Raw genomic sequence first — 66,536 nt, 5'->3', positions numbered from 1 at the left:
TTTATAACGACGTCAGAAACTGACACATTTACGAGAGGGCAGAATAAGTAGGCTACCGCTATATTGCCAGTTTTTTTTAAGTTAGGGGAAAAAGAGATATTTGTGGGCTATAGTAAGAATAGCCCAGCTTAGCTGGTGTACAATCCACAGACAGAAAAGATTTCAAAACACAGATTGGTGAAGTTTGTTAGGGAGAACAGTAGGCTACTGAAAAACAGACACAAACTGATGAAGATGAGTTAGAAATCCAAAGCAACAGTACAGAAAACCAGATAGCAAGAACAGTGAGGGTGCTACACAAAGTGAGGGAATCACAGAGGACCAGGTTCTAGACGCAAACAAGGAGAGTGTTAATGCTCAGAATACAGAGGTGTCCGGATGTGATGAATATGGAAAAAGTAGCAATAGAAGATGAGAAAAACAATGCAGGGCCATTGACAACAATTAGTCAAAAACATGACTACTCAAAAAGGGAAAGGAAAGCCGCAAGATATTTAGAAGACTTTGTGACGTGCTCCAAAAAGGATGCAACTAATGTGAGTGTAGATTATCGTCACAGGGCAGTATGTGGAGTTCCCCAAACATATAGAGGGTCCTTATGTCACCAGAGGCTTCCGTAAATGTGTATATGTCACACTGTACTTCGCATCAGATCATGGGGCACTGTAATGTTGATGATGTATTGAAATTGCCTAAACTGGTAGAGGGTATGGAGATCACCGGTAATACCAAACTAGACTGCAATGTTTGTACTAAGGGAAAGTTCATCACTTTGAGCTTCATCACATGGATTTTCGAAACAGAGATCATTACGGAGCATCGCTCCATATAATTATAAGTCAATCATTTAAAATGTCATCATATTTCTTTGCATTTGAAGGCCAACATAGTGGGTGTCAACTATGTGTGTGTGTCATTAGCTTGCCTAGGCTTCAGATAACATTCAAACAAGGCCTCTTTGCGGTTTCCTTGAAGGCCCTCTTCCCCATTAAGCAAGCTGTTGAATATTACTCTGGGCAGGAAATTGTAAACAGTCTCTTTGTGGAAAGTATGTTTGGGCAGTCTGGTTCACCCATTTCCCTCACGGATTATCTTTAGCCAAGCCCCATCGCGGACATTTGACCAAGACCGGCGGATGTTGTGATCAATATGCTAACAGTCCTAAAATGTAGAGCAGTACAATTATTATAAAAAGTCCCAAACATTGTTTCATTTTCTTGTAACTCCCCATGACTTCACAGAGATAGGACCGCCTCGCCCTCCCAGTATCCACTAGGCTCTTCTCCCCCACTGGACAGTGTTGTTTTCTTCACCAGGTTTGAGATGAAAAATTGCCTAAGGCAAAGAATCCCCTTTGTAGCTGGCATTCTGTTACAGTGGGCCGGCCTTGGGAAACTGTAGAGGAAGATAGCCCCTATCATCAGTCTTTAAATGGAAGGCTTACTCGTTTACAATGTGTTCGATGTATCCAGGTGGCTCTCTCTCTATCTTGACTGTGGTAGATGTTGACAGTAGAATTTTATATGGTCTGTCCCACTTGGGCGAGTGGCAGTGTTTTCTTTTGGGGCTGTTGATTAGGACCCAATCTCCTGGCCCAACCTTGGTTTCAGCCTCACAGGTTCCTGTGAAGCAGAGAGTTCTGAGAGCATTTTGCTAATTCACATGTTTGCCATATATTCTGCAAATGTATATTCAATCTCTTTAGCTGTTTCATCAAATGGTTTGAGCGCTGAGGCAGTCTAGATTCTTCCATACATCATTTCAAACAGTGATAACAACATGAATGCTTACTCTTAAGGCCGAATTATGCTCTGTTTTAGACGTAACGCCTAAGCACGTAATTTACACAAGGAACTTGTTTTAGACAAGTTTTGATTTAAGGTTCGTTTTAGACGCAGAGCGTGTTGCAAGGCCTGTGTTGCGTGTTGCAAAGCAAATTGACGCCAGAACTGTAGATTTATTTTGAGTTAAGTAAGCCTATTTATTGCAGCAGGACAAAGGAAAAAAACTTACCGGAGCATGAAAGTGTAGTGGGCGAAAGGCTTGATGTTATGAATACATGTGTTAAACAAAATACAAATGTTGGCAATTCAGTACCAGTGGCGAAAAAGACATGACGCAAAAGTTCGTTTATTGACATCTTTTAATGACTGCGACAGGCTTTAAAACGATGTGTTTATGAGTTACATTATTTAAGATGAGGTGGTAAACGGTGAGAGAATCTCATCATGTTGTCAATGCTTGTAACTACAATGGTGCTGGCCATCAGTTAAGCCCACGTTAATGTTAACTTTTGTATATGAGCAGACCGGGCTCATTCTATCAAAATCGCGGGTGCAATTGATTGATTCACGTCAATATGAACTCAATGAATGATACCACCATGACTCACAAGTGGTGGAAAATGAATATGAAAGTATTTGTTCGTGAATTAGCACATTTTCTCCTAACAATCGCGGGTGAGAATGGGATATTCTCTAAGGTAACGGCAGGTTACTGTTAACTTTTGTATATGAGCAGACCGGGGTCATTCTATCAATCTCGCTGGTGCAATTGATGATTCACGTCAATATGAACTAATTGAAAGATATCACCATGACTCACAAGTGGCGGAAAATGATTATGAAAGTACCTATTTGTTCGTGAATGACCACATTCTCTCCAAACAATCGCGGGTGAGAATGGGATATTCTCTCCATAAATTCGCGGTAATTTAAGCATTCTATAAGTGTTTAAAGAGGATTTGTAAAGGAGTTCATGTCTTTGGACCTCTTCTGTTATGTCTGTTCCTAATCCATAAGAAAAGGCTTGTGAGACGGTCTGCAGGGTATTCATGATTTAAAAAAATGTCTGGGTCTAAAAAAGGCTGTAGTATGCTATTAACCCGGAAACGTGAGACTCTGTGAAAGGTTGTGGTAGCCGGCCAATCACAGCCTTTGCGAGCTGTGTAGGGCCGTAGTGTTTTAGTCGCATAGTCAGGAATTTTGGGCGACGCACTTAAGCACGTAAGGGGGGATATTTTACCCCGCAAGGGGGGGGTTATGTATCTTACGTGCTTACGCGTTACGTCTAAAACAGAGCATAATTCGGCCTTTAGATTCTCAATTTGCTTTTAATAGTTAGGATTTAACTCAATAAAATCAATAATGAATGATAAACCTCATTTATCTTTTCATCATTTTATCTTTCTCGTAAAATATAAATAAGAAGTAACAAAAGATATGCTTACTATCCCTACTTATTGAGGCATGTTTTCACCATGGATTAATTTCACCAGCGATTGACAGGAGGGTGAGTACAGGAGCCTGGTGGACAACTTTGTGCAGTGGTGTAGGAATAACCACCTGCAGCTGAACACCTCCAAGACCAAGGAGATGGTGGTAGACTTTAGGAGGTCTCAGTCTCCTCTGCTACCAATCTCCATAGAGGGTGTCAGTGTGGAGGTGGTCAGCACCTACAAGTACTTAGGTGTTCACCTGGACAATAAACTGGACTGGTCAGCTAACATAGATGCCATCTACAAGAAGGGCCAAAGCCGACTCTACTTCTTGAGGAGGCTGAGGTCCTTCAATGTCTGCAACAAACTCCTGCGTATGTTTTATCAGTCTGTTGTTGCCAGCGTCCTTTTCTATGCTGTGGTGTGCTGGGGAGGCAGCACAAAGAAGAGGGATGCGGGGCGACTTGACAGGCTGGTGAGAAAGGCAGGAGCTGTTGTTGGCACCGATCTAGACTGCATAACAACAGTGGCGGAGAGTAGGACCCTGAGCAGGCTGCTAACAATCATGGACAATGACCACCACCCACTGTACAACACTTTTAATGGTCAGAGGAGCATCTTCAGTGGCAGACTCCTGTCACTGTCATGCTCATCAGACAGGCTGAGGAAGTCCTTTGTCCCCAGGGCCATTCAGCTCTATAAGGCTACACAGAAGGGGAGGGGGAGGGAGATGGACTTCTCTGCATGAGTCTACCTCAGTCTGCCCTCCTCTTCTCCTCACACCTTATTCCATCCCACTGCCCATCCTTTTTCCTTCCTTTTTCTACATTTTTTACTGGCTACACTAGCCCCTTGGACTGCCTTTCCTTTATTTAAGTATTTATATCACTGTACACTATCCCCACACACACAAGCACAGGACTCTTTGCACTATCCACACATGCACAGGAACACTTTTGCACTACTTTCCACTACTTACAGCCCTGTCACATGTAAAGCACATTGTATATGTTATATGTAAACACCCCACCCCCATGTGTACATGTTCTCCCTATGTGTATTGTTTTTGTATTTATTGTGATTTTTGTATTTATTGTTATTCATGTTTGTTTGTAAGTGTAAGCTACTGGATGACCTTAATTTCCCTCGGGATCAATAAAGTATCCATCTATCTATCTATCTATCTATCTATCTATCTATCTATCTATCTATCTATATTGCAGCATATCATTTAGTATTGTGAGATCTAATTCTTCAATTGTGTACGTGTCAGATGGTTGTTTTAGTGTGGCCTGGTTAGTCGCCTTGTCTGCTTTGTGGTTTTCCAATGAAACTGGGTCTTTTACATGTGTGTGTGTAAGAAAGTTGTTGCAGTGTGGCCTGGTTAGTGGTTTCACAATGAAACCGGTTTCTTTTGCATGTGTGTGTGACAGATGATTGTTGCAGTGTGGCCTGGTTAGTGGCCTTGTCTGCTTTGTGGTTTTCCAATGTAACCGGGTCTAGTTCCGTTGCCTGTTTGGACATGGAATAGTGTGGAAGTAGTGGCTGTGCGTTCAAGGTTTATATGTTTGAACCATCAACAAAAAATAGTTAAATCATCTTTTGGAAAAGGCATCTTGTAGGTCGGCTCTGGCTGCCATAGTTTTTATCTGTCTTTGCTACACAATCATGTGGATTACCATCCTCTGCCATAAGGAAAAGTGTAGCTGGGTTAAATGACACGCAGGGCTCAATAGCGATATGAAGCTGCGAGAGCCAAACAGTCATGCAAGATAATTGTCTGGCTGGTGACATGTAAGCATGTTAAACTTTCAGTGTAAGTGTCTGTGTAGTACAATAGGAGCAGAGGTCTGCACCGCCAAGGCTGCAGCCACTACTGCTTGTAAACATTCAGACATCAGTGACATCGGGAAAAGTTTGTTCCCTTCATACCAGTGACATACGATGAGGTTTGTGGCTGGTGAGGCAATGCCTTTTCAGAGTCAGATTTACAAATACATAAACCAAATAGAGTATCTAAAATCGCCATTCAATTGGGAGCTTGCACATTGACTACTGGTTCTTTTTCATATCAGCATTCTTTACACAGGTATAGGTAAGGTACATACAGTTGGCAGCTGCTAGTTTGTGATGAACTCGTGTTAATATGTGTGAATATGCAGTCATGAATATGAACTCGAAAATATGAACTCTTTCATACGAAGTTGCACAAGCACCCTGCGGGTTTCTACCCTTTCCCATTATAATTTTAAGAGTTAAATCGAGGAGACTATAACATCAGCTAGATAACCAGCTATCATATTATGCAAATTGAACTCTTCCAATTCAATCTTTTAGGTTATTAAGTTTCCTTAGCTAGCGAATTAGCTAGCGTAGCAACTGGATAACCAGGTAATACAACTTTAGCTACAATTTAAGTTTAATTTCTCAAAATCAGCTCACCAATAAAAAGCAGTCTTCGGTTCAAAGTGATCACAACCACTTGTGTGACGTTAAATGGATTCACATAGACATTAAACAATCCTAAGAGAAATAAAGGGAAATCAAGGACTGCCGCTGTAAGTCCAAAACCAAATGTATTCCAAACATTTTCAAATCAATTTGGCTTTGAATGTGAGAAGTCGATCCCACTGGGGTATCCCATTATTGATCACTTCACGTTTTTGATTGAAAGTCCAAATTTGAGAAATGTTTTAGCTTAGCGATAGATTCTTCCATTCGCGCAGTCAGGGTCAAATATAAACGTAGAAGAGCAATGGCAGAACCAGCATAAACCCGACCAGTGGGCTCTTGCACGCCCCCTTTATTGAGGCAGATGTACTGTGTGCCTCACCTACATGCTTTTTCAATGCGTTTTGAGCACGCATGCGCAAAACCCAGTTTGTAGCGATTGTGAAATCCTAAGTGAGGCACTGCCTCCCCTGCCCATAGACATACATGCTTCTGCCCCCCCTGACTGCACTTCCCTTTTTTCTTCCGTTTATTTGAACCGGAAATGCGCAAATTCAGCGATTTTGATTATAAAAATGCTCGAAATGATTGGAATCATGCAGAAATTACACCTATACCACAGGTATGCCTCCCCTGCCTCCTCTGACCGCACGTACCTGCTTCATACAAGGCGAACAGGAATATGTACAGAAATAGGAGGAATAGGCCTAGAGAGTTTTCAAGTTTAGATCACAGTGCTTTTACATATAACCTTTTGCATTCCACCATGGCAACAGGCCTGCTTTAACTGTAAGTCCTCTCTTCAGGAAAATGCTTTTAACCTTGTGCGAACGGTACCCTTCTTCAGGAAAGTGAACAGTGCTTATATATCTTTAGCACGTGCTAACCTTTTCCTTCTTCAGGAAGGTGATCATGGCAACAGGTTTTCTTTACATATAACCTTTAGCGTTCCAAAAAATAACGGCACCCTACTTCAGGAAGGTGAACAGTGCTTATATATTACAGAAAAAGTCCTCTCTTCAGGAAGGTGCTTTTTAACCTTGAGCGCTCCAAAACATGAAAACTACAGACAGGAGTCTTTCTAACTCTCGCAATTCGTTCAACACACGGGGCAAGCAGGAAAAAATCCTTCTTCAGGAAGATGCTCTTGTTCCCCTTTCCACCCCGCGGCAAACAGGCAACCAGTTTGTCTCAACCCCAATAAAAACTATACTAGCGTGCACGCACAACAAACAACAAACAAACAATATAGTCACAAACAGCTCGGAGTTCATCCCCTATAGTTCAATTAAATTCCTTCACTCTCGGCTCTCCTCACTGGCAGGCCCTGGCCACCTTTTTAATTCAAGTTGGAGGTCTTCAAACGGAGTCTCGTACTCCTCTGTACGGTTTAGGTCCTCATGATTAGCCCAGCGTGGAGAGTCGATGAGGTTGTTGGAATCCCGGTCACGAGCCCCCAAATATGTTAGGTAAAAATTCACCATAGTTACCTCAGGACTCTGGAGCTGCATATAAGTATATTTTTTTAGACAAACAACAATTGCAATCGGGCTCACTCCCAGCACAAGGCTGAAAGTGAAGCCCTGATACACACATTGCGCAAGGTTCATATAGACAGAAGTTTAGTTTTCAGCAGGGATAACCACGTGGTGGATCTCTGACATCCAAGGCTCCCTATATGGCAAGGATTGCAATTTTGCACAAGGTCAGAAGGAGCGTATCACCTCTGGTCTAAACATGCTCTTGTACATGCAGACTAAGTGGCACCTAATAATCTAAGTTACACACACGCAGAAACGCAGAAAAGCAGAAAAGCAGAAAAGCCATGTTCCTACTTACATAAGTACATGATTCATATAAGGTAATTAATAATACAAGGCACTTGATTATTATATTCTTAAGTCATAAACAGAAATGATCTCCATCACAGAGGTGTCTGGATCTGATGAAACTATGGAAAAAGTAGCCATAGAAGATGAGAAAATCAATGCAGGGTCATTGACAACAATTAGTTAAAAACTTGACTACTCAAAAAGGGAAAGGAAAGCCGCGAGGTATTTAGAAGACTATGTGACGTGCTCCAAAGAGGATGTAACTAATGTGAGTGTTGATTATCGTCACAGGACAGTATGTGGAGTTCCCCAAACCTATAGAGAGGTCCTTATGTCACCAGAGGCTCCCGGATGGGAACGTGCTATGAAAGAAAAGATCCACTCACTTAAAGAAAATGACACATTCAAACTTACAACTTTACCAGAGGGCAGAAAGACAGTGGGGGAAAGATGGGCATATGCCTTAAAGAAAAATGCGGAAACAGGAAAGATCTCCAAGGCTAGGTATGTTGCTAAGGGATACAACCAGACTGAAGGCATAGTTTACCATGAAACTTTTGTTCCCACGGGAAATCTTACCTCAGTGCGCACATTCATTCAGATAGCTGCCCAGAACAACTTCCTTGTTCGTCAGATGGATGTGAAAACAGCTTACTTACATGCTTCGATCAAGGAAGAGATATACTTAGAACAACCAGAGGGTTTCGAACTGATATCAGGGACAGGTTAAGTGGGTATGCAAGTCGAATAAATTGTTGTATGGTCTAAAACAGTCTGGTAGGAACTGATACAAACTCTTAAATAACCGCCTGGAACAAAATGGATTTGAGAAAAATCTGATCACTGTGTGTATAGAAAGCAGATTGAAAATGACACAATTAAAGTTATCATCTGGGTAGATGATTTGATAATCGCAGCCAGCAGTGAGGATTTGCTCATCAGATTTAAAGACACAATGAAATCCCAATTTAGCATGAAAGATCTTGGCAAAATATCATACTTCTAGGGAATTAAATTTGAGCTGAAGGAGGGAGAAATTAAAATGAATCTGAAAAAGTACAAAAGTACCTCAAGATGCTTGAAAAGTTTGGAATGTCTAACTGTAAACCAAGGGCTACCCAAAGTGAACTAAAAGTGGAGTCAAACAGATATGAAAAAGAAAACAACAATGAGATTGAAAAGCCCAAAGATAATCGTGAAATTGTTGGTAGCCTGATCTATGCAATGACCTGTACCAGACCAGACATCAGCTGAACATGTCCTGAGATACCTTAAGGGCACAGTTGATTACGAGTTGCGTTTTGAAAAACAGATGCGGTTTTGAGTCTAACAGCATTCAGTGATTCTGACTGGGCATCCTCTGTAGAGGATAGACGCAGCACAACAGGGTATTGTTTCAGCCTGACACCACAAGGCCCTGCAATTTCCTGGAAGTCTAGGAAACAGCCAACAGTGGCACTACCTGTGAGGCTGAATATATTGGTCTAGCAAACACTACTCAACTGCTAAATGGTATGGACAACAAGGCGTACACTTGTATCGAGATATATGGTGACAATCAGGGGGCTATTGCACTGAGTAGAAACCCAGTGGGGATGTTGAGTTATGTGTTCTCATCCATTGTTTTTTGTATTATTTTATATTGCTGATTTGTATTCCTGTTGTGTCAATTATACTCATTTTATGTGTTACGTAAGTTAGGGGAAATGCACTTATGGGACTCTTAATTTGACCCCTGATAAATCTATAAGAACCCCTGTTTTGTTTCCTGTGTAGCTCTTACGGCTATGAGCCATGCCACGGATACTGCTCTGAGGGTACTCTGAAAAGTTTAGTAAGCTAATAAACAACTTTCTACGTTTCTATTTTGAGTGACCTTTTATTAATTATAATAAAATTCCATATCAACATAGATAGAGGAGAACATACTTTAACATTAGCACTATTCATTTTAATATTATTTGTATAGCGCCAAAACAATACAATTGTCAATATCTGTGAGATATGCATGATCACGTTAGCAGCGAGGCTACCTAGCTACTATGTGTTTCAATGGATTTTTGGTCTAAGCGTTAGCAGTAACCTAATACTAATGGTCTTGAGGTTCAGCTAAGACCTACAATACTCTACAACATTCGTGCAGCACATACACAACTAACCGAGTCAATGTATTCACATAAAATATTTCCCACTATCAGGCTCCAGAGACGCCGCCATCTTGGTACGATTTCGAATCTACCGTTAATTCAACTCAAGCGTTGGTTATTCATATGTCCATCATCGTATAAAGCCCACCCTGACAATTTCATTGGTTAGATCATTTTGCTGAAAACTGATAACTTCTCCCCAATGGAGCAGTGCCAGACCGAACTTCCCGACCTCAAATGTTGTGGGCGGGTTCGGTCTGGTATCCAGGCTAGTTAATTGGTGGTATAACTCTAACATTTGTTAGCCTGCTATTCTGATGCCTATGATTATATAACAATAATTCGGTTTTAACTCAACAAACACGAGATCTAATTTCACAATAAGATTGTGCTTTGCAACAAAACTGTTACACGTTCAGTTATTATTTTATTTCCATCAGTTCGGTTGACGTTGGGCCGTGTAATTGGCCAACGGAATGTTCATATCATCTGTAGGCAGTTTCAAAGATGGAACATTTGCCACATCTCTATTTCGTGGCAAAGTATAGTTTACCAGTCATAAGTTGAAGTGTGCGATGCATTGAATTCTAGGCAGTAACCAAGCAGCTAATTTTTCCTCCCTGAAAGAGAGGTTAATATAGCGTCTAATGACAGATATTTAGCATGTAGGCTGTAAGGGCATGTTTATTCCCATTGATTCCCTTAATTGTGTTATTTAAAGTTCTATAAAAGGATTTGTGCAATTGTGCAAACTTTCTCTTTGATTGATTTAGTTATAATAATAAAACAAAGGGGGGGGGGGGGGGGGGGGGCTGCGTGATCCGAGGGGGCCTCGCCCGGGGCGTAATTCCATGTAGAACCGCCACTGCACTTGCCCAGAAGACAAGAAGGAAGCTCAGGAGAACATAAAAGTTTACAGGCTGCTTATCACTGCTGCCTGACGTGGGATCAGTCATACGAAATCAATCACCTGCGATCGCACGGTAAGTAGCCCTAATTTTGATCTGCGTTATGCCATTATGGCACTTAACTTAACCCCCTTCTTCAGGCGTGACAGCAGCGGAAAAATATCCGCCACGGCAGGTCTTGGCTCAGAACTCAGCAGCCATTCTCTCTGTCTCTCTGTCTCGCTCAATCAACAAAGACAAGCCCATATCCATTCCCCCACTAACAAATAAGACACAGGTGGCAGGTGCGCTGCCTCGTCGCGCACAATCACTGGGCGCCACCCTAGCCCGTAAAACATCCCACAACAAAACATCCCAAAACGAAACCACCAGCTTACAAAATGACTACACAATGTATTCCCAATTGGCCACTGACAGGCTAATGATGTTATTATAAGTGTCTGACAACATGTACAGGATCCCTACAGAGATAGACCTGTTTCTGTTTACCTTAATAACTGTAAAGAAAATGATCTTCTTCCAGAAGAACAAATACCGGAAAAATACCGGAGACCTTTAAAAGTCAGTTTAATTTTAAGTGACTCAAAGATAAGATTTGAGTGTCCTTAGTCCTTACCCTATGTGTAATTATGTCAGTGTCAGACCTCAATGATTATTTTCCATTAGACTCTCAGATACTCTTCCTCAAACAGAAATATGGACATGCTTTGGAGGGAAACTTTGTGAATCGCAACGGGATGGAGTTATCTTTCATCAATAAGTGAACTACTGGGCTTCAGAGAGACGTGTCTTCAGCATCAAACGGTGATGTGGCCTACATTGCCGCAAAAACATTCCTGTAACGTGTGCATAGTCCTGTGCTTCGACGGGTGGAGGGCCCTGGCAGACTGCATCTCTGCAGTGGTCTGCTCAGTCCATCTGTCTGTAACAGGCAGCCAGAAGCATGTCGCTACTTTACACACACCAGTACACACTCCAACTCATGTAGTTCAACACTACACACACACACATACTGCTCTGCTACGCACACCACCACACCCTACACATGCACACATTACTGTGGTGCTACAACATGAGGTGTTTCAAGAAACCACAAAAAGGCTACGGACCAGCATGATGGCTTTGCCGATGGTTCACTTTTTAAAAATGTTTGTGGTATGTGTTTGTGTTACAGTTTCATTAAGATATCTGGTATAGGGTTCAAACAGACCCTGATGTTTTCATTTACAATGTGTCCAAATGTAATGACCCCTGTCAGTCCTCCACTGCCATAGTCCTGTATCTGACTTTGCTCTTTCAGTCCTCATTTCTCTGTCATGCTACCATTGTTGTACCGTTCTTCATGTAGCTCTTTTGGTGATTTAGATCTTTCCTCTGGCGGCCACACTTCATGTCTCTCTCTTCTGCCTGCTGGATCTACTCCAACTGGGTGGAGACAGTCTGCACATCACAGAGGGGAAGAAGGCGCATGTCAAAGAAAAACAAACACAAACAGAAGAAAGGGGTATAGAGAGAGAGAGAGATAGAAAGAGATGTAGGTGGTCACACTATAGACTACATTTCACCACAGACTTCATTACCCAGAGTTCCCTTATCTTTCAATTCCCTTATCTACTCTTCTCATGCTCTGTATGGTCACGGCAAAGGTGATAAAAACAATGACGCGTTTTCCCCATATAAACAGCGGCAAGCCTCAAATTCATCCTCTCTCGTTTGGTCTTTCATCGAACTACCATTCAAAATAGAGATACCAAACCCTCTAAAGAATTCTTCATCAGGACAAAGGACGACACGACGAATCATAGCCTTCGGAACTTCTGATCAAAGTTCTAAACTATTTGAAATCGTTTAGTTGCAACCTGAGTTTATATCGATAGTACTATATACTGCAGCCCAGCAGTTTTGTTTGAATACGAGCGAGGCGACCGGCTCCCTTCTCATCAATTCAACGTCGACGAACATTCATCTCCTTCTCCACTGACGACCTCCAGGCCGTCCAAGGGCTTCATCTGACGAGAAGAAGCAGAAGGCCCCGGGACATTCCACGAAGCCTGTGCTCCGCGCTGCTCAACGGAAACCCGGCAGAAAACATCTTGGTCGCTATGCAAGAGCGATCGAAGTAAGGCTAAATATCTGGGCAGAATTTAGTTTTATATGTATGTTTTAATCTATGTGAGAAGTATTGTTATTTTGTTTCATTGAGATTTAAATGCAATCTTAAATTCACAATCTACACGGTCTTTGACCGTTTATAATCTTGCTTGGTTCTATTGCTTTTAATTAGATAGTGCACGCACGTCTCTCTCTCCCTCTCTCTTTTCTAACTCCCTTTTGCATCACCACCTGAACGCACACACACGCACATCGTGATTTCAGTGTTGTGGAATATCTTGTGTTAAATTAAGGCCTAGCTTAGATTTAGTCCTTAAGACAAGAAATTCCTTTGTTAAACATTATTTACTTTGCGCCCCTTCCCCCAACGAAGTTGGCGCGTAAGAAACAAAGAGCTCAGATTTCGGTCCCGCAGCCAAAGTTAATTTGTGTCTGCGCATCCTTCATATCACGCTCTTTAGCTGCTTATCACCTGTGCGCATGCGCATAGTCTCCCTTTCACTTCTCCCCATCTCTCCATCGAGCGCGCGACCGCGTTAACTCGCAACTGCGCATACCCACACACGCACCCGCTCACACACGCACGCACCCTCTCTCTCTCACACACACACACACGCACACATACACACACAGACAGAGACGGGAAGCTAACGCCTCCTCCTCTGCATTCCGGAGACAATCTACCTCATCCCCAATTCCACTTTGTGCCTTACTCAATTGTTTTACTCCAGTGTTTAAGTGATTATACCTGATCATTATTGACCATTAATTACCTTTTGTTACTTTTAATAAATTGTTTACTTTTACTTAAACAATTGTCTTGCCTGTTATTGTTCCAATATTCCACTGAAAGCCATTTTACGCCAACCAGATACTCTTGATTGCCTTCACTTGTCTAGTTATCCATGAAGTGTTATAGACTTGTATTTTAATTGTAATACGTTAGTGTTGTAATATTATACTAAGACTGTCGCATAGTGGTAAAGCTAGAGTTTTCATCATTATAGTAAATTAATTATTAAATATTAATTACTAAAATTAATGATTATTAAATTTTATGAGACTGATTTAATTAAACTATTGTAACAACCCCGGTTTTACCTACATAATATGGTGCAGCCCGTGTGAGGATTGGTATTGTTGGCTTCAGTGATATTGTTGCAATAACAGATAAGAATCCAACCCCTGAGTAACTCCAGGACCCTAACAGGTCCATTGAAACTGCTAAGGCATAAATCAAATGTGGTTTTGAATTACAACAGTGTCGTGATACTAATTGTTCTAATACAAACTAATTATCTTAACAGTCCCTGTTCCATACGGTAAGTTAATTAGTGGGAGTCCATACTTGTGTTACCAGCAACCAGTTGGAGACACAAGTACCATTTGTTACCATAGCAACCTGTACCATCAGTTGTAATAGTTGTAACTAGAGAGAAACTAGCAATTTTCAAAGAACTGTAAAAATAACACGGTAGTTGTTTAGCCGTTGGTGTAAGTCACAGGTCAGAGGCCCTCTCCTGTGCACCTCCTTGTATGTTATCAAGCATAACATTGTTGTAGTTTGCGTTGTAACTACGTGCATTAACTTGCATTAAAAGGGTTTGTTTAAGCGTCAGTGACCACGTCACTAGCTTGCCAGGTGTAGTTCCGTGCCCCAGACTAGGCAGACAGGATGAGCCAGGACAACCTACACGCGACAGCAGCCGAGGGTAACTCCTCGTCTGTGAGCCCCAACCAACTGTTTGATGTGGTTGCGGACCTCCTCAAAGTCACCCCTGGGGATAGGACGCTATATACGCATATGGGTCTAGAGTTGTGTCAGGCTAAGATTGAAAAACTAGTCAAACACATCCAGGACCCCGAAAGGGGTGCCCTGACCATTAAAGACGCGATAGGCGAACTGTTCCTGCTCCAGAACCAAATGTACTGCCTTGAAACAGGAATTCTCCGCAAGGAGAACCAGGCCCTGAGTTTTAGTCGTGACAGACTAGATGCAGTCAACGTGACACTGCAGGAGGAGCTTATTATCACCAATCAGACTCTGGAGGAATGCCAAGGCAGAATCCAGACAGATGAACGGGCCAGCAGAGAAGCTGCTAGCGACCAGGCTCTGAGTTCTAGTCGTGACAAACTTGCCTGCCTGAACAGCCTGAGATTGCAGGAGGAGCAAGATCTCACCAATCAGGCACTGGCGGAAGGCCTCGCCAGAATTAAGGAAGAGGAACGGGCCAGCAGAGATGCTGCTAACGACCAGGTCCTGAAGGCAACCCGCGAAATGCGCGCCATGGCCCTAAAGGGGGTGAGAGCATCCCCCAGAGAGACAGAGGTAGAAGCAGAGCCGGCAAATAGGAGAGGAAGAGAGTCAGATTCTGACACATCGCATTACTTGGCCTCACACCAAGCAGCCCTCTCAGCCAAAACTAGGCGCACTGCTGTAGCCTCCTCTCACCACTCAGGTGGAGCTAGCTCACGCCCACCGACAGCTGAAGTGCTCCTAAAGCATCAGGCTGTCAAGAAGGAAAAGGGAAAAGGGAAAGGTCACAAATTAGTTAAGTCTTCTCGCCGTAAACCCCCCTCCTCATCCTCATCCTCATCCTCATCCTCTGATGACTCTGACGAGAGCAGCTTCTCCTTAGGGAAGTATTCGTCAAGTAGCTCAGAGAGTGATCGGCCCAGGAAGTCAAGGAAGTCAAAGAAATCACAGAGAGAGAGGTCCCCAGGTCCCCGCATGCGTCAGCTTGACTCTCTCGCTAAAGATATCGAGCGCTTTGACCCTAGCAGCAGTAACTCTAACATAGAGGACTACCTTAGAGAGATTAAGCACTCTCTAACTGACTTACCACATGCCACATCCCGCGAGAAGCTGAAGTTAATCTGGAAAACAACCAGCAGAACTGTTCATGCTTTTATTGAGACACAGACCTCTCGTACTCGCAACAAATATTCTAAGCTGTGCAAGGTTTTGCGTGAGGAGTACTCCTCTTATACTGACGAGACACTGGCAACAATCAGTGCGCATCAGATTAAACAGCGAAGGAATGAACCCCCACGGGAATACTACACGCGTTTAAGACACGCGTACTTCCAAGGCAGTAGCGCCCCAGGCCTAGAAGACGATAAGGGTTTCAGATCCCTTTTCATTCATAACCTCCACCCCTGTGTGCGCACCCATGTTGCATTAACATTCCAACAGGGTAAGCCTAAAATGAGGGAAATCAGGAAAAAGGCACAGATGACATGGGAGACTGTCGTGCGCCCGACAGACAAGCCAGATGAGGAGTCCAGAGTGCTCAGCATTCAACCCACAGCGGTTGACACTCTAGAGCTTGAGGGTAGTGAAGTGCCATCTGAGTGGCCAAACCAAAAGGGTGCCACTCGAAACCGCCTTCCCCAAAACCACCACCAGGGTGGGGGAAAGAGCTGGCAAAATAGCCACTCCCAAAAGTTTAATGGCCAACCAAGAAACGACCCGAACTCATCGAATGGCCACTACCAACGCCAAGAACAGCCTTTCCAAGGCAAGGGTAACCGCCAACAGGGCCGTTATCCTCGTGATTCTAAACAGGGCCGTTTCCCTAAGAAATCCCATGACAGGTTCAACCATGGACCTCAGCATGGCCGCAGGGATATGGAATCAGAATCAGCAAAACTGGCAGAGGAACATATGAAGTCAGAACTCGAGTCCTTTAGAGCAGCCCTGGCAAGCATGCAAAAGCAAATAGACGTGTCTTTACCCAGAGCCACAATGGAGACTAGCCAAGCTAACAGGGCTAAAGAGAGTTCCCCATGGAAATGACTAGACCGTGATCCCTCTCCCCCGCCAGCACCGGTTTACCTAATGGGCTGGGGAGAAAACCCAGAGAAGGCGTTGAACGCCCACCAGAGACCTGAGCCTCCTCAGGCGGTGGGGACTAACACCTATAGGCCGCCTCTCTTGCAGTTTTTGGGTGATCTGATCCGGAAAGGTAATGCCAAGCGCATTTACACTCTAGTACTTGTTGAGGGTAGTTTAAACATCCAAGCTCTACTCGACACTGGGTCTGAGATTAGCCTCATGAGTGCAGATACTTTTGCTGAAGTCACCCGAGCAATGCTTCCTCTAGGCAAACAACTTGCAACTAGAACCTGTGACCTCAACATTGTAAGCTTCACTCAGAACAAGGCTCCGATCAAAAGCCACCCCTGTCTTCCCTTTGTGCAGGAAAGCCACCGCTTTCTTTCTGTCGACCAACCACAGAACACAATCAAGGCTGATGGTGTCTGCGACTTATCTTTCCATGACTTTGAATTGACCATTCCCGTGATCGGCGAACTGCCACCTTCCTTGGTTAAACCAGGAAGCTTTGAACAATCATTGTTCACATTCCCTGACAAAATGATCCTCATAGCTCCACACGAGACACTGTGCAATGAGCAAATCTGCAGTGCCAACCCAGATACTGAAAGAGATATGATTGTCTATGCCCTTGCTGTCCCTCCTGAAAGTTCAGCGTCATCACAAGATGACATAGACTCCTCACTAGGTGAGCCATATCCTGGGTTTGAAAGTGAAGTCCAGCAACAGCTGAAAAAGGCTGATGCTCTAACTTTGGATGCACAAAGAAAACAGCTCCGCGAGCTCTTCTATGACTTCCAACACATCTGGTCCCGGAACGCCAATGACTGTGGTGTAACAGAACTCCACACTATGCGAATCCCTACAGATCCAAGTACGCCACCCACGTTTGTGTGTCAATATAAGATTCCCCTAGGAGCTTATGAGTCCATTCAGGGAACTCTGGACATCTTACTGGAGAAACAGAGCATCAGAGAATGCAACTCCACGTATAACTCACCCTTGTGGCCAGTGTTGAAGCCAAATGGCAAATGCCGCCTGACTATCGATTACAGGCAGCTAAACGAACGAGCCAGAGGATGTTAGCGTACACAGCACACCAGTATGGGTCCATATCAACCAGATCAAGCCTTTGAGCCATTCTCACTCCAAAGGGGGGTGGATAGACCGGAACCGTCTAAGTCCCCCATTAACCCTGCATGCCTTAGATAAACTGTCAGCAATTGTGCAATCAGATATCACCTATGTACGTGTAGTTAGAGATCTAATGCAAGACCTGTTAAGAGAGGTTAGCAGCTCGGTGAATAGCTTGAGTGGTGGGAAAATCCCTCCTTACCTCATTCCCCTTGACATGGTCGAAAACATACTAAAATCCACTACCACTACTAACGTGTATATCTCACAAGTACATTTGGCATATAGTCTTGGCAGTGCTATTCCTATTTTTGTAAATCCTCAGAAGCTTGAAATAGGATTCATCCTTAACCTACCCATCATTGAAAATCAAAACATTTTCAGGCTGAAAACAGTCCTGAACGTAGGTTTCTGGAAGGATAACATATACACATACACATCAAAACACCACCCATGTTAGCTTACCACGATGACAACCCCTCTTTCAACCTTATCCCTAACCTAAATATGTGCACCTCCACCAAAGATATTCACTGGGTCTGCCCAAGCAACCCATTCATTAGAGACACAACCGATCACCTTTGTGGGCTGAGAGCTAACTCGCCTGAACAAAAATGTGTAGGTAGTATGTCTGTCAAAGATGAGGGCACTGAAACTAGGATAGAAAGAGCAGGCAATCGATGGGTCGTTAACACTCCCAGCACTGAGATCCCGATGTCTTATGATCGGCATGACACAGTCACTAGGATGAAAATCCCCAATCAAACTGTGTTCATCACTGTCCCACAGGGAGCCACTATAAACATAAACGACATTGCACTACATTATCTCAACCCTGATAGATATGACACTGAGATTGAAATGATTGATGCATTTCGAGGTCATAACTTCAGCATTGGTGACACCCTTCAACAGCAGCTTCTGGCTGAAGGGACCAAAATGGTGAAGTTCAGTTTAGAACCAACTGGACTGAAAGCCATATTTCCTCATCATGTAGTCGGACAGTCACCTGATTTAGGACACCCCATTAGTCTGGTGGCCTTGGTACTCCTCCTCAGTGGCTGGATCATCACGGCAGGCATTGCATACATGCTACACAAACATATCCAAACACTACACGCAAAACTTGACTCCGTAGTCAACATTCCAACCAGTTTCCAGCGCGGCGGGGCTCAGACCTCCCTCATACCGAAAGCCGCCACTAACTTTCCAAAGGAATAGGCTTGTTAACCCTCAAAGCTAACACCCTTCTTTCCTTTCCTTGCGTTTTTTCCAAGTGTGTTTTAAGTTTGAAATGTTTGAATGTAGTGTTAGAAATGTCTTAGCAACCTAAGTTAGAAATGCCATCTGCCCAGATGTTAAAGCCTTTGTGCTGCCCAGATATCAAAAGCCTGTTTACGAACTGTTTATGCCTCCAGGAATAAGAGACTCTGATGAACTATGGAGTAATGGACCATGCACATTTCCGTGCTCTGATGGATTAACGGACTCTGCAGCTTTCTGTTGCTCTCATGGGCTATGAAGGAATCCCAGCCATGAGACCAAAAAGGGGGATGTAGGTGGTCACACTATAGACTACATTTCACCACAGACTTCATTACCCAGAGTTCCCTTATCTTTCAATTCCCTTATCTACTCTTCTCATGCTCTGTATGGTCACGGCAAAGGTGATAAAAACAATGACGCGTTTTCCCCATATAAACAGCGGCAAGCCTCAAATTCATCCTCTCTCGTTTGGTCTTTCATCGAACTACCATTCAAAATAGAGATACCAAACCCTCTAAAGAATTCTTCATCAGGACAAAGGACGACACGACGAATCATAGCCTTCGGAACTTCTGATCAAAGTTCTAAACTATTTGAAATCGTTTAGTTGCAACCTGAGTTTATATCGATAGTACTATATACTGCAGCCCAGCAGTTTTGTTTGAATACGAGCGAGGCGACCGGCTCCCTTCTCATCAATTCAACGTCGACGAACATTCATCTCCTTCTCCACTGACGACCTCCAGGCCGTCCAAGGGCTTCATCTGACGAGAAGAAGCAGAAGGCCCCGGGACATTCCACGAAGCCTGTGCTCCGCGCTGCTCAACGGAAACCCGGCAGAAAACATCTTGGTCGCTATGCAAGAGCGATCGAAGTAAGGCTAAATATCTGGGCAGAATTTAGTTTTATATGTATGTTTTAATCTATGTGAGAAGTATTGTTATTTTGTTTCATTGAGATTTAAATGCAATCTTAAATTCACAATCTACACGGTCTTTGACCGTTTATAATCTTGCTTGGTTCTATTGCTTTTAATTAGATAGTGCACGCACGTCTCTCTCTCCCTCTCTCTTTTCTAACTCCCTTTTGCATCACCACCTGAACGCACACACACGCACATCGTGATTTCAGTGTTGTGGAATATCTTGTGTTAAATTAAGGCCTAGCTTAGATTTAGTCCTTAAGACAAGAAATTCCTTTGTTAAACATTATTTACTTTGCGCCCCTTCCCCCAACGAAGTTGGCGCGTAAGAAACAAAGAGCTCAGATTTCGGTCCCGCAGCCAAAGTTAATTTGTGTCTGCGCATCCTTCATATCACGCTCTTTAGCTGCTTATCACCTGTGCGCATGCGCATAGTCTCCCTTTCACTTCTCCCCATCTCTCCATCGAGCGCGCGACCGCGTTAACTCGCAACTGCGCATACCCACACACGCACCCGCTCACACACGCACGCACCCTCTCTCTCTCACACACACACACACGCACACATACACACACAGACAGAGACGGGAAGCTAACGCCTCCTCCTCTGCATTCCGGAGACAATCTACCTCATCCCCAATTCCACTTTGTGCCTTACTCAATTGTTTTACTCCAGTGTTTAAGTGATTATACCTGATCATTATTGACCATTAATTACCTTTTGTTACTTTTAATAAATTGTTTACTTTTACTTAAACAATTGTCTTGCCTGTTATTGTTCCAATATTCCACTGAAAGCCATTTTACGCCAACCAGATACTCTTGATTGCCTTCACTTGTCTAGTTATCCATGAAGTGTTATAGACTTGTATTTTAATTGTAATACGTTAGTGTTGTAATATTATACTAAGACTGTCGCATAGTGGTAAAGCTAGAGTTTTCATCATTATAGTAAATTAATTATTAAATATTAATTACTAAAATTAATGATTATTAAATTTTATGAGACTGATTTAATTAAACTATTGTAACAACCCCGGTTTTACCTACAGAGACATAAACTGTTTTCCCTCTGCTCGTTTACGGTGATGCTTGAGAAATTAGAAAAACGCAATGTGGCGAGTAACCTGCAAGCTGAACCCCAAACATCTCCCCCAAACTCTGACCCGCTCGGAGCCTCTGAAGAAAGGAGTGGCAGGGGGACTGAAGGGGAAGAGGAGGCTGTTCTCTTTCTCCCTGAGGTGCAGGATGGGAGTCATCAGAGGACGGACCAAAGGTGAGGAGGGAGAGAATGTGGGTTTGATATCAGCAAGTTAGAGGTTAGTACCTATAAAGAGAGTTTCTAAAGTATGTTTTTGTGTCATGCCTCCAGTTACGGCTTGAACAATGTGGACTGTATGAGTAATGTGAATATAATGCTTTGTAGGTGTGAAACAAGATTTAGAGTCTGGGGCATTTGTCTGTTGATAAAATTCATCATTTTAATTCTACACCTGATTTTTTTAGTATTGCCTGCTCATGGCATTGGCTGCAGCAGCTGCATGTCTTATTCTATTGAAGAGCAATGTTTGGCATGAATGCATAAAGGAGGAATGTTTTTGGTGGAAGCTATTTGAACAATGTGTGTGTGTGTGTGTGTGTGTTTGTTTGTTTGTGAACATAGCACTCTAGCTAAGAGTATGTAAGCACCGCAAGGCAGAATATCAAATGCATACTGATGTGCAATGATAGAGCTGCACTGTATTTTTATTATTATATTTATATATTTATTTTTAGGTCATTTTTGTTGTAAATTGACTTTGAAATTGTCTTTGAGACCTCACAAAGTAGCAGCATCTACCTCTTTGCATGATTGGGACTATGAACACATAAAATTACTGTATAAAATGTGTGTGGCGCAAAATGAAAATGAACTCATTTAAATAATGCATCAAAGTCATTGTTTACAATTCAATTATATTTTTTCAGTGCCCCCAAAATAAGAAGGAGAAAAAAGAGAATGAAATATTGGCTAAAATACACAACATGAACAAATCATAGGGAGAACAATTCAGTATTATAAATTATATGGTTAATTGGGTAATCATATTCCTTAGCTAAGTATTTTGTAGCTGTTTTGCAATTGCACAAAAGTAGTTATCTGTCAGAGTTTTGGGGGTAAATACAAGTGAGAAGGGAAAGTATATACTCAATTGAAAATTCAGCATTGTTTTTACATGCCTGGAGTGGAAATCATATGATCCATGGAGGGATGGACAATTCAGCAGCAGGAGAAAAAGCACATAACATCATCAAAATCAGATAGCTATAGTTACATATGCCTGAGAAACAAAACAAAACAAAAACAGCAAACTGGACAACATTGAACTGCAGCCAACGAGAGAACTAAGCAGAAGCAATTCATTTAAACAGCAAACACAAAACTATTTTCATGTTCTTACCATTTCAGGAGGAATTGCCAAATGCCTACAACCCCAACTAATGTCTTGCAGTTCTCTGCTGTACTTCCCCAAATATCCCAGTAGAGGGCAGTGTAATTTCAAAACAGACTTTTATGCAGTCAGGCTGAAATAGTGAAAGTGAGTATCTTTTTTTCCAGCTGTCTTAGCTGTTGGATTTAAGAGCTCCATGTTCAATCACAGCTCCTCACATCAACATGTGTTGCATTTGTTAATCCAAGCTGCTGTTGCTTACTTAACCCACTCTGTGTAAGGAGAGCATTCAGACCAAATTAATGCACTTAATGGATGTGTATATCCATGCTCTCTATTGTTATTTATTCAGAAATAGCCAATTATTTAATTGGGAAAACCTTGTCTTTCCTAAAGCCTCAAACCCAAATTGTCTCTAACCTTAGTCTCAAAACAATTCTCTTGAGTTATATCAATACTGCCACTTTTGCTCTTGTTGAGCGTGTGTTTAATGGAGGGCTACAGCATCACAGCACTGACAGTCAAAGAAATGTTATAGTTATGTGAAATGGATGATGATGTGGGTGGTTTCATTGTCCAAACCCACCTGTCATTTAAATATGTGTAATTTTTGAATGTGTATATTTGTATTGCTTAACCAAGTGCATTAGAAACTTGAACTGAATACGGTAAATTCAGCTTAGTGAATCTGTGAATAGCAGTTACACTGAGACTTAAACAACAGCAATGTGACAAATAAAGTAAAATGGCACCATTACCTCCTTTGAAACGGTAATGTTTGTTTATGTGAATTTCTATCTAAGTCAAGACACATTGATCACATGCCTGATTAGTGAAGCAGAGTGGGATAGTGTCTCTCTCTCTCTCTCTCTCTCTCTCTCTCTCTGTCTCTGTGTAAGTTGTTTCTTGTGTGGGAAATGTTTGGAAACTCAATACACAATACAGTATATGTGGTTGAGAATCATTGGTGCACATGAACATCAAAATGTGTGATATATATTGAGTGATTGCAGATAAATTAAGCGTGTCAGGGTTATTGCTAATGGTGCGTGTGTGTATATAAATGTATAATTGTGTATGTGCGCATGTGTGAATTTGGATGTGTGTTGGGGGTTGTTGGAGAAGTATGTGTGGCATGCGGGGGTGACAAATGGTCAGACAGGTGTGGGAGTCAGATTGTCCTTAGACAGGAAGTAGGAGGGCAGCCAAATGAACCTTCTCTGTGTGTGTTTTGTTCAGTTGCACTCTGACACCCAATGCACGAAGGTTATTTCTGGACTCCTATTTCACTCATTATCAGACATGTATTACAGTATCTAGAAAAGGCTGTCAGGCTACATTACTGTCCTGATATCCAAAGTGAAAGCACTGAGTGGGAGCCGTCTGAATGAGTATGTTTCTCCTGCAGCAGCACGTGTGATAGAGGAGTGTTACAAAATAGTGTAATATCAAAGATAAAATGGTGTTATTATCAAAGATCTCTCAGATGTTAAAATGTTAGCTGTGAGGAACAGCTATTAAATTAAATGAGGTTTAAAATTAAATTAGCTTTTAAAATACAATCTGTGCTTCATATCTTTAGTTTTTCTCTACCAAAGGATGTTTTTAAGTCCCTCCGTTATGCACGTGAGAGGGTCCTGTGTGTGTGTGTGTGTGTGTGTGTGTGTGTGTGTGTGTGTGTGTGTGTGTGTGTGTGTGTGTGTGTGTGTGTGTGTGTGTGTGTGTGTGTGCGTGCGTGTGTGTGTGTGTGTGTGTGTGTGTGTGTGTGTGTGTGTGTGTGTGTGTGTGTGTGTGTGTGTGTGTGTGTGTGTGTGTGTGTGTGCGCGCGTGATTGTGTGTGTTATTGTGAGTATGCGCATGTGTATTAGCATGTGTGTAGCTGCCTACCATATTTGTGAAAGAAAGTAAGGGTAGGGTGGCGTGTGTGAGATTGGCTATGTGTCACTTGAGCTTGGGGTCTGTGTATGTGTGAGTGTTTCGGGGGGGGGGGGGGGGGGGTGAGTGTGTGTGCCTGTGTGTCATGAATCAGAATAATATCCCTCTGGCAAGGAGTGAGGCTCTTGCCACATAGCAAGAAGCAATTTTATCTGTGAGGAAAAACTGTGATAAAGATGCAGATGAGTGATGAAGCGATGTTAGGAGAGTAAGTCACCAAGAGAAAGACAAAAGGAAAGATAAAGAGGGAGCAGACAAAAGGTACAAAAACAGAGTGAGAGGAGGACTGCAATGGAGAGAGAGAGAGAGAGAGAGAGAGAGAGAGAGAGAGAGAGAGGAAACGTGAGAGGGAACTGTGAATCAGACTGCTCAGAGTCTGTTTAAGGGACACGGCTCATTCACGCTTGAGAGGACTGCTGGTCTCTCTCAGTCGCCTGTTCGTACAGCTGCAGTGTCCTTTCTCTCTGATGCACCAACACCAGCCAAGGCACTGAGCTTGTCCTTCTGCAGTGTTCCCTCTTTGCTGCCTAGGTCTGGGAGGTGGACCGCCCGCACGGATGAGCTGTTGCTGAGGAGTCCTTCCTGGAGGGAGACAGGACGGCAGTGTCGCTCTTCTCTCCTGACTGCGCGCATGCCTGTGGCGGCAGCGCTCCGACCGCCCAGCCATTCTCAGGACTCACGTGGGAGCGCTGGAGTTGTGGAGTAGCATAGGCGAGGACTCGCAGACGAACAGGAGGGGGGGAGAGGATTCTTGTGTTCATGGCTTCGCTCTTAGGATGCTTCTTCAGAGATGCTGATGTCTAAACGCATGGGGCAGCTTGTGAGCGTGTGAGGATTCTTCAGTGCTTCCTTGGGTCATGAGCATCAGACGGGAGGGAGTTTTTATGTGGAAAATTCAAGAAAGCAAATCAGGAGTGTTGGCTCGTTCTGCTGTAGAGCTCTCAGCCCAGAGCCCAGTGCTGTGGGTAGCCGTCTAGAGGATCTGTTTGGGAGCTTATACACTGACCCGTGGAGGGGTGTGTGTGTGTGTGTGTGTGTGTGTGTGTGTGTGTGTGTGTGTGTGTGTGTGTGTGTATGCGGAGTAGATGGAGTAGTGGAGTTCAGCCATGCTCTGTGGCCTCAGGAGAGAGGGGAGGACCAGCAGCACTGGTAAGATTTCATCCATACACACACTCATCTCACACACACACTCGTCTCACACACACACTCATCTCACACACACACTCATCTCACACACACACTCATTTCACACACACACACTCGTCTCACACACACACTCATCTCACACACACACTCATCTCACACACACTCATCTCACACACACACTCATTTCACACACACACACACGCGTCTCACACACACACTCATCTCACACACACACTCGTCTCACTCACACATAAACTCTCTCGTACACACAGACATTCTACACACAATTCAAACTCCAAACTGAACTCACAGTTAAACAGATTCTACACACCAGTTCCCTCAGACATCGACAGTGCTAACGCACTGTTCATGTTTCACACTGTCACACCTTGCTCACATATTGACACCAGTTCTCTACTGAGAAGAAGTTTCACCTGTCGACACATCAACACATTGAACAATGGAATGTGGTTGTTTTCCAACTGCACTTTGCACTATTTTATTCTGATTTTGCGTGTGAAGGGCACCATGGAATTCCACAGCACCATGGAGTAATGGCTGGTGATCTTAGCTAATGCGTGCTGGGTTAGGAGGGATCAAATATAGCTCAGATGTTGAAAACATGAAATAAAGTATTTCAGTCAGATCCATGGCATGTTCCATTCTTCCATTCTTCCACTATTACATATGAGAGGGACAATGTGTAAGCAATGGGAGGCAGATGCAGTGACATTATGTTACAATATCATCCAGCATGGATGAGCCGTACCCTCAGGCATATGGCAGAGAAACAGCCATGTGACATGAAGCTCATGCTGTGGTCTAAAATACATATAGGACAGGAATTACTAGAGGTGGTTTAATCTGTTGTCCTGTATGTATTTTAAAAGTGGGAATTGATACTGCTATTTTCACAAATGTTAACATAATGATGTCGTTCTATAGCTGTTTCGTCTGCCATATGTTTGATTCAAAGATGTCTGAAGAGAGAATTGCCATTCACAGTAGGACAATGATATATTAATTTCGATTTTTTTTTTTGGGCGGTACAGATGGGTGAGCTCAGTTAAGACTATTGCAATGTTACTTACAGGCTATTCACTGCTGTAATATGCTATTCATTGCTGTGAAACCGTTGTGAAATATTTAACTGCCATTATTTGTTTAGTAATTCTTTCGATAATATTTTCTCATTGCTATCTTAGTCATTTGTTGATATTTGTTGTCATTTGTTTGATATTCATAGTCATCATTAATGATCCACAAATAACCAGCCAAGGTCACCAAAAATATCTCTGGTTGTCAAAAGTTGGCAACATGAAGACATAATTTAACAACTTGCAAGCCACAGTGTGTGTGTCATTTGGTGTTGAACAAGCATATGTGGTTTGATGCAGGGAGATTGCATGAGATGGTGGTTAGAAAGTAGGTCTTAGTGAGGTCTATAAATACTGTACAGGTCTTAGAATAGGAGCGGCTTCCAAAAGACATTGTTATCCGTCCTCCATATTTAGCACACATTGGAATTAGTGTCAACAGGAGGTGGGTTCCTGCCAGCTGCTCCATATTCTTTTCAGGGTTAATTGGCTTCAGACATATTTAATTTCCTCCACTGATTTCAAACTAGTTTAGCCTTTAAAGAAACAGTTTCCAGTGGCCATTTTGGACAGCTCTCTTTCACAGGAGCTAAAGTTACACCTGACAGAGAGAGAGAGGGAGAGAGCACTGGCACGTGGAACACGCAGTGCCCTCAACCCAGTAGGGGAGGCCACAATGGACAGTAATGGAAAAGTCCGCCGGGGCCTGAGTGTGGAAACGGGTGACTCCTCATCCTCAGTGCCATCTCCTCCTGGCCCAGAGTCTCTTCCCTCCCTGCGCCCCCTGGCAGCCGGGCCCCTGTGATGCAGCGACCGTGATGGGGCGGGCGTGACCCCTGGCCCCGCCGGGGCTGTCAGGGCTGTAGCAGGGCCCGTGGCAGCTGGAGCGTCAATCAGAGAGGTGTCACACTGCAGACTGAGGGAGTGTCTTGACTGATTTGTATTCACGTTGAGATTCACAGAGCAGACACTTGTATTGTAAGCTGCTGCAGTGAAGTGTGGACATATGTGTTATCAGCACTGGTGCTTCCAGGGGACTGAACCCATGACCTTGATGTTGTTAGCGCTATGTTAGCGCCGTGGGAGTTTATAAAACCTACCCCATCCCTTTGTGCCTAAACTCTTGTGTGACCAAGTGCTCTACACTGTGACAATACATAAGTGAGATAAATATATATTCTCTGGTTACAGAAAGCATTTCTGTGAGCTGTGCTCTTACCTAAAAATAAGAACCTAATGAATCAGATTACCCTGAGGTAGCAAACCTTAGTTATGTGAACATTAGAAATGGTTCTAGAATATTTAAAATATTCTATCCTCACTTCACAATCTAACAAGCCCCAAACAAGAACATTACACATCATTTTATAAAGGATCCTTTAAGGCTTAGAGGCTTTCCCTCTGCACACTAGGTAGATGGGAGAGATGTCCTCCCAGCTTGAGGATATGAATTAAGTAGACAGTGATGATGACTTGTCCAGTCACATGATGAGCTGAGGGGCTGAACCACCAACTTTTCCGCTCAGGTGTCTTATGAGGGTGTTTTTCTTCTTTAAGACACATTCAGAGCACATAGACACAGCTGTCTCAAGGCGTCCTCTCTGTCCCTTTCACTTTGCAGATGATGTTCCTTACTCCAAGGGGAGCAGGGAATCCAGCCACACTGATGGTACCCTGATCTCCAAAAGACGTAGCATTGCGGGTAAGTGGTGTCTCTTTAGCTATCTCTCCTAGAACCTTTACTTTTCAGAGGTTGTTTTTAACCTGTTGGTTTCATGGGAACATAAATATCAATATGAATTGTTTCAATAGCAATTTATCAGTCAATAAATATCAAATGTTAACACAGTCAGTGTCGTTTTTATGAGCAGTGTGATGTGTGATCTGAGTTATGAGGTTGATGTTTTTCAAAGAGTAGAAGAGAATTTGGTTACATTTGTACTAAAATTGTGAAATGGTCTTTGCAACTTTTTCGATTAGAACTTCTCTGATCTTGCCCTCTCTGTGAGTCAGGTGTGAAGAGATGAATTGGTATTATCAGCTTCCTTACCTCAAAGTTACACTGTTTCTGTTGACACGTGACCAAGCTTGATTCAGCAAAGAGCATCAGTGAGGGGGGTTGTGTGAGGTAGCCTCAGCTTGGAACAGACAGAGAGAGAGAGAGAGAGACAGAAAGAGAGAGCGAGAGAGCGAGAGAGAGAGAGAGATGTGCCTCCTCTGTAGGGCAGGTTAGATGAGCTCACAGGTGCATCACTGTGTGCGTGTTTGTGTTGTGTGTGTGTGTGCGTGTGTCTGTGTTGTGCATGTGTGTGTGTGTGGGTGGCTGTCAGTAGAGGAACTTCGGGGTCTGACCATGGTGGACCTGATGAAGAGGGAGGGCAGCAGCCTCGGCCTCACGATCTCCGGCGGCTCTGACAAGGACGGCAAGCCCAGAGTGTCAAACCTGCGGCCGGGGGGGCTGGCGGCCAGGTGAGCACTCACAACACTTAAGAGTACTCAGGCTGACATCTGCCCTGCCTGTCTGAGTGTGTTATCCTTCTGCAGGAGTGTATGTGTGTGTTTTTGTGTTTATCCTGTCTCTCGCCCAGTTGTACACACACACACACACACACACACACACACACACATACAACCCTAACCTCAGGACCGCTGTTACATTCCATCAGCAATTCAGAGTGTGATGGGAGTGTGACTGTGGGCGCTGACACAAGCTCAACGTGACTGTAGTGCACGTATCCTCTCTCTCTCTCTCTGTTTCTCTTATCCCCTTTCTCTCTCTTTCTTCTCTTCTCCCCCTTCTCTCACTTTCTCGCACAGACACTTTAACACACATGTACACACACACGTGTCGATACACACCCAGTAAATGGTGCAAAACAGGGTAAAGGTGAATGGCCAGGGCAATAGATGCTGGTTGAGTGCTGCTTGATGTGCTGGAGGGGCTTGTGTGTTGATTGGGGCTGTTTTAGGGGAGGTGTTTTTGTGTTGCAATTGTGTGAGGTTTGCGGTGTGCCGTGTGATGTGCAAAATATTAAACGTGAGCTGAGAGCTGCTTGGCTCCGTTGAGATGCCGCACTTTATGGCAGTGTTAATCAGCACAGGCCCCAGAGCGATTGTGTACCAAGTGAGTGTAGGTGTGTGTTTCTTTTTGTGTGTGTGTGTGTGTGTGTGTGTGTGTGTGTGTGTGTGTGTGTGTGTGTGTGAGAGAGAGAGAGAGAGAGAGCGATAGTGTGTGTGTGTGTGTGTGTGTGTGTGTGTGTGTGTGTGTGTGTGTGTGTGTGTTGCTCAAATTAGCATCTGAATCAGCTCCGCAGCTGACTCATATGTAAATTCTGACAGTATATACACACACACACAAACACAGTAGAAATGGGGTCTAAATCGTTGTTATTCCTGTGCGTATGTGTGGGGTACGGTGGAAATGCCTGGTTGGTGGTAGGTTGAGGGATGGGGTATAATTTTTGTATTTTTCTTTGTTAAAAGAGAGCGAGCAAGTGAAAAACAGAGAGATTAGAATGCTTGCTAATTTATTTAGTTAAAGCTGCTGTTTGACATACAGTAAAAGTGTTAATGTGTGTAGTGTGAGATAGTGAAATGAAGTGTGTGATAAATGGATAGACGTGTGTAGTGATTTAGTGTCACCAAAGAGCAGAGTCTAAAGGGCTGACTAGGGCTGAAGGCTATGGGAGCAGTTTTCACCACTCCTCAGATGTTACTATTCACATAGTTCACTCAAGAAAGTCCAAATTCACCTCTCAGACATTAGAGACTAAGGCTGAGCTAACATGAAGGGCAGCGATATCACTCATGACTGCGTCTGCATGAAGACTCTGGAGTTAACCATCAGCTGGCCCTTTGCGTCATGTACAGTTGTTCAGCTGCGCTGCCGAGTGTTGTGTTGTGTTGTGTTGTGTGGCTGTGTGTTTGCTGCAAATTCCTCCTCCTTGTCACAATGATTTAGCTGAGACTTAACTGACAGCATCTGAGTTCTGCTTCTGAAACATCTGCTGAAAACCAGCCTGTAAGACAGTAAAATTCTCTCAATGGATGTTTTGCAGACTGTGCAGTACTACTGTCCTTAACAAAGATGTGAATCATGCGTTGACTTATCTACTGTGTGCAAGTTTGCTAGCATTACCCAGATCGCTAGCGGCCATAGGCTACTTTGGACTATAACTAGTCTTTGCCAAACAGCAAGCTAGCTATAGTCAGAGACATTGTAGGATCTTGGTGTTGCGTAGCAAGATGACATAGAATCAGTATGGCACATTAGCTTCTTCTCATATTGAGTAGCTACATGAAGTATTTGAGTCCAAATAAAGTCCACATTTGGTGATGATTTGGTATGATGTAGTTCTGTAAATTCTTGCCGGTTTTCATCCCTGTCTTTTACAAAATACAAAACACACCTAACCTGAACTAGGAACTTTTTTAATATACATGACTGTTTACAATTTACATGACTGTGTGCCATCAAAATAAATATGATGAAATTCGTTATTTTATAGTAAATTTTTTTTACATACTGTTGATTTAATGTAATAGAAATAGAATTTTGATTTGTTGAATTGGTGTGATCTGCAATAAGCATTAAAATGTGTTGACGATAGCTGGTATGTAATTGTCATTGTTCTTTACTCGATTAAATATTGAACAATACAAACGCAGAAAATGTATTTCATTGCTTCAGGTCCTTTACATTAGTGTTATGTTTTGTGCATTGAAGTGTTGTGTGCTGTGTACATTTTGTGTTGTGATCAGGTTTGAATATAAAGGTGTAGCATGTTTGGTTTGGCGTAGGATATATGCCGTGAGTAGGTTAGTTTGGTTGATGTTGATGTTTATGTGACAGGAGTGACCAGCTGAACGTGGGAGATTACATCAAGTCGGTAAATGGCATTAACCTGACCAAACTCCGCCATGATGAAATTATCAGCCTGCTCAAGAATATCGGAGAGAGGGTGGCGCTAGAGGTGGAGTATGACCTGCCTCCATATGGTAAGAACACCCCCCCCCCCCCCCCTCGCACACACTCACACTCACACACACACACACACACACACACACACACACACATAAACACGTATAGGTGATATAGTCTACACACCTCCACCCTACTAGTGCATTATCCACACTTAGCTCTCTTACCAATTTTGCCAAAAAACACAAGTTCAATCTGAACTCAAACCCTATTTATATCACTGATCACCACAAAATCAACAATTACCACCTGCCCAGTTATTATGATATTCCTTGGTAAGAAATAAGCATGTTAATTGTGGGTCACATGCTATCCTACTGTGCCAGTAAGTTGTGCAGCTCTATGCAGCTCTGCCAGGACTGCATAGAGCTACGTGACGGACCATGAAGCAGGAGTTGAAATCACTGCTACGCAAATGCTTCTGCAAAACAGCTATTGTTTGCGTTCTATTTATTATCCATTGCATCCTTTCTCTCTTTCTCTCTCTCTCTCTCTCTCTCTCCCCGTCTTACAGTGCCGAATAACTCTGCTGCTGTGATCTCTAAGACCATTGAAGTATGTCTTCAGAAGGAAGGCAACAGCTTTGGCTTTGTTATAAGAGGTATGTCCAGTTAATGTCCAGGAGAGTCCTCCCCTCATTCATTCAGATCATTGATCAGCACATTCATGCTTTTCCATGCACAGAGTTGAATACTGTGGCTAGTGGATTTGCATATTGTTTGGAAAACACTATGTTACCCATCCGAAGATAGCAATGAGCCATGAAGGTGAAAAGTCCTCTGAACTGCAGTATGTCTGTGTTGGCATGTGTGTAATAGATAGCTTTGCTATGGGTGCTTGTGGGTGTGAGTAATGACATTAGTGTGTGTGTGTGTAAGCGTTTGTGTGTATATGAGGGGGAGACAGGTTAGTAGTGTGTGTGCTGTGTGAGTAACAGCCGTGCTATTATTTTTCCTGTTTCAGGAGGCTTTCATGAGGACTGGCACAGGTCACGACCTCTAGTGGTGACCTATGTGCGGCCCGGAGGCCCTGCAGACAGGTGTGAAACCAACCTGTGTCTGTGTGTGTGTGTGTGTGTGTGAGTGTGTGAGTGTGAGTGTGAGTGTGAGTGTGAGTGTGAGTGTGAGTGTGAGTGTGAGTGTGAGTGTGAGTGTGAGTGTGAGTGTGTGTGTGTGTGTGTGTGTAAGAGTGTGTGTGTGTGTGTGTGTGTGTGAGTGTTTTGCTCCGTCTGTCTGTCTCTGTGTTTATGTGTGTATGTGAAGATTGGGGCCTGTCTATTTTTTTTTTCCATCATATATTTGAGAGAGACCAGGCATACTTTAACGTCAAAGGACGTTCGATACTGTAGATGATCTCTCTAGCCCATATGTAGCCTGGTATTTATGCCCAAATGTCTTCAAAAAGCCACTCTTCTATGCCAGTCTAATGTGTCACTTGGATGTTTGCGGCCCTCTCTGCAGCTTCCTCAAGCACATGAGTTCACTCAGCCATGAAGTAATGCTGTTGTAATGAGCAAAAAGGGCAGTGTGTGTGTGTGTGTCTGTGTGTCTGTCTGTGTATGTCAGTGCCAGCATAAATGCTCCTGTGAGTGTGTGTGTGTGTGTGTGTGTGTGTGTGTGTGTGTGTGTGTGTGTGTGTGTGTGTGTGTGTGTGTGTGTGTGTGTGTGTGTGTGTGTGTGTGTGTGTGTGTGTGTGTGTGTGTGTGTGTGTGTGAAGCGATTTTAGCATAATAAGAGCGAAGGGCAGCACACTGCCTGCAGCTTCATGCTGCTAACACAAAGACCGGCCGCATTTACACACCACTGCCACCGTACAGTGCGGCTACACATACACACTCACACTCTGTCACATACACTATGGCCTGTAGCCAACACACACATACACACACACACACACACACACACACACACACACACACACACACACACACACACGGCTTGGAGGTCATACACAAATGCGTGCACACACACAGACACAGACACACACACTCAGACTCTCTGCACACTGCAAAAAAACTGTCACAGACCTACCAACTCAAGCTGCACAAGGAAACATAAGACAAAATTATGAGCATGTAGTGTATTGTGAGGGAGAATGTGTGAATGTATTCCTCAATCGGTCAATTCCGATCCTGGTGGCTTACTGTATCTAAAAATAAACTGAACCAAGTTACCCTCCCCCACTACAGACACAGCAATTTCTTTCATGGGTTTTGTCCTCTTTTTCCTGCTCTCATTCTCCTTGTCTTTTGGTCTTCTCTTCGTCTCCCCCCCCCCCCACACTTCTCTCTGAAAGGGAGGGCACTCTCCGAACAGGAGACCGTGTGCTGAGTGTGAACGGGGTGGCTCTACACACGCACAAACACGCAGACGCCCTGACCGTGCTGATGCAGAGCAACCAGGAGTCCTTCTTTCTCATTGAGTATGATGTCTCCATCATGGGTGAGCACACTAGAGGGATATCAGCCTCCACAGTCTAAGACAAAAGCTGCATATGTGTGGCTGTTTAAAGATAATTGTAAAACTGGATGTTTGTGCGCATGCGTGTTCATGTGTGTATGTGTGTGTGTGTGTGTGTGTGTGTGTGTGTGTGTGTGTGTGCTTTTGTTTAGACTCCGTGAAGCAGGCCTCAGGGCCTCTGTTGGTGGAGATTCCAAGGCCTGCGGGCTCAACACTGGGGGTCAGCCTGACCACTGCCCTTTACAGAAACAAGCAGGTCATCACCATAGAGAAGATCAAACCAGCCAGCGTGGCCGAAAGGTGATGGAACACATGCTAATTCTCTCCCAACCCCCACCACTGACACACAAACACACACACACAATGAATATTTCAGGGTAATGAAAGTAATATTCATCTGTGTTCCATGTATGTATCTGTGTATTTGTGAATGTGTGTTTGTATGTGTGAATGTATGAATGTATGTATGTTCGTTTGAATGTATGTGTGTCTGTATGTGTGAATGTGTCTCTGTATGTGTGTATGTATGTGTGAATGTGTCTTTGTATGTGTGTATGTATGTACGTGTGTATGTTTGTGTGGATGTATGTGTTGTGATGTTGCAGGTGTGGGGCACTGCATGTTGGAGATATTCTCCTGTCCATTGATGGGACAAGCACGGAGCACTGCACCCTAATGGAGGCCCATCAGCTGCTGGCCACCAGCACAGACGTCACCAAACTGGAGATCCTCCCAGCCCATCAGGACCCAGGTGACCCGTGTGTATGTCTTTGTGTTTGTGTTTGTGTGTGTGTGTCATAATGTTATTGGCAAAGGAAAATGTTTCAGCTTAATGGGGGGAAAAAACAAAACCCAACAGGTCCAACTACTCACTCATATCCCGCCCGGCTAAAAATTCAGTCGGTCAGTCATGCATCTCTGTGAAGCAGAATGACCCAAGCAATGTCAGAATCCATCATTTCAAACACCACATCTGAGTTCATGCATACAAAACACTCTCTGGCTTTTACGTAACCTTGCTCCATATGCCCATCTATAGGCTGGTTAAATACATGTCTGCCTGTGTGGCTTCTGCATGCAGTTAGTGCTGACCTTTGCTCGTGCAGCCTGGACTCTGATTGGCCGGCCTCGTGCTGGCTGCGGGGCGGCTGAAGATTGGTGCACGGCGCGCTGGGTTTGTGTCGGATGGAAGGAGGCTGTGTTCTTGCATGTGCTGTGAGTCACTGATAATTTGATGAGTGCTGAGGGCGAGAGTTCCCCTCCCCTCTGGACACACGTGTGGACTCAGCCACATACGCTGGGCATGCACGCAGTCACAAGCCTTGCCTTCGCTCACCCTTCTGTCTGAGATGCTGAACATAGCTGTGTGTTGTGACAGAGAAAAAGAGAGCGAAGAGGAGAGAGAAGAGGAGGAGAGATCGCACTCATCCTTATGGTGCCGATGTCCTCGTTTGAGAGTGTATTCTCTATATTCTCCCTGTGAATTGAGCTCTGTTATGCCACGGCCCCTGTCCATGGCATTCTAAGTGTCATGCAAGAGTACTCATTTTTAAACAAAAATCAGTTATCTTAGTTTATTTTTTATTTGTCACAAAAAGGATGACGACATGAACATAGGCACCTCAGTCATGTTGCACCTACATAACATTTTTTACTAATGCACACAGCACCAGAGTCATGCACACTTTGCTACACAAATAAGCCTGCCTGCTGATAATATTCACCAACCAGCAGAATGGCATAACAACACTGAGAGAGCACTGATGCAGCACTAATTCAGTGCAAACACAACAATAGTAACTAGAAGAGAGCCATTCTACTGTAGACAACACACAATCATATCACGCATTATGTTCCTCATTGTCTTTGTCAGAGCGTTTTTATATATATATAAATATATGCATGTTTAGTCTGCTTATGGTAGCCCTATATCACCAAATATATATCATGTCAGTCCTCTATGTATTTGGCAGTTTGGGGGTTTGCTCAGTTAAAGAGTGGATGCTGTGGGGACACTGGGGCTGTTCAGTGCAGCAGCAGTTGTGCGTGTGTGGAGTATGAGCGTGTCTGATGGGGGATGCGTCTCACGCTGCCCCTCTCAGCCCAGCTGGGGCCTTCTGCCAGCACACAAACTGCTTGCTTCCTCCTGCTGTCCTTCTCCTCTCTTTCTCTCTGTGTCTCTGCAGAGGTGTCAGAGTTCCCTCTACTGTTGGCATCTCACTGTGGGATTTAAACTGTGTCACAGAGCGCTATTAATGTAACGCATTGGCATGGCCTGACATTTTACTCTGAGGACTAAATGCAAGCAATTTGACCCTTGATGAGATGAGTGAAATCACAGTTTTTTTTGACGAGAACAGAATTTGTATGAAAAACAACTATTTTAAAATAAATCAGTACATTTGAATGTAATGTTAAGTACAACCCATTTCACAGGAGTGAAAAGTGCTCAAGTCTCAAGTACCATCACAGTCAGATGTTTGACTAAAACACTATCAAACACAAGCATGTGAAATTGATCTGTGTTTTAGTGTTCCCATGCGCACGAGTACCAAGGAATGATAAAATGCTATGCAGTTGGAGTACTGCTGGAATTGACCCAGTGTGTGAAATCAGTCACTTTGCACCTGATGTGTTCAATTAAGGCCTAATTCAGATGATGAAGGGAGGAGTTGCTGCTAAATCCCCTGATTATGCAGCTGTGCGGCAGACAACACCATTTCCAGGTGGCCAATCAAGCAAAGGCCCAAACTGTGTCATAACTTTTTTCAAAAAATGCTCTCAGCTTTTTGGAAGCTCGTCAGTAAATGTAAGAGCAGATAATGGGAGTGCAGGTCTTTTTCTTGGAAGAATCACCTCCCTTGTCATTTCTGCCTAATGTCTTTGAAATAGAGCCTCACAAAAGTATTTTACAGGCTCCACTACTTAAGCGTTCACAGCACATGTTAGGGCATGGCACTCATAGCTGGTCCAGGATGGTTTAAAACAACAATATGGCCTCCACATGAAACCTGTGAAAAGCTTATGGACATAAGGCACACATGGAACATATTGTAGCCTCACACATTAGTGCTTCAATAGGAGGCGTTGCAGCTGACGACGTTTAGAGTGTGTGTTGGTGTGTGTGTGTGCACGTGTGTTCATGTCCGTGTGTTTTCCCTCTGCTTGCCTCAGTGCGTGTGCAGAAGAGTAGCCAGCGCCAGTGGGAGCCCAGTGTGAGTTATCCGCAGCCAGGCCACCAGACGGTACATGGCAAAGCCACAGCATCTCCCTGGTCCGTCCAGGGCAGCCATGGCACACCCGGGCCGCCTCACGGCCACCTGCTCCCCCCTGACCACTGCAAGAGTGAGTATGTCCTCTCTGAAGTGAACAGGCACAAACACACATATGCCAATGTCATCTCATGTATGCTGTAGGGTTGATTATGATAAGGCAAGGTTTCATGATTTAAGTGGTCATTATTCTGTTGGGCATGAGTGACAATGCATGCATGATGCATATGTGTGAGTTCGAATATGACCAATAAAGCAGGGCTCCCAATTTAGCCTGGCCTTGAATAATTGTTGGTTTTCCCGTCAGGGGACAGTGTTAGAACATAGGAGACTGATAGAATTGCTTCGGATTTATATTGGAGGCAATCAGCAAAAAATAGATTCTGCTCTGTACTAAGGCTGTGTAATTGGAAGGTCATGTTATTGTGTCTGTTGATCTGGACTGATGTTTCTGTCCTCGTTATGTGCATATCTGGGTGTGTATGAGAGAGTAGATGGAAAGAGACAGCAAGAGAGGAAGAGAAAGATGAAGAGTGTGTTTGAGCGCAGCAGCTTTGCCTTACAGATGGGTTTCCATGCAGCTCCGACACATATTCTAAGTGCACTCATGAAAATTAGGCCAAAGAAGAGTCTGTGCAGGTTTCCATCAGCTGTGTTGCGTAAAATAAGAATTGACAATTTCCAAATGAGGAGAGGAGTTGTGTATCCAAAACTTGTTGTCTGGGCAACCTTTACCGGAAAAACCTAATACACTTGCAACAAATGCGATTTAATGCGAACAAACTCATTTCCATGTCATGTTGAAGCACAATCACGTTTATGTGGTTATGTCACTGAAGAGGATGCTTTTTTAGGCTGATAAATACTCTCAGTGTCCTCTAAGCTTCTCCTTCTGTGTGGTGTGTTAGCTTGTGCATCTAACACTTAGTGTGTGTGTGTGTCTGTGTGTGTGTGTGTGTGTCTGTGCGCGCGCGCGCAGTTGTTTGTGTGCATGTCGGTACAAATGACTTTAGTGATAAATGCATTTTGATGTGACCGCTTCCAGCAAGAAAACATATCAATGGTCAGCCAGGTCCCAGTTCACGTCAAACACTAGACTGTTTCTGTCCGTTTTAAAAGTCAGTAACACAAGGTGGCTGTAGGTAGAACGTGAATGTGTGTGAGTGTGTGTGTGTGTGTGTGTGTGTGTGTGTGTGTGTGTGTGTCTGTGTGTGTTGGGGGGCGGTCTTTGAAAATGGAACCCTTGTGGCAGGGTTTTTAATGTATGTTTAAACATGACATGTATGCAGAAAGTAATATGATGCATGTGGTGTATTAAAGGACTTCAGTTCAAGATAACTGCTGTTTATCAGAGAGAGGAGGAGAGGAGATGTCGGTTTGAATGTGTCTCAAGCTCAGCCTCTCTCCTTTAGCTCTGCCGCCTAGCAGCTACTCGCCGTCCTCCACGAACACATCTGGCTACCACAGCCAGAACAGCAGTGCTCAGACTACATATCCCAGTGGTACTCAGCCTCAATATCCCAGCAATACCTACCCCTCCAGCCCCCGTAGTACAGTGACCAGGAGAAGGCAAAGAAGAAAGGACCACAAGAGCTCACGTGAGGAGATTTTCTTTTTCTTTTTGTTTTAGATTGGTTTGGAACTCGCTCTTTTACGTGCATCTGGCAACAGCTTTGTCTCTCATTGTTCTTGATCATTCTCAGAAAATGATATTGTTTTTGTCAAATTGAAGAATCCTTAAGTGTTGACCTAAGTATTCCTATTGGTATTGAAGAGACCTTCTTGACTTCTTTATTTTGTAACAGTTCTACAGACCCCTCTCTAGACATTGAGTTCTGCAAGGGTGCTTTTCTATAGGGTTCTAAGGGTGATGGCCCAATGGCTTTGTGAAGAACCTTCCCTGAAAGGAGTTGAAAGCAGTATAGGACCTTGTATCGTTTGAAGTATTCTTGTGTGAAGACAAGAGAAGAATATTTTTTTCTGAAAGTGAATTTAAGGAAGGTTGGATTTAACGGTTAACATAGCTCTTTGCTAAAGAACAAAAAATGTTCACCAATGCTGTTAACCACACTGGCCTACTACTGCACAGTAATGCTTGTCTACATAGTCCTGAAAAGCCAACAGTGTAAGACAAAGGGATGGTGGGTTATGACCACATTTTTGCCCTGGCTAATACCCATCATGTGATTTGTGTCCATATGCAGGTTTTTAGTAGCCTGACGATGTCATACTCATAATTCTAGTCAGAATATGAGTCTGATACTGCTCCATTGAGCTGTGATTATGGGGCGTGTTTCAACCAAAAATGCCTCTTCGCTCAATTGGATACCTAGAACCAATCAGAGCAACGTAGTATGACCATCTGATACATTCAACTTTTACCGGATCCCGTAGGAAGGACGGCAAAAACATCTTTTCGATCGACAAATGCCTTGATCGCGTTTCTCTGTTATTCTTTCAAAATGAATGTGCTATCAATATCTTCTAAAACAGACTTGAATCCCCACATTTCAGCTCTCCTCATGTTTGTTGAAAACGAATTCAACTCAAGCGTTGGTGACGTAGTTGATTACGTTACGGTTGATCATCTGTCCATCATCGTATAAAGCCTATCCTGACACTTTGATTGGCTGTAGTGTTTTTGGTCGGCAATAATTCCTCCCCAACGGAGCGATGCCAGACCGAACTTCCAGACCTCAAATGTTGTGGGCGGGGCTAAGTTCGGTCTGGTATCCAGGCTAGATTTTTAGTACTGTTGCCCAGACTGTGGAAGTTCCACCAGGGCATTAAAAAGGTCTCTGGCTTGCAGTGTCTCTGGTCTCCAGTACGGTGGGCCCAGGGGGGAATGTGGTGCACATCGAGACCAGCGAGGTGACCTTGAGAGGGGACCCCCTGACCGGGTTCGGCATCCAGCTACAGGGGGGGGTGTTTGCCACCGAGACCCTCTCTGCCCCTGCCTGCATCCGCTTCATAGAACCTGACAGTCCCGCCGAGAAGTAAGCACACACACACAGACACACACATAAACACACACTCACTCTCTCTCTCTCAATAGACACACAAACACACACGCACGCACGCATGAATGCCATATATGCCATAATATATGCACATACTTAAAACACACGTGCACGCACACACACACACACACACACACACACACACACACACACACACACAGATGGCTAGGCACAACCACACACACATAGATAGATACATAGACACACATACTCCTGTGCACACATAAATCACTACTGTTAATGAAAGAGGCTCTAATGGCCCTGAGAGATTCTGGGGGTTTGGGTGCTTGATCATTCACTGGTTGCTGAGGCCGTCCCCTGACACCACTCTGGCACAGCGAACTCCGCAGTATTGATCAGAGAGGACACGGTCATGGCCAGTTAGTGGTTACTTATCACAGGCCCATTAACACACAGACATATACACACACACACACACACACACACACACACACAGTCCAGGCTCACCACTGGAGGCTATATTTCATCCCTGTCCACCTTGATTAATGCCTGGGTCAGTGGAGAGTGCATAAGTGTTTTTCTGCAGTGAGAAACACGGTGTGTGTGTGCGCGCATGTGTGTGTGTGCGCGTGTGTGTGTGTGTGCATGCTTGCTTGTGAAAGTATGCACAATTTAAGTTGACACACACACACATACAAGTCAACACATAAATGAACACGCATAGTCAGCACTGTCTTTTGCAGCCCTTGCTGCCATACATGAAGATAAGATGGTAGGACTCGGCAGGGCTGATCAGAGCACATTGGGTTTGATTGAGGCCCAGCACTGTGACACTCCCCCAGACTCAGCCAGACTGAAGACACATGCAGTGATTAATGCATCCTGATGCGTCCGCGTAACCACATCAGTGTGTGTGTGTGTGTGTGTGTGTGTGTGTGTGTGTGTGTGTGTACAGGTGTGTGTGTGTGCTAAATCACATCCATGTGCCGTGGAGACAGTGATGTAGAAAACACTGTAATGAGTGTCATCCAAGCTAATCACTCTTGCGAAATGGTGCTAGCGAATGCTGATGTTGTGGTGGTGAGTGTGTGTGTGTGTGTGTGTGTGTGTGTGTGTGTTTACAGATAGCTTCAGTGACAAATGCATTTTGATGTGACTGCTTCCAGCTAGAAAACATATCAACGGTCAGTCAGGTCTCAGTTCATGTCAAACGCTTCACTGTGTGTGTGTGTGTGTGTGTGTGTGTGTGTGTGTGTGTTGCAAAATCAAGTACACTGGTTAAATGTAGGCAAAAAGAGACTGTGTCTCCTCAAGTTAATATTTGTGTCTCAAACTTAATGCACTGTCCTGCGTCTCGAACCTAATGCACTGTCCTGTACTTGTAGGTGTGGGGTAATCCAAGTGGGAGACAGGTTGCTGTCCATCAATGGAATCCCCACAGAGGACGGGACCCTGGAGGAGGCCAATCAGCTGCTTAGAGACACCGCACTGGCCAATAAGGTCACTCTGGAGATTGAGTTTGACGTTGCTGGTAAGGGATATGAGTTAGGGTTAGGCATGTTATCACTGTGACGTCCTCTTAACCATATTTAATTTTAGTGCCTTTATTCCGTGTGGTTGATTTAACTCATACAATGTTAAGCAATTCTATACATGTTTTTACATGTTCCCTTAGCTCAGTTGGTAGACCAATGGGGGAGCAACACAAAGGTCATGAGGTTGATACCCAGGGAGCACCCATTCTGATAAACATGTAGAACTGTCCACCAATGTGAATCCCTGTGGATAAATGTGTCTGATAAAAGATGAAATAGAATTTTTTTATTATTATTATTTTTTTTGTGCTTTTGAAGGTGGCTAGTTTTGTTAGTTGTGGCCCAGGCACGAAATCCTGTCAAAATGTAAAAACAATTCTACAGATAGCACGCTAGCTTTTATCAGTTTTATTTTTTGGGGTTTTTTGCAAGGCAGTTGGATCATTAGCTTATTAGTTTTGAACTAAAACGATTGAAATTGCAATAATTATAAGATAGTGGAGTCAGAAACATTGGCATATTTAAACAACTTTAGGTTTAAACTGGGAGAGGGTAGGCTTTCGGGGCATATAACTTAACTAACAGGGCAAGCCGTAAGCTGAAGGCTCTAATCAGCCCATTACAGGTCCACAATCACAACTCAAATCAACATGACTCACTAGCTGGAGCAAAAGCCCAACATGTAGGTGATGGTTATTTGCTTGAGCAGGCTCACTCCCTGAAGGCAAAAAGATTTTTAATGTGTCTGGACTTCTGGGCCTTATTGCATCTAAATGCAGTAATAAATCATGATCCCAAAAACTAAACACAAACAAATACATTCCTTTCCAATTTGAAAAGCATGACAAGCACTTGGCCACAAAACAAAGATGTTTGTGATGTTAATTTGGGGACAAGAGACATGATGATAATATACTACGAAACTACAAAGTCGCTGAATACAATATCACTTTAAGTCTGGAACAAATTATGTTAAATACATCCACTAAAGGCAGAGTCTGTGACTCTGGCAAAAGGTTGTGGATATTTTAGTTCAACAGCCAATCAAATTACACCACTACCTCCCATGCTCCTGAAGAATGGTTTTGATTGGGTGAACTGGTTTATGGCTCGGTCCACAGACTAAACACCATTTAGATCCACTTGTTTCAAGCAGGACACTAGTCAGTCACCCAATACAGCACAGATTTAGAGTACATGATGGTGTTAAGTGATGATGTAGGTCTCTAGTGATGTAGGTATCTAGTGATGATGTAGGTCTCTGTTCACGATGGTGTTTAGTGATGATGTAGGTCTCTAGTGATGATGTAGGTCTCTGTGTTGTAGAGTCGGTGGTGCCGAGCAGTGGCACGTTCCACGTGAAGCTTCCCAAGAGGCGCGGTGTGGAACTAGGCATCACCATCAGCAGTGAGTCTGTGCTGAGCTGCTCTCCTTGTTCTCGTCTCATGCATGGGGGGGGGGGGGGGGGGGGGGGAAAGAAAGATAATGTAATACTAATAATACTGTTTTGTGTTCCCTATGCAATTTCCTGTTGCTTTCTTTGCTGTTATAGTAAGCAAAAAGTCTGGACAAGCTCTGGTCATTTCTGAAATCAAGAGAGGAAGTATTGCTCACAGGTATGTTCCTTATTCCTATAGTACTTCCTATAGTGCTTCCTATAGTTTATCAGGTCTAAGACTAGTATTTATTCAATAACATGTGAGACTTATAAAGAGAGGTTCAGATGAGATGCTATTTACTTTCAGAAAGTTTCCTTAACAATTCAAAAAAATCAAGTTTTGGATAAGGTTCAATGTTATCAAATCTGATAAACCTGTGCAACCATGTTTAACACCCCAAATGGTCAGTATTCATCTCAACACTTTTTTCCTGGTCAGGACGGGGACTCTGGAGCCGGGTGATCGGCTTCTGGCTATAGATAATGTACGTCTGGAGAATTGTGGGATAGAGGAGGCCATGAAAGTCCTCCAGCAGGCTGAAGACATGGTCAAACTCTGGATACAGAAAGATGAGGACAACACAGGTGAGTGTGCAGGCACATGCTTTGCTTATGTGCTTGAGTATGAAGCAATATGTTGTCTAATATTCGATTTGTTGTGTGTTGGGTTGTGCGCTCACCTCTTGTGTGGTGTTTTCCAGAGGAGCTGGAGATGTCTGACTCCATTATGTACACGGTGGAGCTGAAGCGCTATGGAGGCCCACTGGGCATCACCATCTCCGGCACCGAGGAGCCATTTGACCCCATCCTCATCGCAAGCCTCACCCGCAACGGCCTGGCGCAAAGGTCCGTTCGCACTCATGCATGTGCTGTCTGTCACTCACACACGAGGACCACATACAGATGCACAACATTCAACCTGTATGGAACATGCACACTTTGCTTAAAGCAGACAGTTTACAACAGCACACGTTATTCATTCCACAAAAATATTTCATATGTTAAACAAATGTTGTATCTTATTATGACTGCAAAATGCAGGCCAGACTGTGTCTTTCCGTTCCATATGCACCTGTTTATTGCTCCATCAAAAACACAAACACATTTTAAAAAGACCGGTGGCATTCATCATCTGTTTTGACCAAGGTGCCTCCCTTTTAGAACTGACTAGGTCCAATCAACACACTTCATGACCCGTGGAAAAAAAAGCGTCTACCCCTTGACTACAATATAAAAACGCTTTTGTTCTACTCTTCTGACATCTAGTGGTCTTTTTGAATATTGCTGAAGCAGCAGGACATTTTTTTCTTACACAATAGTGTCTCGCAGAACATCCCTCCAGAGTGTATATGAACACACTCCCACTTACATAAGGTTCCAATCATGTCAGCATAACACATTACTTCCAGATGCAAATATTAATCACAAACATCATGTAATATAAACAGACATGCCCAGTATTGTTGAGGTTGCTGGTCCACACATCTCTTCACAGAAGAAACCGTGTCATTCAGAGATGGCAATGCCATGAATGCAGTCATGTGGGTGTTTATGTGCTTTTGCTCATGTTTAAATCTCTGGGCATTGAATGTCACATTGTCGTCAGGGGACTGCACACCACAATCATCCATCTGTGTTCCAAACACTGTAGGTAGTGCAGACTGAAGCCTCCGCATTCTTCTTCTCCCATTGCCTGTGTTAGGAATTCAGTCTGTGGTTCATTGTGTGGTCATACAGATTCGTCTTGTATGTTCCTCGTTCTCAGTATGCCGTACTCATGGGAAATTTCTAAATGATCTGAGATTAGCTGAGATTAAACTCTACATTGCTAAGTGTTTCTACCTTTATGAAGAGTGCTTCAAAACTGTAGTAAATGCTAACCCCCACCAGCTTATAAATTAAAGCTGATGGCCTGCACTTTAATCCCGAAATAATTATATGCTTCACATCCATCATGTCATTAGAACTGCAATTCAAAGTTATACAAATATATATATCAATAACTTGATCAGTGTTTATCAATATTTATGGACCTAACTGTGTGCATATTGTATTTCTATGGTTTTGTCCATATAAACGCACAGGACGGGCGCGCTGCATGTAGGGGACCGCATCCTGGCCATCAACAATGTTAGCCTGAAGGGGAAGCCACTAAGTGAGGCCATTCAGCTGCTGCAGACGGCTGGAGAGACGGTCACTCTCAAGATCAAGAAGAGAGCTCACCGTGAGTACCACTCATCCATCAATGGCCTACTCTGTCTGCTACCCCAAGTGTGTTAAGGGGCGCCAAGGATAACAGACCCTTTTTCGTAGACAGATTGTGTTCTGTGCTACGAAATGAATGGATTTATTCATATTCAACACCACGAAAAAACACATGCGTTAGCATTGTGTCCACAAAATATTTAAGAGACATTCTTCTGTGCTCAGAAAACTGAATTCACTGTTGTGCTTTCTGTTTTGTGGACAAAATAAACTAATTTCGTAGACAAAAGTAATTCTGACCATGTCAAAGATGCCCTAGGCATTTATACTTTTGCGGCGCAGAATGTGCTACACTATGATCATTCCATGCCATGGAATGTTCATTTGGTCCTCATAATGGTTCTGTTATATTACTGAAAGTATGATGGCAGTGTGAAAGAAGGATATATATGTGCATCAGATGGTGCTCACTCGGTGACTCTTCCATCCATCAGCGTGTGTTTGTCATTCCAGATGTCAGTGGTCTGAGTGACACAGAGGATGACCAGTCAGAGAGAGCTGCTACCCTCCCGGAGCTCAACCCCTTAAACATAGCTGGCCTGGACTCTGTGCTGGAGTCCTGGAACAGCTCAGGCATCGACCCCGGATACGACAGCCAGGGTAAGGATGGAGCTCGGCCTTCAGTCACTCTAGAGACCCAGAACAGCATGATCTCACCTGATCAACTGATTACTTGATTATTGCAATGAAGCAGTGGTTTTGAAGAGGACCTGGCTCTAGAGACTTCTGTATGCCTGATGTGAACATGATGATACGATGCAGAGCTGCTATGTGGTTGAACTGGTTTCTGTTGGCGTCTGGGTGACTTAGTTGGCGCACAACATCACTACTGAAATTGTTTTGGTAGTGACTGATAAGCTACTGGTGTGTACAGGAATGTAATGTTTGAGTTTGGCTTTTCCATGTGCAGATAAACTCTAAAGTTCATATTTCTGAGCACAGTTCAGTCCCTTTCTTGGCTGTGTTCTGTGTACATTTACATTGCAGTTACATTGTCTAGGAAGTAATCCAGGGTCATCTGAATAAAGCTGTAAACTGAGTTTACCTGCTAGAAACCTGTTATAAAAAATCTGTAATCTGAATTTTGGTCAATGTGTCCCTCCGACAGGCACATACATACACAGGACGGCTGATCTGACCCTCCACCCCCACGAATGGAGACGCACCAAACACAGGAGTCCACTCCGCTCCTCAGGTCGATCACACCACACCCCAGCATATGATGGGAGATTAGGTGAAGACGAGTGGAGCAAACACTTGGGGTGAGTGTGTGTGTGTGTGTGTGTGTGTGCGTGTGTGTGTTTTATGTGTGTGTTCATTATTTTCACTGACCTTTGATCCTTACCACTGGTGTAGGCTATACGATTTCCAGGTGGATAAGGTAGATACACAGGGATTAGTGTGGACAATAAATTAACAATGGCACCTTCATCTAAAATAGCTATGCATTATAGAGCTATGGTATGATTTTAGTTTTTAATTATTCATCATATCATTGAGTCACGCCCAAGTATTGCCCAAATGATACACACTGCATCATCACAACTGGTTAAATTGGCCACAAAATAAGGGTCTTCCAACAGAGTACACTTAACACTGGTGTCACTGAGAGCCTCTCTTAGTGTATTCAATTATCCCTCCCATGATTGTTAATTCAGACTTAATATGATGGAATCTTTAACACATATCTTTAACACTTTAACTTTATCCTATGGTTTGTACTGTTTATCAGAACACAAGTAATATTCTCTCTCACCATGTAAACCATATAAACGCATGTTTTGCAGATCAAAAACCTGGCTTTTGTTTTTCTGTTTGCCGATTTTCTGTCAACGATTTCCGGGACACTGAAACACCGGGGTGCACGAAATTTGGTGGGCACGTAGCCTTACTAGATTAGCGTGGAACCACTGATTTTCGTCCCCCGTCGGACTGGACCCGTTTTAAAGAGGGTGGGGCGATTCAGTTTTCTGTGAATAAGTCGAAAACCGTAGGGCTTAGGAGGACCACATTTTTTTTGTATGTTGGTCTTAAGAGGCCACGTCAACCATTTCACTACCACTTATTTCATGTATAGCGCCACCTAGTTACAAATGAAAAAGCAAACATGGAGTGTTGTAAAAAATGTTAATTGTAAGTTGACAAGGACTCAGAACTGCACGAAATCGGAGGTGTGGGATCATTGACACCTTCTGATTGCGCGTTAAGTTTCGTGGAATTCTATTCACGGGGGGGGGCATGCAATAAATTGATTAATATGATTATACACCAACTGGCCTATAGGTGGTGTGACACAGTTTTCTTCGAATATCCCGAGAACCGTAGGGCCTTGGAGGGTCAAATTGTTCTTGTAAGTTTGTGTCAAGGGGCCATGTCAACCCATACCATAACCAGTCATTACATGTATAGCACCACCTAGTTAAAAATTAAAAAGCAAAAATGAGGTGTTTTAATCAAATATATATAAATTACCAAATTTGCCAGGGACATCAAGCCTGTAACTGTCCATCTTCGGTAGAGTTTTTGTCCATGGATGGAGCAAAATGGCTCTGTAGCGCCCCCTAGAACATTGCAAAAAAACCTGCGCATTGGGGTTATTTCGGCGTAGCTTGACGGAATTCGGTACATGTCTTCATCATGCTTGGACGCACTAAAAAGTCTCTTGACGCCATGGTGGCAGGTCCACAGGGAGTCAGCCATTTTGAGTGGAAGATGCGTTTTGACGCGTTTGCACACCTCGCATTTGATCAAACTCCTCCGACAAATTTAATGGTAACTCCTTGAAATGTGGTCAGGTTACTCTTCAGCCATGGGCGACTTAAAGTTATAGAAGATTTTCTCATTAGTCGGAAGGTGTGGGCGTGGCAGACCCTCAAACTTTGCCAACTTGCGAGTGCTTGCCACAAAACACAAAGTCTCTTATAACTCTTGCGTACATTGTTTGATCCAGAGAAAATGTGTTAGGGTGGACGCTGGATCCAGCCCGAACGCGTACATATGCCTGACTATCACCTATAGCGCCACCTGTTGGTGGTTGGAAACTTCACTTTGTTTCCACACCTCTTTATTTGACCTGTTTTAACAAACTACATTGCAAAAGAAAAAAATACCAAAACAATCCACAAAAAAGTAGTACACAAAACATTACATAACCAAATCTTCAAAATCTATCACAAATAATAATAATAATAATAATCCTTTAATACATAAAAATGAAACGCAAACCAATTTACACACACAAAACACATAGAAACACACAAACACACTGACAATCATGACTCATTCTGTGCCAAAACCTACTGAACAGTTCGGCGGTCATATTTTGTAACGCTTTGCGTTACGTCTAGTTATAGTTAGTTATTTGTCATTGCCAACAGTCTGTATGTATTGGGATGGTGTTGGGGAGCTTGATAGCCATAGTATAGATAGTCCACTACATAGAAAGTCCACTACTTCAGACAAGGCCACACCACCGTCTCATAATTTAGTTTGTTATTTGCTCTCGGATCTAAAGTTCATAGTCCCACATGTGTGTAACATTCTTACACTGCGAAGAGATCTTTGAAATGTTGTGTGTCTTTCTGATAACGTTTTGTCAATATTCTGCTACTGCATGTTGGCAATGCTCTTTCCTGGCTTCTCTGTTGAAATAGTAAATTGGTGTTTTAGCCAACTGTGAATCCATTTAATGTGAAATAAAACCCTTTGTAAATGTAAGACTAATAGAAATGAGAGTTTTACCTTAGTCTTTATACTTCAATATACTTCCTTTTTTCAAATATGAAAGGATATAACTTAAAAGTGAGCCAACAATATTACAAAGTACATTCTCATTAATTACAAAGACATACTTATGTCATTTTGCTGCTTTGTATTAAAGCATAGACAATCACAATTATTATAAGGAATGAATCGTCCATTTGAAAAAATGTCATTTAATTCCCATTTTCACCAGATGCTTAAAATAGCAGTCAATACCACTCATTACACCAATCAATCACTGAATAGTCATACCAGTGATGAACCATTCACTAGAAGCCAGAAGAAAGGATCTCTTTGTTGTTCCTCATTCTTCCACCTCCATTCTATCTGTTTCTTTTTGTCTTTCTTCTCAGGTACTTTCTTTCTCATCTGCCTTACTAATCTCCCGTGGGGCCCAGCTGCTGCTGCTGCTGCTACACACACTTGTCTCTCTGTCGTTCTTATACTCCTGTCCTGTCTGTCCGTACATCCTCCAGTGCTCTCTCTCTGTCTGTCTGTCTATCTGTCTGTCTCTGTCTGTCTGTCTGTCTGTCTGTCTGTGAAGGCTGGCTGTTTTAGTTAACTGTCTGTGTCTCTCTGCTGAGACTGCACACTGTGCTCTTGAGGGTGGGGAGTGGATATGGGGGCTGAATGGAAGACACTACATATCCCTGGCTGCTTCGCGGCTCTTGAGGGGCCGCTCACCTGTTCTGGTTCCTGCCTTGACACAGATCCCTCAGTCCCGTGCGTAGCCGTGGTAACGGTGATAATCAGGCGAATTTCTGGTCGCAAGCGTTGCAGGATCTAGAGACGTGCGGGCAGTCAGGGATCCTCAGAGAGCTGGAGGTACATTTTTGACACATGCACATACACACACACACACACACACACACACACACGCACTTGCTTTACGTAACAGATGAATTACACACACATCACACATGCAGTGTGTGTAGGAAGGAAGGTGCTCTTGTCTTGTGTGAGTGATGTTTGCCCTGAACGGTGATATTTCCAGGCCTCCATGATGTCTGGCAGCAGCCTGAGTCTGGGAACAGATGACACCTGTGAGTCACATGACTGCCTTCCCCTGCGCAAGGTCTCTGCTGCTCCACCTAAGCCCAAGAGAAGCTCCTGGGCCGGGGTCACGGAGAAAGAAGATCTGAAAGACATGACCTCTGCTTCACCTCTAGAACTGCTGAAGGTGAGAGATGTAGCTTTTACTCGCTGTACTGATGTTTCTTCATTTTATATTTACACATTACACTTTTTTTCTACTTTTCTGTGACCCTAGGTGATCCTACGGAGAGACCCAGAGATGCGTGACTTTGGCTTCAGTGTGTCAGATGGTCTGCTGGAGAAGGGCGTGTATGTGAACATGATCCGCCCTGATGGTCCTGCCCACCAGGCAGGCCTGCAGCCTTTCGACCGCATCCTACAGGTGACTCATGGAGCCAGGACTTTAACACTCTGTGTGTTTTGTTTAAATATAGATTTGGGGCTTCATGCCTAAGCCACAAAACTACATAGTGAATACCCTGGGCAGCTACTTTGAATGTACAGGTGTACAGATTACTGTATTATTATATTTTTTTTCATCCACATAGTTACATTCATTAATTTCATTTTCAGCAAGGAGATATAGTTAAATCGGTGTCAATTCAGTGAATTGCACAAGCAAAACATCACAGCAGTTTGCCATACAGGTCACTAGGGGGCGCCCCCCCCCCCCCAAAAAAAAAAAACTGCAGGTCAACCAGCCTCATGATTCACTCTGGTGACCGTTGCTCAGTGGATACAATAGATGTTGATACAGTAGCCATGATGATACAGCCATCATGCAACAGATGGTCTGACTGAGTCAAGAACTGCAGTAGTGACGGCCTCTACCTGACAGGATTGTTGTAAAGGTCTGTTAAAGCTTATCTTCTCTTTTTTCTCTTTCCCTTACCCTCTCACTTTTTTTTCTGCAGGTGAACCATGCACGCACACGGGACTTTGACTGCTGCCTGGCTGTGCCTCTCATCAGCGAGGCTGGAGAGCAACTCAACCTCGTCATCAGCAGGAACCCCCTCACTCAGGCACACATTTGGCCACCTCAGGACTGTGAGGACCCTTCAGGCTCAGCACCCCTCTACCCCCAGCGCAGGCCCAATGCTGTCCAGCTATGAGAGCCTAAAAGTGATTTTCACAAGCACATGCACTCCACACCGGCCCCCATACCACACGGCAGCTGACTAGAACTGATCTGACTTTGATCTGGTGTGGATTGGATCTGATTGGTCTGGGGTTAGATCAGGGCAAGTATGTTTCACAATTAGCTGCTTTTAACGTGCCAAAGTCCAGGATAATCCCACAGGACCCTCACAAAATAGTTTTAAAGAGTTGGTTAACCACAGAGCTTCTCTCCACAACCCATTTTGTGCACATTTGGAGTTTGGTACAATGTCTTTTTTTTCTTTATTGTTTTTCAATTCACTCCCTTGTGTTTTTACACCGTTTTCCTTCAGGGTTTTGCACATGGCACTACATTTGTTCCATTTTGCTTGTGTCACTCTTCACTCTCAGCACCACGATTCTGTGTTCGAAGGAAAGCACCTCCCTCACCCACAAAACATGTTTTTTGTTCCCTCACAATCACATAAAAAAAAAGAAACATGTCACAAAAACACCCCACCCCCCCAACACACACATACTTTTACCCCACCCAAATTTCTTAATTGTAAGTGTTAGAACATGCTTATATACCTGGTCTGAGCCTGTACATGAGATTATGACTACTGTATGTCTGTGATTGGTTCTTTTGTTTTAAATGTTTTTATAAAGTAATTTTTCTTTTAATACAATTAAGTGTTTTAACTGTGAGAACTGGGCATAAAGCCCTGCCACGGCGTGAGAGTGTACAACACATAAGGCTCAGAACAGCAGCTGCTCAGGTGGAGAGCAGAGCAGAGCAGAGAAGAGCAGCTTCTTTCCATTACTGTGTGCTCCCAGATAGTAATGCCATCCATCCATTATTCATGCCCTGGTTCTATATTGTGTACAGTGGATGCCGTGCATTTGTACATGTGTGATATTAAATATGGATCGTCTGCACAGTATTTTTACTTTGTGCTTCCCTCTGTGTTAAACAGTAACGACCTCGATGTTAGAAGAGAGGGGCCCCGAGAGAGACTCTGTAAAATGTGATTTTATTCTTTTAAAATGGATTTGCTTCCTTTCTATAAAAAAATAAAACAATCACCAAACGTTTGGTTGATCAGATTCCTGGTGTATTAAGGATGGCTACATAATGAAGTGAAGTTGACTGCTGACTGGGGAATTTGGGGAGTTTGTGGGCTTGTAAACTCAAAAGCACACGCGTACAATCAGCACTTGTTCAGCTACATACAGACATCCTCCCACACAAGGGTGATCTTGTGAGCGATTGAATGTATTTTGGAGTCAGCTGAAGGCAGCATTACACCAGTGGTCAGGAGACCAGCTGTCACATCCACATGATGTGGCTTACAGTAGTGCTACCTGAGATGTCAATGTGTTTGTTCTCTTTCTCTCTGCCTCTCTCTCTCTCTCTCTCTCACACATTCACACTTAAACTGATGTCTACAGTTACAGTTACACACATGCTCTGATCTGATCTATCTGTTGGTGTATTCTTGTAGATTTTGTTAAACACAAACTATGTGTGCGCATGTGTGTATACTGTAGGTAAAAAAACGACAATATTATCACAGGGAAACAGTTTGCCAGTTGAATTGAGTTGACGTGATATGACTAACAATACTGTAATGAACAGCATAGCAAATTAGAAACTGTAGTAGTTCATAGTTCATAATTATACATCTACAAAAGAAAATGCAAAGTGGAATTTCTCAGCAGTAATAGAGGACTACTAATGTTAATGGCATGGATCAGACATGGAAATAAAGGCAGTGCCCAGGAAATAGTGACAAACAAACAATCAAATAACACACATATATTGATGAAAAGAGACATCTTTATCTTTACAGGACATTACATTAGACTGCATATTCTCTATAAGGACAGGGGAGCACACATATCACATAAGTATATGTCCATTCTCTGTGTTTCCATAACACAAATTCTTTTTTGTTAACCAATATATTTTATGTAGGTATGTGAGCAATCTGTTGGTGTGTTCTTGTATATTTTGTCCAACAAAGTATGTGTGCCCAAGCATGTTTGAAGCATGTTGACCAGATGGGCGATGACCGCAGTATCATGTCAGGGAAACTGCACTGGTTAATTGGAGTTGGTAGTGAGCAAGACACAAAGCCACCTGCTTTTCGATTTTTTTGTGTTTTTGTTGTGGGTGTGTTATGTGTTAGTGTTAAGGCTACACACATTTTGCAATAGGATGATGCATACTGTATATCCTAACCTTAGTCTATTGTGTGCTAAGATAATCAGGTGTCACAGCTTTTTCCACATCTCTGTCATCCGTTATGAATAACGAAGCCCCACAGAGCATTCTCAGTTTGTCACAACATTTGAAAGAGTGCAGTTGAACCTTGTCATCCTGAATCACCACATCAGGTTTACAGTAACTTTTTGGCCAGTTGTAGACTTCTGAGTCCATCATTGGAACTTTGGTTTCCTTTCCTGCTGCTGTGACGGTGGAGACTGCACATCCTAACCTTTTCTCAAAGTGTTGCCACTGTGTGGTTTAGTTTGTAGTTTTAAACTGAAGCTTGATCCCTCCCAAGTAGCTGGTGATCATTCCCTTGATGTGATTTGGGATAAGGTAATACTTCAAAGCTTTTTTGATGTGCTCATGGGGAATAGGTCTATAGGCGTTGCCAAAATCAAACTGAGAACTCCTGTGTGTTGTAGGCATCATGTGAAACCTAGGATAGAGGTGTTCACACATTCTCAGTCATGTATGAAGATCTTACATGACTGAGAATGTGGTTCATCGGTATTGAGCATAATGGGCTGCTGGATGGGTCACTGTGGGACTCCTTGAGGAATAACCTGTGCTAGTCCTTTTGTGTCAAGATGAACAGCAATCATAATCATATGTTCCCATATAAGAAAACTTTGGTTTGGTTTGTATTCAGCGAAAGAAAATTCTGAGACATCCAGGTGTTAATTTGGTCAATGCATTGACAAAGACATTCTATATGACCAGTCACAAAGTGCATGGCTATAGAAGCTGTTGCTAGTGAACCACTGAGTTTGAGTAAAAAAAGAATACAATCGATTTTTTAAAAGGTCTTTTACGTTATGGGAAAGAAAATGTAAATATGCTTTTTCTGTACAAATATAATCTATTATTGATGCCGAGTTAGACATTTGCATAGTTAAATTGTGCTAAATCTCAATGTATCAAGGTTTACCAACACAGATTGTTTTATTACACTTAATACAAGGATACATGAAATAAACAAACATCTCACTTCAGATAAGCGCAAAAAAACTTTATTTCGAATAACACAGATGCAATATGCATCTTGAAGGGGCTGAATCTGTAACAAATCTACTTTGGTTCACATGTACTTTTTTCTTTTGACATAAAAACAGGTTTGTTAATGTTTATATACGGTTGGAGTGTGTCTGTTTGGTATGCCCTTGCCAGCTGGGAAAATGTGCTCATGGGACATCATGGGACACAGTTACTGGACTTACATAGTCTTCCTGCTCCTGTGTTACAGTGGGGTGGCCCTTGTGACTGGGCTGAGGTTAAAAGCCAAAGTCATTACAAATATCACAAACTGCCCATGGTATTTCATCGTATTTGTATCCGATATTTAAATACATCATCTATGAAAGTATTCCGAAAAAATAGGTAATAACTGGCATAGCTCACATCTTGTAAGGTATAAAATGGCTCATACAAAAGGCATGATTTAAAACAAATTGAATACTACAAAAAGCATGTACTTGCACTCAGAGGGCAGTAAGCCTGATTCAATTCGGAACAATAGAACAGTGTTTGTCGTTGGGGGTTCAGACTAGGATTAGGGGGATCAGAGAAGGTCTGAAGGGTTTCAACACAGATTCGGAGAGTTCAACTGGAAAACCACACCACAAACATTATTCATATACATACAAAAAGTGACATGGTTGATTAGTGTATTTTAGAGAGGGGAGAAAGGGTGTCTGCATTGGTTTCTAATGAGGCAATGTAACAACTGTATGTTGAAATGATACATTCAGTCTAGAGTATGTGTCTGCAGGAGGACGCTCCAGCTCCATTAGGTGTGAAGTGTGTGTGTGTGTGTGTGTGTATATGAGTGTGTGGACTGCGCTTCCACTTGTTAAGGTGGAGGTACTGTACATTCAGTTTCAAAAATCACGACGACAAACCAGAAACAGCCTCTTCAGGTTACAAGGATATACTGCCACAAAACTATGCGAGGACATTAATCTTTTCCACACCTATCTGGACATTTGTTACTGTATACAATTATGCATTTGCTCCTGACCAACAGTTTCTCCACATCTTCTCTAAGTCTTTCCAGTCATCTACAGTACAGTGGTAAAGCGGCACAGTCTTTTCAAGCAAATACTGCCTGATATCCAAGAACAAAGCTCACTATGGTAACACTATCTTTTAGAATAAAAAAAAGGCCAGAGAGAAACAAAAAAACTAGAGAGTACAGAGTACACAAGATTACGCAAGAGTGTATAATAAATACACATGACCCTTAGTAAAAATCTAGTTAGAGTATTCCTAGTGCACACACAGAAGTTACACCTGATCCTAATTCAGAAGTTAAGGGGAGGGAGAGAAGGGGCGTGGGGGTGGTTACACACACAAGAGGGGAGCAGCAGAGGAAGGGGGCGGGGGTTCTCTCATAGAGAGGGCTCAAGTAATCTTTTTTTTTTTCTCTACGATGGTGGGAGCGTGTGTTAATGTTTCGGGCGATTTCACATGGTGGTCTCGACGATGGTGTGTGTAGGTTTGGTGAGCGCGATGGTCCCGCTGGGATCCAGCGGGTGCAGGAGCTCACTGTTCTTCAGGCCGTTTTCTTTGGTTCGAGAGCTCGCCCAACCCGCCACTGGAGCTGCCACTGCCTTGATGCGCTGCAGGACACACACGTACATCACACACACACAAACACACACACACACACACACACACACACACACAAGTGCCAATGTGATTACTTATATGCAAATATCTTCACTTTAAATATACCTAGCACCAATAACTTTACAGGCTGTTAATTGTTGTATTCAGACAGTAAACAATAGATTCCCCACTACAATGTATTGCTTTGTACTATAATGTAAATTTAGTTTTTTGTATTATTGCTATATGTGTGTATATATACTTGTATCATTTACAAGGTGTCCTGATTTGTACCTCTATCAGAGATCCATCAGACTGGAGGATCTTGATGACCACCACCATCGGAATGCACACCATGGAGGTCAGTGCAAGACACCAGCCCACCCCGACGGACCATTCAGGATATTTATACCCCTTATTGTACGTCAGGGGCTTGTATTTCACCAGCGAAAAGACAAAACATCCCTAGGACAAAAGCAAGGGGGGCCGATATTAATATGTGCTTGTGACATTCACAGATGGGACATGAACACGCACACGCACACGCACACAGCCTCATATACCTCCATGCCCACATATACTTACCACACATAAAACTGGTGTAAACACAGTCCAGCTCCATTTCATCCATGGGTTTGGTCTGTAACCAATCATGTCCTCAATCGCATCGTAGAAATTATCAGCGCCTGGTTTAGTGCAAATAAAGAAGAACCGTGACAACTTAATGAAAAACAGCTATTTTAAGCAAACACATCACATGAGGCCAGAAATATGATGCTACACTTCAAGATATCACCTTTGAAAGCACATGATTCAAAAAGAAGCCTTCATGCTGCATTTCTCAAAAATAGAATACATACAGCCACAGACAAATTATATTTATGAGTTGTGTGCATGGATTAGAATTAAACCACTCTGTCAGGATTACGCCCTCAAAACTCAATTGCTAAGAGGCTATCACTATAATACTTGTTTGACGCAACTCTACAATATGATGCGTTACATTTGTTTCAGTGATTAGGTTTGCTGTTGATGCCTGGTCATATAGTATGTCCTAGTGATGGATTGTACTCACCATAAACCCAGGCTACAGCAATGCATTCAAAGAATGCAACCCATAATAGGCACACACCGCTGGCTGCATAGTAGTCAAATAGCTGAAACACGTACATGCCACCCTGCAGACAAAGCAGAGGTCAAAAGAGAGATATACCTCACACACACACACACACACACACCAATCATCACTTTACGACCAACTTTACCAAATGTTCTTTATGAAAAGTGCTTACATCACTAAAATGTGACAGATTTTAATCATTGTGACAGGGCCTTACTTATTGTAACAAAAAGTTATGTTACTGAAATGCTGGCCAACCCTCTGATCAGCTATGTTTGATAAAATACTCTTCTGGCAATGACAAATAGCTAATAATGTGTTTCATGAAGCATACCAAAGTTTCTCAGAAATGAGAAAGCAGTATTGCCCCAAAACATGGCAGGGTATCCTCAATTCCAACAGGACAAGAAAAGTTGTAGTGGAGCAAGTCTTACATTGGTGACCATAGTGAGCCCCAGCAGATAACTAATGAAGCAAATCACAGCGATGAAAATCTCTCGACGATAGCCCTTCCTTAGGAGGGAGGGATACAGATCCACCAGTGAAGTGATCTGGCCTTCCACTTCCACAAACTGAGGACAAACACACACACACACACACACACACACAGAGTGAAGAATGTGAGCCTGTGTTTTATAAAGGAAATAAATTAAGAAATGCAGCTTCAGTCACTGGTCGCATATAGATTATAGGCATATACAGATTATATGTACAACATGGAAACCAATAATATGCAAGTTTGTATGGCATGGCAAACAACAATATAATACTTTCCATATGGGAATACAATAGTGAAGGAGTATTTGTACAGTACGTACTAAATACAAAATTGATCTGCACACAATGTTAAAATTAGCATTTTATCTCACACACACACACACACACACACACACACACACACACACACACACACACACACACAGCTACCTAACAGCCTAACAGTAGACATAAACTATTTGTATGTGTGTGACAGTGTGTGTGTGTGAAAATGATTCTGAAGTTGTGTTTCCATGGCAACATCACTCAGAGTGGAGCTACCAGCATCGCCTACCTTTCCCCTCTTTCTTCATTATCTGTACGTGGTGTGTGTGTGTGTGAGAGTGAACGAGAGAGAGAGGTTTGTTTGTACAGTATTACAGCACAGTTGCAAAGAGCTGAGTATGGATTTATAAGCCTCACACTGAACAAAGCAAGTAGTGTGTGTGGATGATGGGAATCTATTAAACGGCCTTACACACACACATGCGCACAGCAGGCAGTTGAAAGTAGCCCTGCTTCCACCAGCATGTGTGTGCTCTTGGTGCAGGAGGATTAGGACCTCGGGACAGAAAGAGTGGCCGGCTCACAACAGGGCTGAGTTTGCATAGAATAAAATTACCCTCACACAGTGGAAATCGGATCACTGATCTCGCTCACATACACAAACACACTCATATATGTACACACACGCAAAACACACACACACCCATATGCACGTAGGCATGAAACTAGACTACCTACAGCCTCAAGTATTAAAACCGATTCAAACAGAGAAAATCAGGCACAAATATGACCTATAAGTACTCAGCATGTTATGCTATGAATGTTGATAACTTTGCAATGGATGTAATGCTTGCGTTACTGATTCTCACTCAAAGGCTGAACAGTAATTTACAACCCCAAATCGGAAAAAGGTGGGACGGTATGGAAAATGCAAATAAAAAAAAGAAAGCAGTGATTTATAAATTTACCTTGACTTGTATTTCATTGCAGACAGTATGAACACAAGATATTTCATGTTTTGTCAGGTCAACTTCATTTGATTTGTAAATATACATCCATCCTACAGTCATTCATCTATAAGCGATATAACCACATAGGCTTAGGATTACTTTGGCAAACACTGTCAAGCACGTCTATACGTAGTTACATCCAAAAATGCCAGTAAAAACTTTACTGTGCCCAAAGGAAGCCTTATGTTAACTCTATGTTGGTAACACCTGAAACGCTTCCTCACTTAGTGTCTTCAGTCCCTAAAGGTCTTTTAAGTATTGTGAAAAGGAATAGCAACGTTACAAAGTGATAAATGTTTTACTGTCCCAACTTTTTTTGAAATATGTTGCAAGAGAGAAATTGATTAAGTGTTTATTTTGAAAAAACAATCAAATTCATGGAGGTAAAACATCAAATAATGTGCTGTTGTACTGTTTTCAATGTTATACAGGTCAAACAGAATTCACAAATCACTGTTCAGTTTTAATTTTCATTTAACATACCGTCCCAACTTTTTCTGATTTGAGGTTGTACTAAGTGACAGATATGAGAGTAAATGTCACAGAGGAGAGGCTCGTTGAACAACAGTTTTCATGATGATGTTTCAAATCTATTTCATTCAGAAGAGATAAAGAGATATAGATAGATGGATAGAACTTGTGAGATATTCTGTCATGAACTTATAAATGAAATTATACTTGGTTATATGGGTATGGTATATCAGCAATAGCTTAGCAACTTCTCACATTTTAATACTCTTCATTATTATCATACCTTGTTTAGCTAGCTACAGTGTTTAAATTAGAGATGTTGCTATGTTTAGATATTTGCTCGCTAGTCTGTAAAATTGACCTGCACTATTTATGGATGTTCATCCCTTGTGCCATAGTATCCATGCTCTGAGGAACCCTTTGAAGTCTGTCAATGAAAATGCTTACATTGTAACACTTAAATACAGAGCATTCCAATCCACTGGCACATGCTTCTGATTGAAGCTCACCCTAATGAAATGTCCTTTCTCAGTATGTACAGTGGATTCCAGGACTGTAACTGAGTGGTGTCAGCTTTATTTGTGAAGCTCCTGTCATGTGTGTCCAAATAATCACCTCTATTCTTAAATCAATGACGACTTCTTGTAATACACCACCATAATCTCAGTTGTTGCTAGTCTCTAGGTTTCAAACCTCTACTGTGTTCTAGCTGGCAACTAGAACCTTCTAGTTTAACTCCTGCAGCTGTTATTTAAACACTCCAACTCCTAGGGGGTACAGTTGTGTGTGTAAAGCTCAGTAGAGCTGTGGTGGCATGACATGGTGGTGTCAACTAACCTGGCTGTCCAATCCTAGCAGCAGAAGCATGATGAAGAAGAGGATAGCCCAGAACGTCGGCATTGGCATCATTGTTACTGCTTTAGGGTAAGCAATGAAAGCTAGACCTGGACCTGCAGAAGGGGAAGAAAGGGACAAGAGGAAAGAAAGGTCATTTGGCTGCCTCAAACATGATTTCATATTGTATCTTAATACACAGTGATTGAGCACACACACACACACACACACACACACACACACACACACACACACACACACACACACACACGTCAGTTCAGTGTGAATTAGATTTTCCTTTGGCGATTTTCCGTTCACAAAGGAACTGAAACCCTGTGCCAAGAATAGGCCAGTGGCAACAGTGTTGAGGAGGGTCTCCCTGATAGAGAGGAGCAACACCTGAATCATTTGCAGCCCCATTTACCTCTGGTTTCAACCAATTAAAGTGGTCCCCATTTTGTCTGATTGAAGCATTTTGTCCCGGTCAGATGTGGGCAGCTGTGGCTTGAAAGATTACTAGTGCAAACATGCAAACAAACATCCTTCAGCACAACTGACAGGAACTAACAAAATACAGGGACCCGCACTTAGAAAGATACCACTGGTCTGAATAAACATGTGGTGAATGGCATATGATGCATCTTCAAAACACACTCACACAAACACACCTCATTCCCAAAAAACATTATTCAAATACACACCAAAATATGCAGCCAACCTCTTCTCATTCCCGGTCAGCACATGCAGAAACACTAATGCACATCACCCCCTCTATCAGTCAGTTTGTAAATATGTCCATCCTTTGTTGGCATTTTGCCGTGATCACTGATGTCATTTCATTGGTTCAAATTTCAAATCTTTGGCGTTTTGACCTCATACCTGACTCTGCCACATCTTTAATGTCCACCCCTTGCTCTTGTGCCATGAAGCCCAGGACGGAGAATATAGCAAAGCCAGACACAAAGCTTGTTCCGCTGTTGAGGCATCCCAGCAGCAGACAGTCCCTAAGTCACAACACACACCAAGGCAGGGCTTCATCAGTGGGGAAGGGGCGTTGGGAAGGGAGGGGGTGAGGAAGGGAGAAAGAAAGAAAAAAAGAGAAAAGGGGAGGGAGAACAAGAAAAGACAGAGAGCGAGAGCGAGAAATAGAAAGGGCGAGAGAGGCAGAGTGAGGTAAATGCCTCACCTGTAGCAGTTGTATTTGTACTTGTTGTAGCTCCCCAGGGATGTCATTGCACCCAAACAAATGGCATAAGAAAAGAAAATCTGAGTTCCTGCATCAATCCAGACCTGAATATCCAAAGAGATGGACATAATTGGGTTAGGTTTGTTAGAAGATTTTTATATGTGTGAACACAATTGTCTAAGCTGGATGTCTGACCTCTGGGTCTTGCAGACGCGTAAGGTCAGGGTACAAGTAGAACTTAATGCCCTCTGAAGCTCCCGGCAACGTGACCCCTCGGACCAAAAGAACCAGGAGCATGACAAAGGGGAATGTAGCAGTGACGTACACGACCTGACACCACAGAGAAAGACAGAATTAGAAAAAACGAAAGAGTGAGTGAGTGACAAAGGGCACAGTGAGCATAAACAACATTCACATGTTTTTTTTTTCTTCTCTTAATGAGCCATCCATAGTGACAACAGCTAACAAGAATTACAACAAAATAACAATAATGCTAATGGAATAAAACAAGACAACCAGGGCTGGCAGTTCCTTACTTTGCCAGTGGACTTAACCCCCTTCCAGATGCAGAAGAAGCAGATGACCCACACAGCCAGCAGGCACAAGGCCAGCTCCCACTTGATGGAGCCCATTTCATCAATGCCGGAAGAGATGGACAGAACATTATGCCTGGAGGAGAAAGCAGTGATACTCAGCAAGCATGAGCACAGTCAGCCTGAGTAAGCCTTAGAAATACCATGAACTTAATTGTGTGTGTGTGTGTGTGTGTGTGTGTGTGTGTGTGTGTGTGTGTGTGTGTGTGTGTGTGTGTGTGTGTGTGTGTGTATGTATGTGTGTGTGGTTACTTACTCCCAGAACTCAGTAACAGGTGAGGTGAAGTTGAGAGCAGCACTGGTGCTGTTGGTGAAGTTAGAGATCAGCCAAAGGCTTTTGTTCTTGCGGACGGTGTCTTCCACACAGCTGTTTGTGTTCCAGCTGTGCCTGTGGAACAGACTCGTCACATCAGCAGGTGGCAGACTAGGATTCCTTTTGCATATTGGACAGTACAGTCATGTGTGTGTGTGTGTGTGTGTGTGTGTGTGTGTGAACACGTTTAGGAGAAGTCACAATTTCCGGTCACCGTGTCTACACTGCAACACCACAACGAGTCAGATGCGTACTCAATGCATTATCTGTTACCGCAGTGGTCTATCGCAGCTACAGCAAGATCTTATCTAGAGTGTGGTCACATAAGCCTCTCGTACTCCTAATAAGCGGTGTGTTGTGCAGCTAGTATAACACAGATTACATTGTCTCTACTTACAGCTTGTGTGCATTTGTGAATGAGTGTGTGTGGTATTGGTTTGTGTGTGCTGTGTAGTTTTTTTTTTTACCTGCATCCTGCCCAAGGTAGCACTGGCTGGAAACAGTGCAGCAGGTAATAGAGCCCCCAGGCTAGGATCACGATGTAGTAGATATTAAGCAGAGACACGATCACTACGGAGGCATAGCCGATGCCTGAGAGAAACAGAGGGAGTAAACCATTTTTTTAATTTCAAAAGATCTGCTCGTTATTATTGCTCATTAATTTGGCTAATAGCGTGATCCTGCAGGGGAAGATGAAGTCAAAGCTGTGTTTTAGGGTTAAAGTCAGGGCTGACATCACTCTCCAGCTCTTGTGTTCCGGTCCTTATATGATGATTACGCTATTTTTAGACAGCTTTAGCGAGACAGCCTGAATAACGCACTTATGTGCCCTCTGAACTGATGCACTATTTATAATCAGTCAGAGTCGGATATGCACCCGTATATACCACACACACACACACACACACACACACACACACACACACACACACACACACACACACACACACACACACACACACACACACACACACACACACACACACACACACACACACACACACACACACACACACACACACACACACACACACACACAATGTCTATGTTGGAACAAACAAAGGGACAGCTGGCACCCACAATCCAATGAGGGTGTGCTGGGGTGTAAAATAACACACACAAAAGTGAGTATACCATAATCTGCCACCTGTGCTGTGCTCGGTATTGGCATTAATGTAAATGTGTCCATTTGACTGTGTGTGTGTGTGTGAGAGAGAGAGAGGGCAAGAGATAGATAGATAGATAGAAGGAGAGAGAGAAAGCAAGAGAGAGAGACAGTGCGCGCACATCTATGTCTTCCACATGTGTGCGTTTCTTGAGAAGTCTGAAGTTTAACATACTGGCAAAATGGCAGCTGACTTTCTACTGGCAAAATGGTAGCTGTCTCGCTGCTCAATCTCATAGCTGTCTTAGAATTACCCTAAACTAAGCTAAGCTAAGAAACTAATACAAATACTGTGAGGTTTGGGGTTCAACTCAGATTAACCGTGGCCATCATCTGAAACATGATCTTTATAGGTCGTTAGACATGTATCAAACAAGTTAATGTTTGTCTTCTGTTAAAGGTTTGCATAGTCAAGTGACCTTTATTCATATTCCAGGGTAAGCCAAAAAAGGATTTTATTGGACCTAAGCACTTCATTTCATATAGTATAAAAGAGCAAGACAGGTGATGATGGGATGATGATAGGATGATAGGCCCACCTGCATAAACACTTACACTGCATACTGGATCTTATAAAATGGTGTTATACCTCAGAGCTGGATTATTGTAGATTCATCAACAAAATTCTGGACCATATTTATAGACAGTTATAGGTTATAAGTTATAGGATTTCTCTGCCATTTCTAAATTACTAGTCCATTATGCCATGACTGACTGACTGGAATAAGGAGATTTTAACACTAGCATGTAGTGTGATAGTATACATTTGGCAAAGTCCTGTACTCTCTGAAGTCATGAAGCCATTTGACATTTGTGTCACACTCTAGGCTTGTTTGATAATCATAAAATATCTCAAAATATGCAGAATATGCATCAAGTTTAGAATGGGTGCAGGCACATCTTGTGTTTGATGTAAACTCATCTCATTCGGTCCCAAGCAAACATCAAAAGAAAGCATCACTCAGCTAGAAATGGGACTATAGTCTGAAATGCAGTCTGCTGTTTGGACCGTCTGCATAAAAACCTCTCCTCAAGCTTTTGGGTCACAGCTCTTCGCAAGGCATCTCAGCTCTATATTCCATCACAGTTGCCATGGCAATACGGAATATGTTACGAGTCAGAATGTGTGTGTGTGTGTGTGTGTGTGTGTGTGTGAGAGAGAGGGAGAGTCAAAGGTAGGTAGACAGAAAGAGGGACTTTTAAAAACATTTGTTTTAAAAAATTAAAACATTTTTAAGATCATTGAGGGGTTGTAAGATAGAGAGTAAGATCAGTCTATACTAACAGAGATAGAGAGAGAGAGAGAGAGAGAGAGAGAGAGAGAGAGAGAGAGAGAGTTTCAATTTGAGTGTGTGTTATGTCTAAAATGTCTACATAGCTTCAGAACAAGAATGTGGGCTAAGTGAAAAGCCAAAACATTAAGCCCCCCTTTCAGAGGGCGTGTAAGGTACTGTGTATTTAACCTGATGACAAAGATGCACGATAAAGCAAGCTTAGCTCAAATAATCTAGGGAAAGGGAGGAACATCTGAGGAGAACAGCCTGTCTCACTGCTGCCTGGCAACCGCCACCACAATAAACCTAACGGGAGCTCCACTCCCAGAGAGGAGTGGAGGAGCACTAACAAACATCACATTCACTGAACTCACAAACATCACCATTACAGCCCCATCACACTCACAAAGATGACCAACCGAAAACAAGCACACTGCTCAACAGTGAATGAGAAGCATACGCTGCCTGCTCTTTCGTCTGCTCGTTTTTTTGCCCTTACTTCCCCTCCCCCTCTCTGCCATTTCACCTCCAAAACGATGCCGTTTCCCCCTCTTGACTCACCAGTGAAAATGGGACAGAGTTTCCCCCAGCAGGTGATGCCTCCCTCGGAAGTGTACTGACCAAGAGCCACCTCCAAGAAGAACACAGGCAGCCCTCCACCAAACAGAAAGATGAAGTAGGGAATGAGAAATGCACCTGAAACACACACAAGAGAGAAAAACTGAAATGAGAATGAACATTTCCTCAAGTGTTTGGTGCTTACTAAGAACGAAATGTCAAAAAAATGTGTGTCCTCAGGTACGATTACTTAATACAAATTTTTGGGTCAGGGTTAGTGTACCAACATGACAAATGTATAGTTTGATTAACTAATCACTTAGGTACTTAGGGACTGCAATGAGAACACTTCACATAAAGGGAGATATATTCCCCACCTCCGCCATTCTTGTAGCAGAGGTAAGGGAAACGCCAGACGTTCCCTAAACCTACAAAGCCCCCAGCCACAGACAGCAGAAAGTCCATCTTGCTCGACCATTTCTCTCGCTGCAAAGGCTTGCCCTCCGCCTCGTCCTCTGGGCGCGTGCCGGGACTCTTGCCCGGAGACGGCTTCAGTGTGTCCTTATGGAAGTCCTTCAAATACTGGAGCTTCTCTTTCTGGGCCATGCTGTGAAAGAAAGACAGAGAGAAAGAAAGCAAGAAAGAGAGAGAGACTTCGTTAATCAGAGAGAAACTGTTTATCCTTTGCGTTCTAGCATTCTTCATTGACTCATCAAACACCACTTCAGGCTGAAAAGATGAATTGTTTTTTTTTCGCAGTCTGGTAGGAATGGTGGTGTGCAAGATACAGAATTATACAAGGGTCTTTGACATTGTAGCTTGAAAATTCAAACAGTTTGAGTCCAAATTCTTCTTCAGATTGCATTTTTTTCACCAGCAATGGTTTCCTGATAAAATGCAACTTTCTTTCTGATCCTGGGAGGGTTGCTACAGTCCAAGATGAATACATGAAAACAAAGGTAAAAACTGAGATTATCTACCTCCTCTATCCTCTCTCACCGTCTGTCTTTCTTTACCCTCTCATCTTTCTCTATGTCCTTCCTCTATTAATCATATCTTCCTTGATTAGCTGTTTGCTTTTTTATCACTGTCAGGTCAATGTTTT

General features: G+C 43.1%; 2 protein-coding genes across 2 annotated transcripts; one reads left to right on the top strand and one right to left on the bottom strand.

Annotated features, from left to right (window-relative positions):
* Window positions 1-25,230: 25,230 nt before the first annotated feature.
* grip2a (glutamate receptor interacting protein 2a) lies at window positions 25,231-51,277 on the top strand (the record flags this gene model as incomplete). Its single annotated transcript, XM_080856994.1, has 24 exons — window positions 25,231-25,343; window positions 28,059-28,139; window positions 28,768-28,906; window positions 31,290-31,435; window positions 31,933-32,019; window positions 32,382-32,457; window positions 33,714-33,859; window positions 34,030-34,177; window positions 34,483-34,628; window positions 37,052-37,222; window positions 38,562-38,747; window positions 39,959-40,145; window positions 41,516-41,661; window positions 42,992-43,072; window positions 43,218-43,281; window positions 43,543-43,688; window positions 43,805-43,949; window positions 45,188-45,327; window positions 45,822-45,968; window positions 46,477-46,630; window positions 49,841-49,955; window positions 50,125-50,310; window positions 50,401-50,547; window positions 51,080-51,277. Exons 1-24 carry the CDS (start codon window positions 25,301-25,303, stop codon window positions 51,275-51,277), a joined length of 3,225 nt encoding a protein of 1,074 aa, XP_080713120.1. The 5' UTR covers window positions 25,231-25,300.
* Window positions 51,278-56,000: 4,723 nt separating this feature from the next.
* On the bottom strand, window positions 56,001-66,037 carry slc6a6a (solute carrier family 6 member 6a; the record flags this gene model as incomplete). The annotated part of the gene is made up of 14 exons (XM_080855813.1): window positions 56,001-56,156; window positions 56,440-56,610; window positions 56,731-56,831; window positions 57,221-57,323; window positions 57,700-57,837; window positions 60,346-60,458; window positions 61,222-61,346; window positions 61,529-61,632; window positions 61,724-61,858; window positions 62,065-62,197; window positions 62,378-62,509; window positions 62,902-63,025; window positions 65,435-65,569; window positions 65,809-66,037. The coding sequence occupies 14 exons, from the start codon at window positions 66,035-66,037 to the stop codon at window positions 56,001-56,003; spliced, it is 1,899 nt and encodes a 632-aa protein (XP_080711939.1).
* Between the last annotated feature and the right edge of the window lie 499 nt (window positions 66,038-66,536).

Source organism: Sprattus sprattus (genome assembly GCF_963457725.1).
Source record: "Sprattus sprattus genome assembly, chromosome: 18".
In the NCBI taxonomy this organism is placed as follows: domain Eukaryota; kingdom Metazoa; phylum Chordata; class Actinopteri; order Clupeiformes; family Clupeidae; genus Sprattus; species Sprattus sprattus.
The sequence above is the reverse complement of the archived record's forward strand: the minus strand, read 5'-3'. Positions and strand labels throughout refer to the sequence as shown.